Source organism: Phyllobates terribilis, unplaced genomic scaffold (genome assembly GCF_046119375.1).
Source record: "Phyllobates terribilis strain yellow unplaced genomic scaffold, ASM4611937v1 Scaffold_292__1_contigs__length_2399606, whole genome shotgun sequence".
NCBI lineage: Eukaryota > Metazoa > Chordata > Amphibia > Anura > Dendrobatidae > Phyllobates > Phyllobates terribilis.
In genome coordinates this window covers 1,653,247-1,725,335 of record NW_027363052.1, presented here as the reverse complement: position 1 = coordinate 1,725,335, position 72,089 = coordinate 1,653,247, and the positions used below count along the sequence as shown (strand labels likewise).

The 72,089-nt window shown below is 45.3% G+C and overlaps 1 long non-coding RNA gene and 1 pseudogene across 1 annotated transcript; both read right to left on the bottom strand.

The window, feature by feature from the left end:
* Positions 1–22,790: 22,790 nt before the first annotated feature.
* On the bottom strand, positions 22,791–27,486 carry LOC141220426 (uncharacterized; annotated as a pseudogene).
* Positions 27,487–35,666: 8,180 nt separating this feature from the next.
* On the bottom strand, positions 35,667–64,941 carry LOC141220417 (uncharacterized). Its single transcript, XR_012288673.1, has 3 exons — positions 64,879–64,941; positions 35,903–36,052; positions 35,667–35,772 (listed from the first exon to the last, which is right to left on the bottom strand). It is a non-coding gene; the product is annotated as an uncharacterized lncRNA (long non-coding RNA).
* Between the last annotated feature and the right edge of the window lie 7,148 nt (positions 64,942–72,089).

The following is a 72,089-nucleotide window of genomic DNA, read 5'->3' as shown; positions in this document are numbered from 1 at the left end:
ATGTGCACCATGACCGCTGGGTCCTCACCAGCCCCTCCCAGTAATCTGTCAACCTGATCAGCGATGTGCCGGACTCGAGCGCCAGGTAGGCAGCACACTGTTCGACGATCCCTGTCTTTGTGACAGATTGCCCTATCTGTTTCCCTAATAATTGAGTCCCCCACTACCAGCACCTGCCTGGCCTGCCCTGCTCTCCTATTTCCCTCCTTACTGGAGCTGACACTCCTCTGGCTTTCAGGGGACATGTCTTGCTGCAGCAGTGCTACCCCTGTACCGTCACCCCCCTCATATGCCAACTTTGCAAACTTATTGGGGTGTGCCAGATCAGGACTAGCCTCCCTGGTACTCTTACCTCTACCCCCCCCTCACTGTCCTGCAGCTCCCTACTACCACCCTCCCCCACATCTACCCCAGTGAGCAGCTGCTCAGTGAGCAGCAGACTCCTTTCCATATTGTCAATGGACAGTACGACTGAAGAGAAGGTAATGTGTAGACTACACCTGGGAGTCATAGTGAGTAAATACTGGACTTTCCAGGCTGGGGCAAGGGAATTACTGGAAGAGCAGTGGTCAGTGAAGGGCAGAAAAAAAGGAATGGAGTTTTCAGGCCCAGCAACTGTACTGCTTTAAAGTCATTTACAAGTGAAGCACCACCACCAGGATATAAAATGATTCTGCCTCTATGTAAAACAGATGAAGATGTGAGTAATAAGTGTTGTGGCTGCTATCTCTTGTACAGGCGTTACACCAGTTTCATCAGTGTGAGGAGCTGGCCATGGACTAAAGACTATTGGACCAATGGACGTAGAGCAGAGTGCACGTCTCTAAGGGATACAGACTTTTTCCAGCACGGAACATTGGTTATGTCGGTCTTATTGTTGTGTTTTATTGGAGATTTGCTTGCTCATGAGATTGAGGTGCACGGGTCTCTCCTGGAGAGCGTTCAGCATCGGGAATCACTGTTTCCATTCAGTAATAGTAAGCAGAGAAAGACATGCAAGCTGGATCTTATGTGTCCATAAGGCCAGATACAAAATTGGTAATCAGGTAAATCAATCATTCCATTACTCTTGTTAGTCTCTCAGAGGCCTCAATTGAGTCATTGTTTCATATGAGACTGTACGTTGACTCTTATGGTATGTTCATTTGTAAATGCCTGCTGAGTATATATTGCATCAGCCCACTGCAGTTTACTAATTACACAATTTAGGACAAATATGCTGGTTAGTTGAACAGTGAAGTATCACCTCCCCCCAACTTCTCCAATCCTGTGGAGGAATGTCCTGAATGGGAACTGTGGGTGTAAAGTCTCTGACTCCCACTCCAGAGGGTCTCTTCAGTAACAGTGCAAAACACCATGGCTCCATCTGGTGGAATACAGGTCTGCTCCAACACTGAACCCACAAATAAGTTTGGAGAACCCCAGTTGAGACTGTACTATATGTTGCTGGAGTTAGATAGATGTTCTACGGTCATGGTATCCATCGTCTGTATGTGATGAACTATGTATGTGAGGACTGTAGTTGCTGACTGGATACATGTGCGATGGACGTGATATCTGTTGTCTGGACTAGCATGAACTGTAACCAGGGCCGGACTGGAGCGATGGGACATCGGACAACTCTTCGGTGGGCCCAGATCTTTGGCGTGTCCCAGAGCAGGACATAGAGTGGACCCACTGGTTTCAACTGAATGTACATCCGAGGACACACATTCAATTGAAATGTATTGGTGTTCCATGGGGAAACAAAAGGGAGGTCCTGTTACTGTGCAGGGCTGCACTACATCGCCTTTTTTCTTCATCTGGCGTAGTGTATAAGTCAGGGAATAAGTGGAGACCGTGCCACCTGACAAAGGCTGGTTCGAAATGCGCGTCAAGGGCGGACGCACTAATAGTTAGAGCTCCTGCATCATTGGTGTCCAAAGTATTTCATAATGCTTCTTGTTTGGTGCATTAGCATAGTTCTAGTGGGATAATTTGTCACATATACCTTGATAACGCTATTTATTGGTATAACGGCAGGATTTCTTTTTTATGACATAGTATTCCTTTATATCTGTTATGATAGTACATATGATAATGTATATGATATTTGATATATACTATTATTAATGTTCCTATATTGCGTGCCCCTTTTTTCCACAGTTTGTCTTCACACGTGGATGTGTGTCCTATTCCCCCCTGCCCTGTTCATGTATATTTTTATCCATCAATAAATTTTCTACTTTTGAACATTGAAACAAAAGAGGAAAAAAAAGTCAGCTCAACTTACTCAGACATCAGGTGCATGGAACAGCCGGCAGTGCCCCGGGAGATTAGCAGGAAAAAACAAGGAGTGATCCGGCATCCAAAAGTCTTCTTTAACATCAATAATCCTATATTAGAAAACTATTTTAAAAATCATATGCAGAGAAGTCACAGTCCCCACAGGAGGAGGTGATGTACAGACGAGTTTCAGACCTTATGGTCCTTAATCATTGTATGATGTGACTTTTCTGCATATGATTTTTAAAATAGTTTTCCAATATAGGATTATTGATTTTAAAGAAGACTTTTGGATGCTGGATCACTCCTTGTTTTTTCCTACTTTTGTACATTACCCTGGACTATTGTGACGCACCCCCTGGGTCCAGCGTACACGTGCAGTGGGTTACCCAGAACCAGGTCTCTGGGGGGTTGTAGTCTCCGTGGCGGCAACCCTGTCCCGTGGCTCAGGGTGGTCAAACCAGTGGCAGTCTATTTATGGGGTTTTTTTGGTTAATTGTCCGACTACGCCACCCGTGGATTGCGGTTATTAGGAACCGCCGCTGCAAGGCAGACCGCTGGGACTGATGGTGTATGCAGCTGAGGTAGTGTGACTCCCCACGGGAAGAGTGCAGCCCCAGGGCAGTGTAGTTGATGGTGGGGGTGATGGTGCACGGGCGTCCCAGCACTAGTAGTGCTGGTGCGGCGATGAAGCACAGAGACGTGGGGTTGCAGTTCAAGTTCTTTACTCACAGTTCTTTATGTCCCAAGTCATTCCGCGGGCAATGACTGCCCAAGCCGTGCTGCGTCCACCAGGCAGGGGGCTCGGTCAACCCCCAGGCAATTCCAGAGTGTGTCACAGGACTCCCTTCTACTCCTTTCTCTGGCCGTGCACCACCAGTGACACTACGTCTGTCCAGCTCCCGCGGGCCTTCTCTTGGGAGGGCTTCGTGCTCACCTCCCTGACCCTATGTGGTATGCCTTTCTAGTAGGTGTAGTGAGGGGTCGCACCAAGATATGATCGCGACCGCCGGTCCTTGGCTGAGGATTAGTCGCCTCCACCAACTTGGGATCCGGTACCCTGTTCTGCCAACCCGTCACCCGCAATCTTCTGGGCCTTTGGGGTTCCTTCTGCCTTCGTGTCTCTGGGCCTCTCTTGGTGTTCTGTTCCTTCTTACTTTCCTTTCTGTTCCTTTCTGTTTCTGTTCCTCTCCTCTGGCTCTGGCCTCCACTCCAGGCCAGCCTCGTGGAGCTGGGCCCAGACTGAGCCACAGCTCCCTGTCAGCCCTCTCTGGCTGAACTCCTTCTCTTCTCCAACTCTCTTTCAGTGCTGGCTGGGCCTCACAGGCTAGGCCCACCTCCGGAGCAGAGCTCCACAGAGGCCCTGCTCTGTCACTTCCTCTCTCAGACTGAACACTGTTCTAAGATGGTGCCCACCTTATATACCTCCCTCTCTGTGTATGAGCCCAGGTGACTTGCAACCAATGGGCTCCTACCTATGCCCAGAAATCCAACCCCTATCTTCTCCTACATCACTGGGTTTTCCTCCCCCCTCCCCACTCCAGCCAGGGACAGATGCTGTCGTGCCTGCACTTCTGTCTAGTGGGAGCACCGTTGAGCTGTCCCTCGGAAATGGGGTGTGTGTGATGCGTGCAGCTTACTGAGTCTTGGTCCACACTCCATCCTTACCCGGGAGTGGAATACCACACCTCTGGTTGAGGTGCAATACCCCTGTAGCGGCCGAACCCTCGGGGCGCTACAATTGCTCGTCATTTTTTGTCTCCGTATATATGTATTTCATGACGAGTTGTCCACCTGAGTCCTTCAATACCTGCATGTGTATTATGCCATTACAGTGGTGGCCAAAAGTATTGGCACCCCTGCAATTCTGTCAGATAATACTCTGTTTCTTCCTGAAAATGATTGCAATCACAAATTATTTGCTATTTTTATCTTCATTTAATTTGCATGCAAGGAAAAAACACAAAAGAGAATGAAGCAAAAATCAAATCCTTGATCATTTCACACAAAACTCCAAAAATGGGCCAGACAAAAGTATTGGCACCCTCAGCCTAATACTTGGTTGCACAACCTTTAGCCAAAATAACTGCAAACAACCGCTTCCGGTAACCATCAATGAGTTTCTTACAATGCTCTGCTGGAATTGTAGACCATTCTTCTTTGGCAAACTGCTCCAGGTACCTGATATTTGAAGGGTGCCTTCTCCAAACTGCCATTTTGAGTTCTCTCCACAGGTGTTCTATGGGATTCAGGTCTGGACTCATTGCTGGCCACCTAAGAAGTCTCCATTGCTTTCTCTCAAACCATTTTATAGTGCTTTTGGAAGTGTGTTTTGGGTCATTGTCCTGCTGGAAGACCCATGACCTCTGAGGGAGACCCAGCTTTCTCACACTGGGCCCTACATTATGCTGCAAAATTTGTTGGAAGTCTTCAGACTTCATAATGCCATGCACACAGTCAAGCAGTCCAGTGCCAGAGGCAGCAAAGCAACCCCAAAACATCAGGGAACCTCCGCCATGTTTGACTGTAGGGACCATGTTCTTTTCTTTGAATGCCTCTTTTTTTCTCCTGTACACTCTATGTTGATGGTTTTGCCCAAAAAGCTCGACTTTTGTCTCATCTGACCAGAGAACATTCTTCCAAAACGTTTTAGGCTTTCTCAGGTAGTTTTGGCAAACTCCAGCCTGGCTTTTTTATGTCTCGGGGTAAGAAGTGGGGTCTTCCTGGGTATCCTACCATACAGTCCCTTTTCATTCAGACGCCGACGGATAGTACAGGTTGACACTGTTGTACCCTCGGACTGCAGGGCAGCTTGAACTTGTTTGGATGTTAGTCGAGGTTCTTTATCCACCATCCGCACAATCTTGCGTTGAAATCTCTCGTCAATTTTTCTTTTCCGTCCACATCTAGGGAGGTTAGCCACAGTGCCATGGGCTTTAAACTTCTTGATGACACTGCGCACGGAAGACACAGGAACATTCAGGTCTTTGGAGATGGACTTGTAGCCTTGAGATTGCTCATGCTTCCTCACAATTTGGTTTCTCAAGTCCTCAAACAGTTCTTTGGTCTTCTTTCTTTTCTCCATGCTCAATGTGGTCACACAAGGACACAGGACAGAGGTTGAGTCAACTTTAATCCATGTTAACTGGCTGCAAGTGTGATTTAGTTATTGCCAACACCTGTTAGGTGCCACAGGTAAGTTACAGGTGCTGTTAATTACACGAATTAGAGAAGCATCACATGATTTTTGAAACAGTGCCAATACTTTTGTCCACCCCCTTTTTTAGGTTTGGTGTGGAATTATATCCAATTTGGCTTTAGGACAATTCTTTTTGTGTTTTTTCATTGAAGACAAATTAAATGAAGATAATAATACCAAAGAATTTGTGATTGCAATCATTTTCAGGAAGAAACAGAGTATTATCTGACAGAATTTTGGCCACCACTGTATATAACCTTTGATTTTTTTATACTGGGTTTAACATGCTACTATTTCCTATGAGTTATTGCTAAGAACTAACAGGCAGGTAATTGCTAACTACCTGCCTGTTTTAGCCGGTGGCGACTCAGATCGCTCCTGAACTGCTCCTAACAGCAATTCTGGTGTTTCACGTCAACAGGACAGCTCTTCCTTTTCCTATCTGCTCTGTCATGGAGGCATGACTGCCAACTTCATGCTGATTGGCAGCCAGCTCCCTGCTGTTAGGCAGTGGGGAGCCAGCTGTCAGTCAGCATGACACCAGCAGTCATGCCCCATCAACAGAGCAGAGCGGGAGCTGGAGAATCACCAGCAGGAGCGGGCTGTGACCACTGTTAGCAGGCAAAGATCGGCCTGTAAGTTCTTAGGTCCACGGTAAAAAAAAAAAAATAGTCCTGGACAACCCCTTTAAATATTAAGAAGCAGGAATTCTCCGAATGATTCTATAATCAAAAGAACATAAAATTCTCTCCTGCCCAGTCAGTCTGCCCGGTCTGTTACACCATGATTACCAAAACTTCGACTCATTTCCCTGCCCATTTATTATTACCACATAGCCGGCTCTGCTTGACCCGTTTCCAGGTCATTGTGTTGTCTGACTACACTTATGTTTCTCCCTGGTACCACATATCTGCATCTCATACTCTTCAAATTACATTTTGAGACTTTCTCCTCCTGTTGTTGCACATATTTTTTTCCCTTCATCTGCACAGGTATCATTAATCTATCAACTATAATGGCCGTACCAGGTCCTGCAGGTCCTGTATCCCGTACACATGACGTGGGCAGTGCACGGCATGCCGCTAGTTTTTATTCTGAGTGCTCTTATATACGGTGGTAGTTTTACACAATGTTGAGCCTGTGATTTGCAGAGTGAAATGTCTGACTGCTAGAACAGAAGTATACGGCAGATTCTACAGCATGGATACATAAAGGACGTCCTGGGGGAATATACCTCCCTCCAACACTCGTCCAGTCCCTGCCTCACACTAGAGACATTTATAATAACTCCAGGACTATGGAGCTGGTCATTTTCTCATAATCTGTGGCCATTATTAGTGATCTCGCATTGTACGGTAATATCACCCTGGAGGTTGTGATGTATTTAGTGTAATAGCGCCATCTCGAATATACAGTATATATCAGGCGATACTATGCTTTCTATAGTTAGTCATCTTATGTGCCCTCTATATATATATTATACTTTATATTTATTAATAATAAAATTACTCGACACTTTTTCAGCTTTATGATATTTATTAATCTGCTGTAATTATAAAAGAAAGTCCAACCTTACAGTGGACACAGGTGGAAGTGTCCTCCATGATGGTATAGGGTGAGGTGAAGCAAGTATATAGTCAGTGGGGGTTCAGAATGATCAGTATTCACTAGGGTCCCTTGTAATCAGGGAGGAACCTGGATGTGTCCCATCAAAAGTTATTGACCCACTGTCCAGCTGTGTACCATCAACAGGTAATGAACCTCTGGCTGTGGGCCATCAATAGGTCATCACCCTCCAGCATTTAGCCACCCAGAAATCTGAACTTCAAGTTTATCGTCATCTGTAGGATGTGAACCACAGATGGTTACGATGCTGATGACATCAGGAGGTATCCCTCAAATCTGTGATGGATCGGGAATAGGTGAGATGCAAGCGATGGAAACTACAGGCAGATGTTTTCTCAATCTTTTTTGCCTCTTAGACATCTACAGAAAAATCTTCTCCTCTCGATTCTGTGGTGCAGTATTCTGGGCTTTCTAGGCTCCAGCATTCAAGGTTCTGAATCTCTAGGCTCTGGTATTCTTGGTACTGGTGTGCTCAACTCTGGCGTTCTCGGCTCTGAAATTCTAGGTTATTGGTTATTGGTTTCATTCAAAGATCAGAAACCTCTTTTTGCTCTGTAGAACTTCGAGCTCTTCTTCTGCTGTAGTATGGTACAGTATGGACCCAGACAATATCACTGAAACCCTCTTTATAGTTGCGTCTAGGAACTTTATTCGCATCCTATGGTGCAGGAGCCATGGATGGACCAGAACATTTGCCATTTGGCAGAACAGTTATTCTCCTGGAAACTTGCTCCTGAATCTGAGGGATACAAATTGGTTCCTTACAAGTACTTTGTTCTTCCAGAATGTTTTTGTTCTTTGGAGTGGGTTTTATAGTTGTTTCACCAGGTTTAGACTTTGCCTTCTTGCTCAGGACAAGCCTTAAAGCACACATGTGAGCAGGACTGTGCTTAGTAAACTACATACACTGACCAGTGGGTGCCATTACACTGAGTAAAATGATACCTTTGTTGATGAAATCCGTCCAGAGGTTCTTTTGTAATCTTTATTTTCAGTTCTGCCATAATGATATGCTCTTGCTCTGGGGTGGGACTTTAGGGAGGGGCTGTAAGTGGTGCTTTCATTATGTATTCCTATCTCTGGCCTCTGACAGGTCACTGTGCTTCTGCTTCTATTTTAAATATTGCCTTTGTAATTTCTCTGTCAATTTGAAATTTACATCCCCAAAATGGCCGCCGGGGCCCGCGCATGCGCAGTAGCATCTTTCGGTTGCTGGATGCCATATTGCTGCAGGCAAGTTTCTTTTTCCTTTAGCAAAATGGCGACCGCGCGTGTGCAGTAGCATCTTTCGGCAACCGAAAGATGCTACTGCGCATGCGCGGGCCTTTGCGGCCATTTTGGGGATGTAAATTTCAAATTGGCAGAGAAATTACAAAGGCAATATTTAAAATATTAGGCCGGCGACTGAAAGCACAGTGACCTGTCAGAGATAGGCATACATAATGAGAGCACCAGCTACAGCACCTCCCTAAAGTCCCGCCCCAGAGCACGAGTATCTCATTATGGCAAAACTGAAACTAAAGATTATAAAAGAACCTCTGGACGGATTTCATCAACAAAGCTATCATTTTACTCAGTGTAATGGCGCCCACCGGTCAGTGTATGTGGTTTACTAAGCACAATCCTGCTGACAGGTGCGCTTTAAAGCCAAGTTCTCTAGTATTGTCACAAGTGTCATCAGCGCAACAAAAGCTGTGGCACGGAAGATCCAAAGAGGAAGCTTGATGGAATCTTCAGAGGAATTTTTCCAGGGAACCACACGTAGTGGGTCATCCTGTAATAAAAAAAAACATTTAGAAATTCTCTTATACATAATCTAATCAACCAGAGAGCCCTTGTTATTATACAGTCATGGATAAAATATAAAGCAGCTTCATGAATATCCCGTAGAGAAGATCAGGGAGAAGTTTGGGATTTACCTTGAGGGTCCATGGAATATTGTTTATGGTTGGACTTTCATATGATGGACGGTGATGTATCCAGTATGAAAAGCCCTGCAAAAGGCGATAACATTAGCTGAACCTTTGTGACCCCATATGGATGAGACCATACTCAACGTCAGTGTACTGTGAAGTAGGGAGTAAAGCAACGTAAAGCTCAGAAATGGATAGTATAATACTCATCATCTTCAGAGGTCTCGCAGCAACAATTGAAAAAATGTAAAGCACTAAAGTTTTAATTTAAAAAAAAAAATCTTTTAATGGTAAAAAAATATAAAAATTGTAAAAGTTTTGATATTTTCAACTTTTAAACACTAGGGGGAGCAGCTGCAGACATTTCCCATGAATCTAGTGTAGTGTTAGATTGCATTAAGACTGCAGTAAAAGTGGGCGGGATGTGCTCACATGGTGTGATGTCTCCTCCCCTCTTTTTCTGGTCCTTTGCAAAAAGATAAGTGAGAATGTAGTTTAGGGTCACAGTGCGGAGACATTCTGTTGGCTGCTGCAAAGTGATACCAAGAGGTAAACAGTGTCACCAAGGACGGACAGCAGCGCGGGCGTTGTTAGGGTCTTAAAAGATCAGGTCCCAAACACCAAGGCATGTCCACCCTCTCCTCAGTATAGATAGATACAGGAGAATACAGCCGCCCCTGTAAGTGCTGCAAACATTGAATATATGACATTTGAACCGCATTACTGCTATATAGAATTTACTTATACAAATTACAGTATTTAGCACATAAATTGGCAAATTCAGGAGAGCCCACTAGCTGTGACAAGGTGACCTTTCTTTGATGGGATCCTAATCCTAATATTTATCAGTCATGCCTCTCCCGGGCTATAAGCGTAAAAATTTAAAGGGCAGGTAGGATCCAGCGTTAATTAAAAGCCTTAGGCACCTTCACAAATTCATATAAAACCGTTACCGGAAAAACACCATCTATAATATAACACTGCAAGCGTGTCTCTTTCTGAAGCCTCGATAGACTGCGCATGCGCGACGCGCAGTCTGGCTCCAGACAGAATCACCCATCCAGCCGTTACAGGTAAGAGGAGTGTATGGCGCCGGAGATCGCGGTATGCGTAGGCACTGAACGCATACCGCGATCTCTGACGCCATACTTACATACTTACCTGACCGGGAGGAGCATTGCCGCAGCGCCTCTCTTCACCGGAGACCGGGGCAGGAGTGGGGCGCCGGATCGGCGCATGCACATAGCGCTATCTTGCGCCATTTTACTGAAGACACATTTGCAGTGTGTCTTCAGCAAAATGGCGACGGACAGCGCGGTGCTCCGTCACCACACTCCTCCCCCAGCCTCCGGCAGAACAGGACGCAGCAGCGCTGGAGCACAGAGAAGAAAGGTGAGTATAACTGTTTATTTTTTTGTATGTGTGTACAGTGTGAAAGGGATGAGGGGGCCACACATACCAGAATTGTGGGGTGAGGGGACCATGCATACCAGGATTGTGGGGTGAGGGGATCAAGCATACCAGGATGAGGGGTACCACGCATACCAGGATTGGGGGGTGTGGGGACCATGCATACCAGGATTGGGGGGTGAGGGGTACCACTGTAAAGGGAAGTGTCCTAGGTTGTACATGTATATATGTATCTACATACTAGCCATGCTTGCAGATAAGTATACATGTATATATTGGCCCCCATCTCCTTATGTGTTTCAGTCTCCTTGCTGCTGTTGGGGGCAGGATCAACAAAATGTTCAGCCATGTACTAAAACAGGTTTTGCGAGTATGGCTGGACATGAACAAAGACCTTAGCCAGTGGGCGGGGAATAATAAATAATTTCCTGTGCTGGACATAAAACCCCAGAGCACTCATGTGCTGGTCTCTTTTTGCTCTTGGGACACTTGGAGAGGATGGACACAACACATGGCTGAGTATCTCTCTTCCCCTGTAACTCTTTACTTACTAGCCCTACATACTCTGTACTAACCCTATCCTTGTATCTGTATATATATATATAGGGAAAGTTAGTATAGTTGGGTGGGCTGATATTGCATGAGTGATTAGGAAACATGGGTGGAAATTAGGTAATTGGGAATTGTATATTGTTATTATTATTGTGTACTGTGTTATTGGGATAAATAGTAGTATATTAACTGTAGACTTTTGTGTAATAAATACCTTTTATTAGCACACGGTTTTGTCTCAGTTGGTATATAGTAAAAGGCACAGATAACGTTAGTGGATATTAATTATTAATAATCAAGTTTGATGTTAATAGTTAATATCGGACCTCAATAGAGGAGTAGGAGAGTTCCCCCATTAATTACTGATATTTTTGGAGGGAAACCTCCTCCTTTTACATTGGCGAGCCAGGCCTAACTGTTGATTTAGTTTTCGTGTTTCACTCTGTGAAGACCTGTGTCCGTGAGCTGATCAGGCCGGAGGAACGTGGACAGAGATAGCATTGATACACGGTGAAGTGTTGTGCTATTCTATGCGTTCGGTGCCCTGATAGTTCGGATGAGCGACGGAGCTCTTCAGCCTGAGTGATACACAGTACAAAATCCACAACAGAACCCAATCTTTTGTTTTCTTTTGAACTCGCCCTTTTACAATGGTGAGCCAGGCCCAACTGTTGTGATTTTGTTTTTCGTGTTTTGCTCTGTGATTATCTGTCGTTATTGTTTGTGAACTGATCAGGCCAGGGGGACATGGACAGATTACATTGATACAGAGTGAACTGTTGTGTAATTCTGTGTGTTCAGAGCGCTGAAAGTTCAGACGAATGACACAGCTTTTCAGCATGAGCTGTACACGGGACAAAATCTATAACAGAGAACCCAATCTTTTGTTTTCTTCTGATATTTAACGTTTTTCTGTTTGCTTTACAATCTTTGAGCATTTGGGGTGATCTATACCAAGGCATTCTTCCAAAGAGGCATAGTCGTTCTCAAGAGAAAGTCCAGCTGGTTAGGAAAAGGCGTTCCGGAGGTAAAAGGACCTTTTTCAAGCAGCACAGAAGGGACAAGGAGGATGACCGTGATGGCTCCAGGAAGAGTGAGTATGGATTTATCCACCCTGAAATGCTTGGCAAAACACAGTAAATTTAAGCCAGTGCACCCCAGTATACCCAAATCTGCAGAATTGCTGTGGTCTGCTCTATTGGAGCAAGCATGTGCTCATGATAGCATGTGTATAGACAGACGGTCTGTTTTGAATAAAACAAGCAAACGGCTCCACATGCTAGCAAAACTGATTTGTGTATATGAGGACTCACTGTGTAAGGAAAATCCCCCAAAGTTTCACTGCCAGTGTTGTGTAACAAATTTGCAGAGAGTTTGTGCCTTACAGACACAACTGGCAGAGAATGGTAAATGTGATATGGATAGAGATAAGCAGATCTGCATGCTTGAATCGCAACTGCTTGAGATGAAAAATCATTGTGTTGATATTGAGGCACAGCTGACTCGGTCTGGGGCTGAGATCAAAGCTTTTAAGGACCAGGCAGCGGCTAGTGATACCATAATCAATCAGTTGAGTGTTGATCTTGATACTAGATCCCAACTGATTACAAATTTGCAAAATATCATCAATGATTTTTCAAACATGGTGCCGGCCTTCTCTTTGTCTCTGAGACCAAGGCCAGATTCTCTACCAATTGTGCCCTGTACAGGGCAAAAAGGGGGGAGTGATGGATCAAATATTTCATCAAATTTTGATCCAATCAATAAATGTAACGACAAATGTAAAATAATGAGAAAATGCAAACGTAAAATTGTTAAAAGTGCATCCCTAGTGATGGAACAGTTTAAAATATCCAGACAAAAGGAAGTATGTTCTGTTAGGGGCCCTACATCAAGCATGGCATCAATTAGATGTTATGCCTGTGATGGCTCAGGTCATATTGCCAGGTACTGCAAATTTTCAGGTACAAGGAGAGAGAGGAGATATTGCTCTGTTAAATGTTTTAAATGTGGTCACTTTGGGCACATTGCAAGGAATTGTCATTGCACAATTAATTGTGAGAAGTCCAGCATGGAGAACAGACATTTACAGAGACAAAATGGTCTTTTCTCTCAGTCTCATGTGCCCCACCATGTGCAGATGTGTCAAAATGGCCGACTACAAGCAAGGGATGAAAGGGTAAATTTTGCTCCCTGTAAGGCCTTGATTTAAACTCTATCAGCAGAGTTTCTAACAGACCTGTACTGTTCTATATGTATACAGTTGTTTGTCTTCTTAGTTTATTTTACTGTTCTGTAATTTACTAGGTTTGTTCTTTTGCAGTTTAAATATATCGTTAGACCTGTGAGGCTCAGACAGGTGGCAGAAAGGCTTTATAGGAGTCTCAATGTGTATGCAATGTATAGCAGGATTTGTTAGTATGCTGGTTGTTTTCTGTTTTCTATCAGACCCCCTGTCAAGTAAATGAGGTTTATTTGCTGGTACTTTTATTTTTAGCTCCAGTTTTTCCATAGGATTCATAAGGTTAAGAGTAGCACAGATCGCAGGAATGTGTATTTTATTTTTTTTGTTTTCATTTGGTAATAGAGCCACATCCGTGGATGAGCTGTTTTTTTGGCATGGACTAAGATAGGTAGAAAGGTGCGGACAGGTATACATTGTGCACCTAGGCCTTGAAGTTCAGTCGGATAATTTGTTAATGGTTTGCTTTTTTTGTTTTCTGTACATTTTGGATTGAATAAAGGGTGTATTACGTGAGCTAAGACAGGCAGAGAAGCATGGACAGGTAACTGACGTACACGATGGAGTGTCGTGTTATACTGTGTGCTTAGACCTTGAAGTTTGGACGGATAACCTGGTTTTGTTCAAATCTTGATGCAGGATACAACTTAAAACAGTGAACCTTAGTTTGACGTTTAGTCTTCCTAAGTGTATTAACATTTTCCCTTTGATAATAGAGCCATATCCATGAGTGAGCTGGTTTTTCGGCATGGACTAAGATAGGTAGAAAGGTGTGGATAGGTATATATTGTGCACCTAGGCCTTGAAGGTCCAGCTGGTTGTGGTTGCCTACATATCTTAATAGGTAGCATGTGGCAACGGGGAGTACCAAACCCAGGGATGGGCAGTTTCATGATGAGGCATGAGGCTGGCAAACTGGGATGTTACTCCAGAAATCCTGAATTAGTTCAAGCCAACTATACAAGATGAGCCTTAGTCTCTGTGTAGTCTGTTTGAAGCTATGTACATGAGAATAAGTAGCTGTGAGGGCTGTGTGTTACTCTTTGGTATTGTGAAAAACTGGAAGGGGTGTCTGTATGGGAAACAGAAGCAATTGACTAGGAGCATACTAAAGAAAATTGCATTCATTTTGTGGGGTTCAAGAGAGTCAAGGCATTGCCTATGCAATAGGAACTTACTAGGCAGCTCAGGAAAGGGTAACAGGGGGAGGTCACCCTGAAGGAACAGGAGTTTGATGGGACAGGGAATATCAAAATAAGGAAGGTTATCCAGTGCCAGGATGTTGAATAACTGCAGCGGGAGAACTCCCAGGAGCGTATTGTTCCCTTAATCCCATTTTAGGTATCGATGTAGCAGAGCATAGTGCTGAAGAACACCTATCACTCCTGAGAGAAGTCTTGACCTTCACCCAGATACCCCTGAGAGATGCCAGAAGACCCCTCTTGTGTTTGTCACAGAGCTGAAACATCTCCACTTTGATTTTAGCCATGAGGAGACTGTAATAAAGCCCCAAAGCTGCCTCTTCCTGTCATTGCCTCCTGATCGTAATCTTATATATTGGACTGTTTCTGATTTACAGGAGGATCAAAAGACTGTCTGCCCAACTGCACAGAAGTCAGGCTGAGCACCATGAGCTCAGCCAGAGACGGGGGTTAAGGACATAAGACAAACACAGTCCTTTACCCCGAATCCAATATATATTGTGTATATATAATATAATGTAAATTTGAGTTTTACTGTATACTGAAATTCCATATGTGTACATATAGACACTTTAGGTGTAAGTGCAGAACTACCTGTGCATGGACATACTCAGTCCACAGTAAGTGTGTTCATGTAACGGTGTTCATGCATTTGCAGCTGGTAGTTACTCCAATTGCACATGGGTCAATGATCTGCATGTGCTCTATGGATCAGTTAGAATACATGCTATTTTAGCTCAAGTCTCTATATGCATTCAAACCAAAAGCTTATTTTGGAATGGAATTGTAATGTGTGTTCTGTGTGAATGGGGAATAGAGTTAGGTTTCTCTAGGGACAGGTCCCCTCACTTTATAAGGTATTTGCCTCTTCAACCCTTGCTATTGTGAAGTTCGTAAGGGATGTATTGAATGTCTGTTAGAATCAGACGGTGTTTCTTCCCGCAGTCAACTTAGGTATTGTGACATCACTCCCTACTCGAGAAATTCTGACCTGCCTAGTAAAGATCTGCGTATCTATCCATGGAAGAAACTCATCAACGATCTTCAATCAAGACTACAGGAAAATTGCCTGATGAAAGTCATGCCTGAGGGATGTCGTGCCTCTACTGAAAGACCACGATTGACCATACCCCAAAAAGAAGGAGGTGCTCAAAGAAACCACGTGGTGAGGCCCAACTACAGACTGTGACACCCAGCAGTCTCATCACGCCAGGAGTACTCATAACCCCGCAGAAGCAAGCTGCAGGAGAGGACTAGAAAGACTGGCAGGGTGAGGGGTGTACACAGGATAGTGACTCGGGCCAACCTATAGACTGAGGGTAAAGCCATTCCAGAGTCTGACCAGCAAGACGACTTTGGGGTAGGCAGATACCTGAAGACTGGCAACGACAGGACCACAGCAAAAAGACTTTAACAACAAAAAGACTTTGATTAAAGATCCAAGAAAGAAGCAGAGTGTATTCTGTGGAGGGATACGTTGGATTACGGTGAAAGGCAGGGAAGAGCTGATGGCCGTAATGGGTGATGTCTAGGTACCTAAGTGCAGAATTAGACTTTATTCTATCCTGAACTGTTACCAGTTATTTTGGGTTTGAGTAGGCAAATAAATCCCAGTACAACACTTCCCTCAAATTTCATTGTCGTGTTCTCGACAACAGGGGGATTGTAAAAGGAAGTGTCCCAGGTTATACTTACATATAATGCCCTCACGTCGCCCCATGTTTCCCTCATATGAACGTCCCCCTTATAATAATGTCCCCATGCATATGCCCCTGATATAATATGCCCAAGACAAGAAAGTCTGGGCATATCAAAAGAAGTGGACATCTGTCCATCTTATTGTCTGTGGCTATATGCTGACAGGGTTAATTACCATGTCAGTAGATATTCACCACACTGCTAGGACAAAAAGGATGAATGAGATCCTTTGTCCTGGAGCAGACACTGCCTGCAGGGGTCTGAGCAGCAGCACTGATATAATCATATCATTGTGGATGCTCTGCACTTCAAAGTGCCCTGCCGACAGGTCGCGCGCAGATGCCTGCAGGGATGCGTGTGCCCAGAGATTTGCTGGGCTCTCGCACCCTGCATGCACACCTTCAGGAGGCAGGTGGGGGTGTGGCCAAACGGGAGCGGGGTGTGTGGCCTAACGGGAGCGCGCCCCGCCGGATTTAAATACCCAGCAGCAGCAGTGTTCGCTCTCTTCTTCTTTTGCTGACACCTGCCCTCTGTGCTTGCTCCCCTCTGTGTCCCCTCTCCTGCCCCACGTGTCCTGTCTGCTCCCAGCCACGGTCCCTCTGCCCTCTCCTCTGCAGACCTACCAGCAGCATCTGTGTCTGTGTGCAGCAGCCGGCAACTGACCCCTCACAGCATCACACTCTGCTGCTCTGCTTCTACTCCCCTTCATCTCCCTACCTCTCAGCCCCCAGCCTTAACCCTTTGAGTCCCCTTTTCTGCCTCTCCTTATTCAGCAGCACATCTGCATCCAAGGCATCTTCAAGTGGCAAAATATCACTGCTTATAACCTCTTTTCCTCCATAGGGATAGTATAGTGATAGGCGGGTGGGCTGTAATTAATGTATGTATATTTTTAGGTAAGTAGGCGGGAAGTGTAACTAGGTTATTGTGGGGTTAATTGTATATCCGTATTATTATTGTTATATTCAGTGTCAGTGTGGTATTAAATAGTAGAATTAACTGTAGACTTGTGTAATAAATATATTTTATTGATAACACGGTTTTTGTCTCAGTTAGTCGCCATTTAGTATAGTGTATAGTAAAGGAATCGGAGTAGTAACAGGCAAGGTATTAGCCGGATATTGATTATTGATAGTCAAGCCTGACACTAATAATTAATACACGGAATACCGCCCTGTAACACCGGAAGTCTACTATATGGCGGCATATGATTGTGCTATCCACTTCATACCAGGAGCTAAAAGGCCGAAATCTCGTATGTTTAACCCCTTCCAGGGAGGGCGGCCTTGATAGACTATGTTCAGAGTCCAGCTAAGACCATGTTCACATCAGCGGATTATAAATCGCTCCGATGTTCATCCCGAATAATTGGACGAGTGTCATGCGAGTGTGAGATCTTTTTCTCGCCTGCATCCATATACAATGCGTTATTAACATCGTCTTTTACTGACTATAATCCTCTATGTAACTTAAAGCTGGTTTACAAAACTAAGAAAACAATATTATATACAGAGATAGATAGAAAGAAGTTAGAGATATGATAGATAATAGATGTCCTGCAGATATGTAATTTCACAACCCCCTATATGTTATAAATCTGCACCCTTTAGAGCCTTTCATGTGGAACTAAAGGGAGTTGAGCCTTGTTTAACCTAATAAATAATTAAAAAAAAAAACATGGGGTCCCTCTATTTTTTTATAACCAGCAAAGGTAAAGCAGACAGCTGAGAGCTGATATTATCAAGTTGGGAAGGTCCCTGGTTATTGGGCCCTCCCCAGCCTAAAAATACCAGCTCATAGCTGCCCCAGAAGTGGCACATCACATGAGATGCACCAATTATGGCTTTTTGCCTTTGCTCTTCCCTATTGCCCAGATGCATTGACAATTGGTGTAAAGTATCTTGGGGTTAATGTCAGCTGTGGTTTGTCAAAAATCACAGCTGGCATCAAACCCTGGTGTTAGTAATGGAGAGGTGTCTATCAGACAAACCCATTACTGACCCAGTAATCAAAAATAAAAACACCCACGAAAAAAATACTTAATTTGAATAAACACTCCTCAACACTTTTTTTTTTTTATTAGGTGTGTCTTTCCGCCACTTAAAGGAAAATTAAAAATTAGCTGTTGTCTTATGTTATTGCTTCTGATTTAGAGTAGTTGACTTTAAAATCGCTTACTTGGCTAAATTCTTCGAATTCCTTTAGTATAGAAGGAAATGAGATAATTGGGTTTGAAACAGAGCAACAAGTCATCTGCGTATAGAGCTAGTTTATAGTGATGTGAGCCTATAGTAACTCCACTAATATCTGGATTTTTATGTAATGCTACCGTGATATGTTCCGTCACGAATGTGTACAGCAGAGGTGATAAGGGACACTCTTGCTTTGTCTCATTTTTAATAGAAAATGTGTCATATAGAAGGTCGTTTACCCTATCGCTTTAGGGTCAGTGTAGAAGGATAGAATTTTAGATAACAAGAAAGAGCCTAACCCAATTTTTCGTAAGGTGCTCTTCAAGAAAGTCCAGTGCATTCTGTCAAACCCTTTTTCAGCGTCCACAGAAACAAGGCATATTGGGATCCCCTGGTTTTTTGCACGTGAAACTAACAATGTTTTATTTGTATTATCACGCACTTCTCTATCCTTAACAAAGCCAACCTGATCGCTGCTAACAATTGAGGGTAGATAGTGGGAGAGCCATGATGCAATTATATTAGAGAATATTTTGACATCTACATTAATTAATGAAATTGGATGAACATTAGGGCAGGCATTTAGTTCTTTTCCAGGCTTTGATAAAACTTATGTGAGCCTCAAGTGATTGGGGGGTGAAGGGGAGTCTTCTGAGATATCATTGAACACTAATGGTAAGAACAGAGGTGCAAACATGTTATAAAATCTATTATTGAATCCATCTGGCCCAGGGCTCTTCCCGATAGGACAGGCCATTAAATCATTCCCTATCTGTTGTTCAGTGAAAGCTTTGTCTAGTATCTCCTGCTCAGGGGTCTGTAAGGAAGGAACGGCAGTGTCCATAATATATTTGTCAATTTTTGTTTCAAGAAAATGTATATATTTTCCATGAATATTATATAGCGAGCTATAACAGCAATGAAATGCGTCAGCTATGTCAGTGGGGTTATGAATTTATAGCAGTGGGGCTCCTTTTGTTTTGGATACATACAGCTCTGGCAAAAATTAAGAGACCACTGCAAAATTTTCAGTTTCTCCGATTTTTCTCTTTATAGGTATATTATAGAGTAAAATGTACATTGTTGTTTTAGTCTATAAACTACTGACAACATGTCTCCAAAATTCAAAGCTAAAAATTTAGAATTTATTTGCAGCAAATGATAAAGCGTCAAAATACTAAAAAAGAAACACAGTGCTTTCAGACCTCAAATTACTCATGTTTTAAATGTGAAATCAATATTTGGTGGACTAACCATGATTTTTAATCACAGCTTTCATTCCTCTTGCCATGCTTTCCACCAGTCTTTCCATGCTTTCCAATAGAAAACTGTTCAGTGGTCTCTTAATTTCTGCCGGAGCTGTATGTCCTTTGCATCCGTGGATGTAACTTCCTTGTCAATGAGAGACCACATTTATCTGTGAATTCATACGAGTACCTTCACATGTGATCTTGGCATTTTGTATACGTTTGATCTATTAAAGACCTTCGCTCCTTTCTTTTTTTCAATCAGATCATTTTTATTTAACAAAAGAAAAACAAACATTTTGTTTTTGTCATATAAACTCTGTGAAAAAAAAAATAAAAAGAAAGAAAAAACAGTAAAGAATACAAGAACCGGTTTACAATGATATAAAACCCAATATCGCTCTATAGTACAAGGTTTTGGAAAAGTAATTTTACATTTGTACATAAATATCTGAATACTTCCTGACGGCTTATTTTTTCCCCTATTGGGACATCAATAGAAAAAGAATATATCTAAGAAAGGGCAATTGTGTGGGCTGAGACAATTATTATTTGCTGACACCTTAGGTATAAGGATATAAATTCCTGGTTTACTGCAGGAATATGTACAAATGGTCCAGTATAGTATTTCTGAAGCAATACCTGGGGTAATTAACCATTGCTCCCATATGTGTATGGATTTCTTGAGAGCGTTCCTTTAATATAAGATCCACTTTCCAAGCATAGAGTGTTATTTATCCTGGATCTTAGTTCTGTTATCGTTAGGGGAGAATTGTCTATCCAATGTAGTGCCAACAACTTTCTGGCTTGGAATAATATTCCTGAGCTAGCTATTGCCATATGGGAGTCTGGGTCTACGTCCTCTCCCAGGAGTCCTAGGATACAGATTTTAGATTCCAACTGAAGTTGTATCCCAGAGACAGATCGTACAAGAGCGATCACCCCCGTCCAGTAGTCGCCAATATTCCCACATCATATGCATCAGGTGGGCGTCATTTTAACCACATCTAGGGCATGTGTAATCCGTTTGTATTTCAATTTTAAATAAAATACTTGGGTATCTATATACCCTATGAATGAGAAGAATTTGGGACAATCTTTGTGACTCTGACATTGAAAGTTTCGGTGTCAAATCCAGTATTTCCCCCATTGCTCCTCAGATAAGGGACCCACATCCTCCTCCCATTTTGTCTTAACTATCAAAGGATATTTATCCAAATGTAACATAGTAAGATACTGAGATGTATGTTGCCATGTAAGCAAGTGATGGCTAATTAAGGAAAAGTCTCTACGGCTATATGTATTGTGTAAAAGAGAGTAATACGTACAATCCTTTAAGTCTGGATGTAGTATCCTCCAGACATCGACCAGTTGGAAAGACCAGAGCACGTTTAGCAAAGCTTTTGATTGTGATTTAGATTGGTGACTCCAGCCCAGGGACGTGTCTAAAGAAGGATCCAAGACAAAATTTAAGTCACCTCCAATGATGATAAGGTCCTTAGCAAAAGGTAAGTAATGACGGCATGTCTTAATTTGGTCACAATTAGGGATAGCAGTTTGCCAAAGTCAAAATTTTGGAGTAGATGGAGATCTTAACAAACACATACCTCCTCTCCGTGTCAGACAGTGTTTCTACAATAGTATGCAGCAGTGATCTGTGGCGGCCTATACTCAGCACCTTAGACTTCAAAACAGCATTTGTACTGTGATGCCAAGATGAATGATATCTGTTTGTAAACTGAGGTACAGTATATGATCGCCTCTAAAGTGGTTCTACTGAAGAAAGAGAAAATGTACTTGCTGTTTATGCCTGTGATAAAACACTTGAGCTCCTTTCTCTGGAACATTAAGTCCTCTGACATTTAATGAACAAGTTTTGAGTTGTGCCATATTATATGAAAAAAAGGGGGAATGGAAGAGAGAAAGGTTAAGAGAAAAGAGGAAGTATAGACGATAGATAGTAACGTCAACCTCTCAGTGTCTAAGAAGTATAGATTATGAATATATCAAAACAGTAGGAAATTGTGAAACAAGCAGATTCCAATGCAAGTCCCTAACTGGGGGTTGTCTTTACAGGCGTAAGTCAAACTATCAGTTCTACGATTCCTATTAGGTGGAACCATGGAATATAAAGCAAGTAAAGTAATACAGCCTGATATTACAGTAGTATCATGTGAACTCAACTTCTATGCCGGTCTAAGATCTTATATGAACTTAGACATTCTATATAGTGGAAGAGTGGCACCTAATGCTCTATTTAGATATATCTAATTATATGCTTAAAGAAATAAGTAAGCATCTGCAAACTGTCTCTCATCAGTGAAGACCAGATTCATTTCAGGAGCTCATATGATTGGCAGGTTCCTTTCCCATCTGGCTGCATCACCATCAAGTTCCTGATCCATTGAACGTCTTCTGTGACGGGCTGGAACTCTCTGTGACAATGGTGGAGCAGGTGGCCAGTCAGATATATGGAATGTCCAGGGCATCACAAATAGATCTCATGTTGCTTGGATCTTTGAAAATATACAGCTGGAATGGGTACCCCCAGGACTACATCAGGCCATTTTCCCGGATGGCATTAAGTAGTGGTTGCAATACCCTTCTTTTAGCAAGTGTCATTCAGGATAGATATGTGAGCAACTATATGCGTTTTCCATTGAAATCACCAGGACCCAACTCCTCTGCTTTCCTCACAATGGCCTCTTTTACATTGAAAAAAATATGCGACAGATAATGTCCCTTGGACGCTCAGGATCTGGGCCATGATTGCCTATTGTACGGTGCGCCTTTTAAATCTCCAGCTCCTTATCAATAGGATCACCAAGGATATTAGTGAATAATGATCGCAGTGTTGGCATAATCACTTGTGCATTGATGCTTTCAGGTATACCCCTTATCCAGATATTATTGCCATTTTCTTGATCATCAACCATATTAAACAGATGGTTTATTTACTGGCTGTGACGATCCAGTGTTAGTTTCTGAGCATTATGATGGCCTCTAACTTGGACGACATTATCCTCTAATCTCTGTACCTCGTCAGTAAGCTGTGACAGGATAGAAGTGAGGGGACGTATTTCAGTATTGTATGTGGTCTCCAGCCTCTGAATATATTGCTCCATATCTTCTTTAGTAGGGATAGACGCAATCTGATATACAAATAAGTTATGTTGTTCCCCATATCAGAATAACCTGTGGCTGGGGGGTAAATGACCCGGTGAAGCAAGCACTGCTCAGTATGTGGACTTTGGTGAGAGTACAGGGAGATTTGTGGGGCTGTTTTCTTGTGAGGCCTACATTAAGAAAGAAGTTGGTGCAGGACTTACAGCCTGGAGCTGTCTGGCATCATGAGGGTTAAGACTGCTTCTTTTACCACGTTGAAGTGAGGCAGTAATAGCTCCGAAGCAGGAAGATAAGACCTTCCATAAGAAACGCTGCATACCAGACATGCTGACGGAGGTGGAGGACCTCAGATTAACCTCTGATTTCTTCTTTCTTTCCCATATCGAAAGTCATGTTTGAGGCTGTAAATTGCTTATAATTCCCCCAGGAACACGGTCTGAAGAGAATACTCTCAGTGTGTGCATTCTCTTGGTGCTATGTCCAGGCCATGTCCTTCCTGTTGATGTACAATACGTCTGAAGGCAGCAGGATTGTGTGATGTAACAATCTTGTGTGATGTAACATCCTTACGGAAACGCGAGTTGTGACACCAATGGAACGGCACCAGAACAGGAAGTGCGTATGAGTGTTTTTATTTTAACAAGGCCAAACATGAGGAATGAGAAGGAGTTGTCCTAGTAGTGGACAACCCCTTTATGAAGATACAATTTTCGGTTAAAAATGAAAAAGGCTTCTCCCCTGTGTGACTTCTCTGAAGTTTGTTAAGAGTTGATTTCCGTGCAAAACATTTCCCACATTAAGAACATGAAAATGGATTCTCGTCTGTGTGAGTACTTTGGTGACTAAGAAGTGATGATTTCTTCACAAAACATTTACCACATTCTGAACAGGAAAAAGGCTTCTCCCCTGTGTGATTTCTCTGGTGTATAACCAAATCTGATTTCCGGCTAAAACATTTCCCACATTCTGAACAGCAAAAAGGCTTTTACCCTGTGTGAGTTCTCTGGTGCTCAACCAAAACTGATTTCTCGATAAAACATTTCCCACATTCTGAACAGGAAAAAGGTTTCTCCCCTGTGTGAGTTCTCTGGTGCTTAAGAAAACCTGATTTCCAGCCAAAACATTTTCCACATTCTGAACAGAAAAAAGGCTTCTCCCCTGTGTGAGTTCTCTGGTGCTCAACCAAATCTATTTTCCGGCTTAAACATTTTCCACATTCTGAACAGGAAAAAGGCATCTCCCCTGTGTGAATTCTCTGGTGCTTAACCAAATCTGATTTCCGGCTAAAACATTTTCCACATTCTGAACAGGAAAAAGGCTTCTCCCCTGTGTGAGTTCTCTGATGTCTGATACAACATGATTTCGCTGTAAAACATTTCCCACATTCTGAACATGAAAAAGGCTTCTCCCCTGTGTGATATCTCTGATGTTTGATAAAACTTGATTTCAATCTAAAACATTTCCCACATTCTGAACAGGAAAAAGGCTTCTCCCCTGTGTGAGTTCTCTGGTGATTAACCAAATCTGATTTCCGGCTAAAACATTTTCCACATTCTGAACAGGAAAAAGGCTTCTCCCCTGTGTGAGTACTGTTATGCTCAACCAAATTTGATTTCCGGCTAAAACATTTTCCACATTCTGAACAGAAAAAAGGCTTCTCCCCTGTGTGAGTACTGTTATGCTCAACCAAATATGATTTCCGGCTAAAACATTTTCCACATTCTGAACAGGAAAAAGGCTTCTCCCCTGTGTGAGTACTGTTATGCTCAACCAAATATGATTTCCGGCTAAAACATTTTCCACATTCTGAACAGGAAAAAGGCTTCTCCCCTGTGTGAGTTCTTTGGTGCTTAACAAAATTTGATTTATCGTTAAAACACTTCCCACATTCTGAACATGAATAAGGCTTCTCCCCTGTGTGAGTTCTCTGATATTTGATTAAACTTGATTTCTCTGTAAAACAATTTCCACTTTCTGAACAAGAAAATGGCTTCTCTCCTGTGTGACTTCGCTGGTGATTAAAAAGATCTGATTTCTGGTTAAACAATTTCCCACACTTGAAACAAAAAAATCTATTCTCTGCTGTGTGAATGCTTTGATGTTTAAGAAAAGACTTTTCGAGGGAAAAACTATTTCCATATTCTGAACATGAAAATGGCTTCTTTGCTTTAGGAGCAGTTTGTTTTTTAATGCTTATTTTGTGACTTTGATTTTCCTTGGTAATCAGCAATGAATCAGAAGACAGGACGTGTTTCAAAGGATCAGATGCCAGATCTTTGCTGTGAATGGATGATGGTATATCTGGAGTAATGGCATTCACTTCAATTGTATCTTGTTTGATCTCAAGATCATCTGATTTAAAAATTGAAGATGTGAGCTGTCCCTCTGATCTCCTGGTACAGTCATCTGCCAAGAATAAAACCAATTATTATTCATGAATAACATATCCTTAAAATTTATATTGTTGAATATTTCTACTTAAACTCTCCATAAAAATGTACTTTATGTAAAAGTATCATTATTTACCAAGAAAACATCACAGAAAAAAATCAGCCTTACCAACACCAAATCAGATAACAAATGCATTAGCATTTTAGTGTTGGTTGGGTGTACTGGGGTGTCTGTCCATGTGGGGTGCACTTATATAGTGCTGGGCAGCCCTCCTGATCTAATAGTATTGGCATCATCAATAGGCTGTAAGCCAGACACTGTGCATCAAACCTACCTGTGTGACTGGCGTCCTATGCAAGCTTCATCTGTGCGCATCTTTAATACTAGGCAGCCACCCCCTCCATGAATTGGTAGGTTTGTGAGTGGTTGCTCCATCAGTATTTTGCACCTGCGCTGCCCCCACCTTTATCATGGGGGTCTGCGGCATCCTGCTAGTACATTTGTTATATGATTTGGTGTTAGTAAAGCTGTATCTCTTTTTCTGTGATTTTTTTTTACATTTTGCCCTATGTTAGCCGTCATTATTCACCAAGACAATAACAGTTCACAGTCTAATAGAAAACCTCATAGGATGAACCAGTAGAGCGTGGTGTTCAACTGTTTGTTAATTCTGCCTCCCAAATATGGAATAAAAAGCCACCAAACAATGTTATGTAGGGGAAATAATACCAATAAAAACTTCTACTCATCTCACAAAAAACAAGTCCCCACTCAGGTCCATCATCTGTCAATGGAAAAACAGAGGTTTCCACATTATTAGTGGCTCAAAGGCTTTTGAAAAGCAACATGGCTTCCATAAACCAATCCAGCAATATCCGCTCTCCCAAAGTCAGATCTCCCCCTCGCTTCTGAGCCTTGCAGTGCGCCCAAACCACATTTAGCCTCCATGTATTTGGCATTACTATAGTGAGGAGAACCCACTTAATTGATGGTGTGTGTCTCCTGGAGCACAATCTGGGCACTATGTGTTGGGTAATGAAATTATAAATTTGTAATTTTCACTCTCCAACATCCACTGCGTGCTAATTTCCGGAAAGTGCCTGTGGAGTCAAAATAGTCACTACACCTATAGATTATTTTACTGAGGGTTATAATTTCCAAAATGGAGTCACTTTATGGGGATTTCTACTGCTCTGGATTTCTGCAATTTGGTCACATTAGGGCTTCTGCAAATGGTGGGTCCCATCTCCTCTGGGATCTGCTCCTGTGACGTCTGCTTCTCTCACCAGGAGCCGCCTTATTCATCCGGCAGGTGGCGCTGGTGATGGAGGAGACGTCAGAACCAGAAGCTCTGGGCGGCGCAGTCTCTGTCCAGCCACTAAAATTAGGGTGCCTGGGACCAGTAGTACCATCCAGTCTGGCAGTATGGGTGTGTGTGCTGTCCAGCTGGAGTAATCTGCTCCCTGCATTTGGAAAGCACCGCACCCTACTAAAGCTGGAAGCATATTGCCGGAAGCTGCCAGATACAGCCTTGTTCTCCTCTGGTTCAGTCCTCTGTGCTCAGCTCCCGGGCTTGTGTATTTGTTCCCTGTTGTGACCTCGGCCCATTTACTGACTACTTTTGTGTCTTCTGATTTTGTATTTTCTCTGACCTCCATGTTCTGACCCGGCTATCTGACTACTCTTCTTGCCATCTCACACCACAGAACATTAGGTAACACTGTGGCCCAAGCCTAGGGGTCTCTGTCTAAGTCCAAATCCATGTAGAGGGGTTAAAGGGTGATGAGCAAGGCAAACCCTGGGATCTAGAAAATGCAGCAGATAGCGCTAAGCCTGTTTGTGGTAGCCATATGTTGAGCTGCCAGGTGACAGTGAACAGCGTCCCCAATACATTGTGTCTGCAAACTATCCCAGCAAAATCTGCATTCAAATAGCTAAATGGCGCTCCTTCCCTTCTTAACCTGCCATGTGCCCACACAGTAGTGTACAACCGTATATCGGGTATTGTCGGATTCAAGAGAAGTTGGAATATAATTTGTAAGGTCCATTTGTTTCTTATTATCCTTTGTGAAGAATCTCAAAGTTATCACCATATAAAGTGACACGCGTCAGATTTGAAAAATGGGCCCAGATAGGAACACAAAACTGGCTGCAGGACGGGGTTAAATCACAGTATTTTGGGCACTAACTACTATAGTCAAAACTATGAGTATAGACAATAACATCTACTGAAATGATCAATCTCAACAGTCTCCATCAGTAAGTAGTGAGTAATTAGTGGTGAAACCTCTCTGTGGTAATTGGAGTATGGTGCTCGGTGGCTCTTGGCTAGGCATGAGCGAACATTTCAATGTTCGGTTCTGAAAAGTTAGCAGAACAAATTGATATTCGCAGAATTTATTAGTCGAATATTCGTCAAACATTTCCGAATCCCATAGGAGTCAATGGGGGGACCAAAAAAATGCATAGGGAACACCTAGAAACGGGACCAAAAGCTGAAAAAAACACATCAAATTAGGGAAGTGCCATCAATTGACCCAGAGTACAAGTACTGTAATTATTATTACTGTGGCAGCGAAATTTATTCAGTTGCGCTTTACATGTCAAAAGGGGTCACCGACTGGTACAACAGGAGAGAGGACCATGCCTGCGAGGGCGCACAGGCACGGACATGGTTTGTGGATCCACTGTGCCAGGGAACCCGGAGAGCCTGGAGGGGCGTGACTAAGCGAGCACCGGATTGTTCACTAGAGCCTCTGATGGTGAGGTTAGACTTGGCTCCCGGTGAACGCCAGGTGCCACTCCAGGACAGACCAACGGACGCTCAGCAGCTGGACCCAGTAGAACAGACTAGATGGCGGTGCAGGCAGAGTCTGTATCGGGAGTGCAGCAGGCAGAGTCTGTATCGGGAGTGCAGCAGGCAGAGTCTGTATCGGGAGTGCAGCAGGCAGAGTCTGTATCGGGAGTGCAGCAGGCAGAGTCTGTATCGGGAGTGCAGCAGGCAGAGTCTGTATCGGGAGTGCAGCAGGCAGAGTCTGTATCGGGAGTGCAGCAGGCAGAGTCTGTATCGGGAGTGCAGCAGGCAGAGTCTGTATCGGGAGTGCAGCAGGCAGAGTCTGTATCGGGAGTGCAGCAGGCAGAGTCTGTATCAGGAGTGCAGCAGGCAGAGTCTGTATCAGGAGTGCAGCAGGCAGAGTCTGTATCAGGAGTGCAGCAGGCAGAGTCTGTATCGGGAGTGCAGCAGGCAGAGTCTGTAGCAGGAGTGCAGCAGGCAGAGTCTGTATCAGGAGTGCAGCAGGCAGAGTCTGTATCAGGAGAGCAGCAGGCAGAGTCTTTATCAGGAGTGCAGCAGGCAGAGTCTGTATCAGGAGTGCAGCAGGCAGAGTCTGTATCAGGAGTGCAGCAAGGACTGGTACACAACCTTACACAACTTAGACTGCAGAACAGGAAGGTTCCACTACAGCCAACCCAATACATGGAGACCCAATTAGGATTCCCCACTTTTAAAAAAATTAGTGGCAGATGTCAGCAAAGTGGCATCAATTTCACTACAGTAGAAATAGTGTAAATAAGACCCACACCTCTTCCAGTATAGCCAACCCAGAAGATGGGGACCTAACCAGGAGTGTTCACATTGCCTTAAATGAGGGCCTAACAACACCGAAGTGGCACCAATGTCATCAGACTACAAGTAGTTTAACGCAGACCCATACCTGTCCCACTACAGCCAACGCAAGAGATGCAGATTCAATCGGAAGTGTTTACATTTAAAAAAATAGGGCCTAAGATCACCCTTTCCGTGGCCAACAGATTGGAGAATGTGGAGTTCAACCTCTTAGCTTTGTCGTGTGTGGGATGAAACAGTCTTTTACGTGACTACAACAGCGGGATTGAGGGCTGGCTGCAGTACTGAGAAAGGGCAGAGTATGGTGAAACGGACAAACCGATAGACCGTGAGTGAGGTGCATGTGGATATGTTACGGTGGATTAAGAAACGTGTGGTGTGCTCAGAGAAACAAACACAGCAGGCATGTCCGCTTCACTTACAGCTGACTGGCTGTCACTCAGCCTAACTGCAGTGGGTATACAGCTGGTTCTGTCGGACACCTGCGTGACAACTTGGCACGGTAACAGAGGAGGAGGAAGAAGCAGCAGAGGTGTTTGATGGGGCGGCTGATGGTTGCTTTTTGAAAATCTATTTTGAGTTTATTATGTTTGCGTACCCGTTTGGGGAGAACAATATCTGCACCAAATGCTCAATTTCACTACATTCACTCCATAACTATAGAAATGCATGGAGACCAAAACCTCTTCCACTACAGTCAACCCAATGGATGGAGAACCATTCAGGATTCCCCATATTTCCAAAAATTAGCGGCCCACATCTCATCCAGTACAAACAACCCAAGAGATGGAGACTTAACCAGGAGTGTTCACATTGCCCTAAATGAGGGCCTAACACCACCGAAGTGGCATCAATTTCACTAGAGTATAAGTATTGCAAAGGAGGCCAAAACTAGTTCCTCTACAGCCAACCCAATAGATGGAGACCCAATCATGATTCTCCATATTTCAAAAAAATTTGTGGCAGACACTAGCAACGTCTAATCAATTTCACTACAGTAGAAATAGTGTAAATAAAACCCACACCTCTTCCAGTACAGCCAACCCAGGAGATGGAGACCTAACCAGGAGTGTTCACATTGCCCTAAATGAGGGCCTAACATCACCGAAGTGGCATCAATGTCATCACGAGCTTGTGCAAAAAATGTGTGAAAGGACTCCCAGAAATTGCTTCTGCCACTTACTCTGCTGCTGTTGCTAATGTTTTGGCGTTGACGAGCTGACGTGCCGGAGGTTGAAAGACTACAGCTGCGACGCACACTGTGTGCCTCACTGTTATCTTGGGGAAAACCTCTATTAAAGGTTGCTTAAAAGCTTGTTTCGATACTCCAACATAAGCGGGTCCCTTTTCAGGGCGGGAAGCATCTGGCAAAATTGACTCAGATCCACGTTATAACAGAGTGGCAACCCAGTAGTCAGCATTATTTCGAATCCTAGCTATACAGGGATCATGTTGCAGATAGTGCATCAAGAAGGCACTTATATGTCGGGCTCTTCCAGGAGGTCCAAAGCCAGGCTGTATTGTGGGCTGCGTAACACTGATGCTTGTTTCCTACGTCCCCTCCAGCCAACCACGTTCAAACAAGAGGGGATGATTATCCTCATCATCCTCTGACAGCTGCTCGCCCATCACCTCCTCCTCCATTAGTTCTTCGGCTCTTGCACCTTCACTAACAGTTTGCCTGGTATCACCAAACCCCCTCGATCGCTGTAATCCAGCGTCACTTGGCATAAGCCTGTGTGACGACAGTCTGGAAATTTGAGACATTGGTATCCCTTCCGCATCCTCCTCTTGTTCTGGGGCCAGCACCTCCTGCTGCAGGTTATTCAAAGTTTGCTCCATCATGTATATGTCCGGAATAGTGATGTTGATGATGGCATCGTCAGTGCTAACCAGTTTAGTAGCCATTTCAAAACCGTGCAGAATGTGCAGAGGTCCCTAATCTGTTCCCACTCCACAAACGTGATATGCTCCAAGTCCGTACTGTGTTGCCCCAAGCTATACGTCATGACATACTGCGCCAGAGCTCGTTGCTGCTGGCACAGTTGCTGCAACATGTGCAGAGTGGAATTCCACCGCGTCGGCCATCGAAGATCAACCTGTTAACTGGCACGGACAAAGACCTCTGTATCGATGCAAGTCGATGACATGAGGGGTGCGAACGTCGGAAGTGAGCACGCAGCTTCCGTACTTTGTGAAGCAGCTCATCCAGGCCAGGATAGTGGTGGAGAAATCGCTGTACCACCAGGTTGAGGACGTGAGCCATGCAAGACACGTGTGCGATCTTGCCTAGGCCTAGGGCCAATAACAGGTTCGCACCGTTATCGCACACGGCCTTCCCTGGTTCTAGGTTCAGCGGAGACAGCCATTGCTCAAACTGAGCCTGGAGAGCTGCCCACAACTCTTCACCTGTATGATTGAGATGTCCAAAGCATATTAATTTGAAGACTGCCTGATTATGGAGAGCCCTGACTGCGCAGTAAGGAGGTGGTGTGTAATCGCTCCGCACCTTGGAACGCGGTGTCTTGTTAAGGCAGAGGTTGAGTGCGCAGGTGGAGGCCCTAGAGGAGGTGGAGGATGCAAAAGCAGTGGAGGAAGTGGGAAATACAGAGGTTTCTCCTGCAAGCCTTGGGGATTCCAAGATTTGTGGAGCAGCTCCTTCCCCGCCTGCCCCCACAGCCACCAGAGTTACCCAGTGCCTAGTCAGCGAGATGTAAAGCCCTTGGCCTTGCTTACTCATCCAGGTGTCTGAGGTGAAATGCACCCTGGCACACATAGATTTAGACAAGGAACGGGTGATGTTGTCTGGAACATGCTGGTATAGCGCAGACACAGCTTTCTTAGAGAAGTAATGGCGACTGGGCAACTGGTACTGGGGGACTGCGACGGCCATCATTTTTCGGAAACCGTCTGTATCTACCAGGCGGAAAGGCAGCATTTACGTGGCCAACAGATTGGAGATGGTGGTGTTCAACCTCTTAGCTTTGTCATGCGTAGAATGAAACAATCTTTTACGTGACCACAACTGCGGGACCGAGGGCTGGCTAAGGTGCTGAGAGAGCGGAGTATGGTGAACCAGAAAAACTGGTGGAGTGTGAGTGAGGTGCAGATGTTACGGTGGATTTAGAAACATGCGGTGTGTTCATTGAAACGAACACAGCAGGTGTGTCCGCTTCCATTAGAGCTGAAGGGCTGTCACTCAGCCTGACTGGAGCGGGTAAAGAACCAGAGTTTCTGCGATGGGAGACCTGCGTGACAATACTTGGCATGGTAACAGAGAAGGAGGAAGAAGCAGCGGATGCGTTTGCTGGGGCAGATGATGGTTGTTGAGGTGCGCTGTTCCGCATTTCAGCGCAGTAAGATTCGCAGGGTAAAGAATGTTGTTTGAGCATGTGAACGTTCATGCATGGAGTTTTTTATCGCAAAGTTTGCAAAAAACGTGAGTTGGCTCATCCTTTTGCAGTGACCAAAAAGGCCCATACTAGGCAACCCTTGCTGCCACTGCGAGCTGCAGACCCATGACAGCTGCTGGCCACAGCCACGGTTGTGGCTAAGGATGCAGTGCTCCTCGTGCTTGCATCACTCCATGTCTGCGCCGTAGGGCGAAATGTAACCTCCTCGTCATCCTACTCCACCTCCTCAGATGAGCTACTCGGCTGCGTGACTATGGGTTCACACCAAGTAGGATCTTCAACCTCGTCATCATCCAATGTGTTATCCCATTCCTCGCCCTCAGACCTCAGAGTGACCCCTCTCCTCTTGTTGCCCTGACAGCACAGTACAGTCCGCATGAGCCTCAGGTATCCGAGTCTCATCGGGATCACCTCCCTCCCCTGCGGTTAACGTCTGGTGACGAGGGTCAGGAACCTGCTCGGACCCTACTTCATCCTGCCCCGAATTCAAGCTAAAAAAATTTTGGGCATCGGTGCAGATGCTTTCCTCCTCTTTACTCTGTGACTGTTTGGAGTACACTTCTTATGTCCATGGAGTAGAATGGGTGAAGAGTTCTACAGACTCGCCCATCTGTCGTTCGCTACAGTCAGTTGGGCAGTTGTGATGTGGTGCTTTCACTAACATTACCACGTACCCCACGTACACATTGAACACCAAGCCTATTCCCCTTCCACCACGCCCTCTCTTTTTCCCACTCATGTTGGTCAGATACAGTGGTAGGAGCACGCAGTTAACTAAAAAAAAATATGTTTTTTCCTGTGCAATAGCTCAGCACACACCTAAATTTCAGCGACACTAAATGACAAGGTAAGATATGGCCTGCCGTATAAGGTTACTAACAGACAAAAGAAATTTGTTAGTGTGCATGAGGCCGATAAAACCTACAAGATATTCTCCAAACAATTTCAAACTGAGATGTCCCCTACTGTATTACTTTAGGAACAGAAGAATTATTTTTTTGAATGTGGATGAGGCCAATATAACATAGAATATATGCTCCAAAATGTTTCAAACTCAGATCTAGCCAGCTGTATCACTTTACTCAGAGCAAAAAATATTTTTGGGTTACACTGCATAAGCTCTGCGTCCAGCTGGAAAAATGTATTTTTTTACTCAGATACTATTTTAGCGGAGTTGAACTTGAGTTGGTTTCAGACACTAAAAAAAACTTTAGTGCACACAGCTTTCAATATCACAATAGCAACAGAAAAAAACAGATTTTGTACTCTGCAATATGAAGCTCTGCAGACTGTGCAGAGCACAATTTCAACCCCACTAAATGAAAAGGTGCACTGCGCTTGCTTGATCACATTAGCAATTGCAAAAAAAGATTCAAGGTATCCTGAGACATGGAGCTCTATACCAGCGGTGCACAGCACTATTGTATGGCATGGGCCATCTGTTTCTGTCAGAATCTCAGTACTTGCACAGGAACACCAAAAATGTGCTGCACCAGCGGTTGCAGAGGTACACAGGCCAGGAATTATCTACACTATCTGACTACGATACAAGCGCCCATCTATCTAGCTAATATCTCTCATTACACAGGAGAACTCTGAGCTGCGTCTGTCTCCAGCAGTGACATGGATATAATGGCACTGAGGGAACATGGCCGCTTTTTATATTGAGAGGACATGTGATTTCTGCAGCCAATTGCAGAAGCCCTTATGTCTGGACAGTGTAGATGATTCCTGCGCTATGATTGGCTGGCTGCGCTTTCCTCAGTTAAAGTTACCGCCCACAGAAAAAAACAAAAAACATTGGGCCGCTGATCTGACCTGTTCTAAGCTCTCCACACTCACCTGGCACATGTCACCGCCCATCATACACTTGCACTATGCTAACAAAACTGTTCAAAACGCCGTGGTTGCCCTGTATTCGCGGTCCAGTGCAAATTCATCTAACTTTTTCGATTTTAAGAAAATTTGCTCGCCTTTGCGATCTTGAATCCGAATGTGCCATATTCGTGCCGAATTTGAAACTTTCGAACATTCGCCGAACAAATTCGCTCAACACTACTCTTGGCAATCTAAACTATCATAAGGGACAATATTTTCTGTCAGATGAGTTTCAAGAAGAAATATTACAAATTCAAAGAGAACTTTTTATAATAGTGCAGAGATGAGACGTCTTAAATTTAGCTGAGAGATATATCATGGCACAGGTGTAATGTTTTCTGTTCAGTTTATCACAATCTGGTTTGAAGTTAGTTGGTTTTAAAAGAAATTTAAAACTCAGGATAAAGGGAAATTCTGTTGTTATTGTACAGAAATTCACACTTGGCCCTCACTGCACATTTAATGTTGTAGATCATAAATGTGAAGTTTGGCCAGAAAGACTGGACCTGGTCTTGTAGGGACCATATGAGCACATTCAGCAGAACAGAAGGGAGAGAAGGTAGATTCATCCAATAAGATATCAGGGTTCTAGGAAGCCAACAGCATCATTACCCTCCGCTTTCTCTTACAGGCCCATCATAATATTTTTCTTCAAGTGATTTTCTGGCTTTGTGGTTTACAGATCTGGGCAGGTAACGGTCAACGTCTCCTAATCACAGGGAATAGGTGGAAAATCCAGGTTGTAACTTCTATGGAAAAGGGTTTCAATGCCCAAAATCATTTGAACAGTTTTGGGTGGAAGAGAATGTTGTGGTCTAGAGGCAAAATGGTGATCACACGATTGTGATACGGCCGGACTACACCAGCGATAAAGCAGCCACAGCCGGTGACTGAGAATAATCTGTGACTTCTCTGCATTTAGTGGTTACTACTCACCTGGGTAGTCATATGTAGGAATCTCCTCCTTACACCGCTCATCACCCCTTACATATGTCTCTATAGTATTAATATGGGTCAGATCTTCACTCTGAAACAAGTATTGTAAAAGTCACAAACAGATGAGAAGTCACATCTATGATCAGCTCTAATCCTGCCATCTCCACCGTTCTCATTACACAAGTATATAACATATAATACTGGTGGATAAAACAAGACTGAACACAAGACCTTCACAGATGTCTACACATCATAGGGGAGATCTCATGGCACCTTCTCTCCATCTACCTGATGATCCTGAGGAACATTGGGATCTTCTTGTTTACAGTCCTGTGGAAGAAGAGGACGTGGACATCTCTCTGGTGTTGTCCTCTTACTGGATAGATCTGGAGGAAACACATACAGGGACTGAATTCATTCTTTACATACAGATAATTATAGGCCGTGTGTATTTAGTCCTGTCTATTACCTAGTGATGTGAGGGGCTGGGGAACCTCCATCATGACGTCTTTGTACAAATCTTTGTGTCCTTCTAAATACTCCCATTCCTCCATGGAGAAATAGACAGCGACATCTTGACATCTTATAGGAACCTGACACATACAATGATACAGTCATCCTCCCGAATTCCTTCATAGCGTTACAGTATAATGTCCCAGCATTCCCAGCAGTGTCACCTCTCCTGTCAGCAGCTCAATCATTTTGTAGGTGAGTTCTAGGATCTTCTGGTCATTGATGTCCTCATGCATCAGGGGGTGAGGTGGAGGCCCCATGATTGGGCACAGGGGTCTTCTCCATCCCTCAGACACAGGGTCCTGACGGCGCTCTCTAGAGGTCTTCTTCACTACTGTGTAATCCTGGTTATGGGAGAGACACATTAATAAATCTCACTACAGACATTTCCAGAGTCCTCACCTCTCCAGTTCTGTCCATCTGTTATTCCCATATATAAGAATGATGTAATGTGACGTCATCAGAATCTCTCACCTCTCCAGTAAGACGGAAGAGGATCTCTAGGGTGAGGTGTAATATCCTCTCCGCCATCTTGTCTCTGTCCATATCCATATTTGATGGGTCCATAAGGAAAATTATCTTAAATAGAAAATCTTCACTGAGAGGATCTGATATTGTAGGGACCTGAATGAGAAGATGATGAGCCGATGTAACATCATAAAAATCCTGTGTGATAATACAATTACTGGAGATAATAAAAGGAAACATATGAGGAGATTTATTATTTTACAGTATTTCGTTTTCTGCTTTACATCTAGTAATAAAACCTATATATTTTAGGCCACATACAACAAGCAGTTTATTCCTCGGAGTCTGCAGCTGAACACGTTTCTCAAAGACTCATCTTCCATAACGCTAATTCTTCTCTCATTTACCGACACTGGAATAGGCATTAGCAATACTGCAGGAGATATTCATTACACCTGACATGAGAAATAACTACTTCATGAGGAGGACAACATCTTCATCTTCTACTATGGCTCTAGAAACATATTTAGCCAGATTTCTTCACTGACTACATCTCCTCCGGTCGCCTATATGAATGTTTTCCGTCTTCCCCAGACTGTAATCTTCTATCACATTAGATCTCATGTCTGATTCACACACAGAAGTTTGAGGCTTTGATACATGGTAAGGTTTTTAATATTAAACAGAGTAGGACTATCCCGAATGGGTTCATTTTACCATGGTGGGATAGCTTTCATGCTATTTTTGATCAAAAACAGTGTTACTAGGAACCCTATTTTATTTAAATGCACTTTTGTTTTTTATTTATTTACAGCATGGTTTATGATCATTTTTCTTCTTAAAGGTTTTTTTTCTGATTTATGGCCATAGTAAACATGCATTGATATGCTGCATGGATACCAACTTAAACCAAGCTCAAATTCTGTGTTTTTTTCACGGGCACCATAGTGGCCCTGTGGGCTGCTGCTATGGATGATACACCCCTAACTATCCAACTATCATATGGTAAAAATCTCATAGGTCCTGTATTTATTAGTATCTGCACGAAGAATGGAGCTAAGTGAGTATTTATTAAAGGGAATCCACTCCACCGACTACCCCACGGCCAGCAAGCATCAGAATCTTCACTGAATAAAAAGCAATTTCTCAGCAAACAGACCTCTAATATGAGGCATTCAGGTATGTATAGATTCACATTTCTATCACCTGTATGCCAATATTAGAGGTCAGATAAGTCCCAGGGGGTGATAGATTCCCTTTCATCAGTGTGGGGTAATCATAAAACCAGATATGTATCAAGGTACTGTAAGGTGGCTAATGGTCGCGTAGTTGATGGGAGGTATGTGTCACAGAGATGGCTGGTCTCTGTGATGTAACCCGGAGTGTTTCTCTAGGGCACATAAGCACTAAGAGGATTGTTTGGTGCACCTGGGAGCCGGGTTACGGTTAGGCTAGGAGATAATGGGCGGGTCCAGCTACCCCCCACATACCTCACCTCTGGGTGTGGTTAACAGCCTATAAAATGGAGGCTGTTGTTTGGCACATGGTCTGTGTGTTTGGAGGGAGAAGGCCTCCTGTGTACAGTCATGGCCAAAAGTATTGAGAATGAGACAAATAGTAATTTTTCCAAAGTTTACTGCTTCATTTTTTGTAATGGCAATTTGCATATACTCCTGAATGTCAAAGAGTGATCAGCTTAACAGCAATTACTGTACTTGCAAAGTCAATATTTGCCCAGAAAATGAACTTTAACCCCCAAAACACATTTCAACATCATTGCAGTCCTGCCTTAAAAGGTGCAGCTAACATCGTTTTAGTGATTGATCCATTAACACAGGTGTGGGTGTTGATGAGGACAGGGCTGGCGATCAATCAGTCATGATTAAGTAAGAATTACATCACTGGACGATCAATCAGTCATGATTAAGTAAGAATGACATCACTGGACGCTTTAAAAGGAGGCTGGTTCTTGGTATCATTGTTTCTCTTCAGTTAACCATGGTTATCTCTAAAGAAACACGTGCAGCCATCATTGCACTGCACAAAAATGGCCTAACAGGGAAGAGTATCACAGCTACAAAGATTGCACCTCAGTCAACAATCTATCGCATCATCAAGAACTTCAAGGAGAGAGCTTCCATTGTTGTCAAAAAGGCTCCAGGGCGCCAAAGAAAGACCAGCAAGCGCCAGGACCGTATCTTAAAACTGTTTCAGCTGCGGGATCGGACTACCAGCAGTGCCGAGCTTGCTCAGGAATGGCAGCAGGCTGGTGTGAGTGCTTCTGCAGGCACTGTGAGGCGGAGACTCTTTGAGCAAGGGCTGGTTTCAAGGAGGGCAGCAAAGAAGCCACTTCTCTCCAGAAAAAACATCAGGGACCGACTGATATTCTGCAAAAGGTACAGGGAGTGGACTGCTGAGGACTGGGGCAAAGTCATTTTCTCTGATGAATCCCCTTTTTGATTGTTTGGGACATCTGGAAAACAGCTTATTCGGAGAAGAAGAGGTGAGTGCTACCACCAGTCTTGTCTCATGCCAACTGTAAAGCATCCTGAAACCATTCATGTGTGGGGTTGCTTCTCAGCCAAGGGAATCGGCTCACTCACACTCTTGCCTAAAAACACAGCCATGAATAAAGAATGGTACCAGAATGTCCTCCAAGAGCAACTTCTCCCAACCGTCCAAGAGCAGTTTGGCGCCCAACACTGCCTTTTCCAGCATGATGGAGCACCTTGCCATAAAGCAAAGGTGATAACTAAATGGCTCATGGAACAAAACATAGAGATTTTGGGTCCATGGCCTGGAAACTCCCCAGATCTTAATCCCATTGAGAACTTGTGGTCAATCATCAAGAGACGGGTGGACAAACAAAAACCAACAAATTCTGGCAAAATGCAAGCATTGATTATGCAAGAATGGACTGCTATCAGTCAGGATTTGGTCCAAAAGTTGATTGAGAGCATGCCAGGGAGAATTACAGAGGTTTTGAAGAAGAAGGGGCAACACTGCAAATATTGACTTGCTGCATTAACTCATTCTAACTGTCAATATAACCTATTGGTACTCATAATATGATTGCAATTATATTTCGGTATGTGATATAAACATCAGACAAACACTAATAAAAACCAGAGGCCAGCAGATCATGTGAAAATATAATTTTGGTGTCATTCTCAAAACTTTTGGCCATGACTGTATGTTTATCTTCAGACCAAGCCAGGACACTGGACGCTACCCCAGCTTGTGTGGCACACAGGCCTGGCTGAGCAGAGACCTGCTAAGGACATTTACTTTGTTTGCCTGATCTAAAGGCTGTTTTCTTTTCTGTCTGGCTTCTGGGTTTATGAAGCAATAAACCCACATGAACTTTTAAAGGAACATGCTTCCTGTTTTCCTCCCGTCACACCCAAGTGAGTAAAACCTCCACAATTGGTGTTAGACTTGCGGGCAGCATTCCCAGCAGAGACGTGTGACTGCTACAGGGTGGACTGCATGCACTGGGTGAAGTCTGTCGCAAGCCAGCAAGCATCGCCAGACAAAATGGAGGACCTGCTGAAACACCTGGTCCAGTCGCAGCAGCATCAACAGGAGACCAACAGGCTGTAGTTACAGCAGATCCAGCAGCACTAGCAGGAACAACATCAGCAGATGCAGCTTCTGGCAACCGCCATCCAGGGCAGGATGAGCGCTCCAATCCCAGGTCCGACTGATGACTCCCATGTCCGGAAGGCGGTATGATCTGCTTTGCAGAAAATGACCCCGGGGGATGACGTTGAGACCTTCCTGACGGTGTTTCAAAGGGTCGCCGAGAGGGAGAAATTTCCACAAGAGCAGTGGGCAAAGGTACTGTCGCCATACTTGACTTGGAGAGCCCCAGAAGTACGCCTAGTAGGCGTACTATGATTTAGCTTTGCAGGACGCCCTATTTAGCTTTGCATAGTACGCCCAAAAGGCGTACTATGATTTAGCTTTGCAGGATGCCAAAGAGCATGGCAAGCTAAAAACTGAGACTCTCACACGCTTGGGGTTGACAATGACTATCAGGGCACAGCGGGTTTGTATCACCGGAACAAACCACCTCCGTCCCAAATGTTTGACCTGCTACACCTGGTCCAGAAGTGGCTGCAGCCGGAGTCCTCAATGCCTGCACAGATGGTAGAGTGGGTAGTGATGGACCGGTTTGTTCACTCCCTGCTGAGACCCATACAGCTTTGGGTTGCCCAGGGTGATCCCGGAATGCGGATGAACTGGTCGGACTGATCGACAGATACCAGGGGGTTGAAGGTTCCTTGGAAAGGCTGCCCACTACATACTGGGGTTCCCAACAGAGGGGTGGAGGCCCAAAAGGTAGTGGCACTTCCAAGGTCCAAATGGACGAGGGAGGTGGTGCCCAAGGTCCATACAGGTGATGTTGGTTGCTGGAGGTGCCATGGCCCAGGCCATATAGCCGCCCGTTGTCCCCTGACCCTTGAGCCGATGGACGGCAGCAAACGACAACGTTGTTCATATTATGCTTATCCAGCCAGCAGTGTGAACTGTCCACCCAGCGAGAGGCCACAAGCATGTCAAGTGAAGGTGAACAGATGGGAGGTAACGGCACTGCTAGACTCCGGGAGCCAGGTGACCCTTATGAGGGGCACGCTTCCTCTCCAAATTATCCCGGGGAAAAAAGTCAGCGTTCAGTGCATTCATGGTGATGCTAAAGACTACCCTATGGCCAGAGTGGACATTGAAACGGCCCAGGGTACAGAGTCCCATGAGGTCGGCGTCATTCAGGACTTGTTGCACCCTATTATTATAGGCTGGGACTTTTGCTTGTTTTGGGATCTGTGGGGAAAGGGTTTTGGGTTCGCTGGCTCAGATAAGAAAAAAATTAACCCTAATGAGGTATCACCACACCCAGAGTCAGACAGGCTTCCCCCTGAGTCTGCCATTCCGGAGTTAGGGGTGACAAGCGAAAATTTTGGGTCTGCCCAACATAGGGACCTAACTCTGAAAGAAGCCTTTATTAATGTCACTATTATAAATGGGGTTGCACAGGAGTCGGGGGCTGACACAAGGTTTCCCCATTTTATGATGAGTAAGGAGTTGTTGTACCGGGTCAAGAAAGTGAGGGAGGAGAGTGTGGAGCAGTTAATAGTGCCGGGCCCCTTTAGACGGAAGGTGTTGGACATGGCCCATTCACATGTCTTGGGGGGACATCTGGGAGTGGAAAAAACGCAGGAACGGATCGTGCAAAGGTTCTATTGGTGAACATTGGACATAATTTAAAAAAAAATCACAGTAAAAGATAATACCTTACCAACACCAGGTCAGATTGCCAATGCACTGCAGGATGCAGCAAGCCTCCATGATAAAGGCGGGGCCAGCACATGTGCAAAATACTGATGCAGACAGCCACTCACTAACCTATCAAATTCATGGAGGGGGTGGCTGTGTAGTATTATACATGCACACCGATGAAGTCTGCATAGGGCGGACGCCAGTCACACAGATATGTGTGATGCACAGTGCAAAAAAATGTGCAAAAAAGATGAAAAATAGTGTATAAGATAAATACACCACATGATAAATACCCCACCAGGCCTCTTTAGTGTTGGCTGGGTGAATTGGGGCATCTGTCTGGTGGGCTTGCATGTATATAGTGCTTGGCAGCCCATCTGATCTAATAGTATGGGTGTCATCAATAGGCTGCAAGCCAGACAATGTGCATCACACATATCTGTGTGACTGGCTCCCTATGCAGACTCCATCGGTGTGCATGTATAATACTACACAGCCACTCCCTCCATGAAATGGTAGGTTAGTGAGTGGCTGTCTGCATCAGTATTTTGCACATGGGCTGGCCCCGCCTTTATCATGGAGGCTTGCTGCATCCTGCAGTGCATTGGTAATCTGACCTGGTGTTGGTAATGTTATGATCTGCAACATGTATTAAGGAAAGATAGGGGAAAGCTGTCCCTACAGTAAGACTAAGCTGAATCCCTACGATGTAGCGGGCTGCCTGTTCCTAATGAACAGACCCGCCTTAGTCCACGGCTAGTCTGAGCGAAGACCTATAAAATTAAGGGAGGGGTCCCTAAAAGAACTAAGGACTGGGACAAAAATGGGACACCTCCTACAAAGAAGTTGTTGCAGAACACAAAAAGACAAACTGACAAAAAGTACTAGAGGTCCCAGAGGACCAAGCGAACTAGACAGAGAAAGGCACAGAAGCACCTGGCTAGAGAGACAGTCAAACACTGAAGTCCAGCACAGCCACAAGGGCGGAGCTGGAATATAAAGGCAGATGGTCAAGTGACCGCAAAACACAAGATAGAAAAAGCAAACAGGAGGGTTCTAACAGTACTCCCTCTTTTATGAGGATCCTCCGGATCCTCCAGGCACAGGCCTATCCGGAAACCTCCTGTGGAAAGTTTTAACAAACCTAGGGGCAGAGACATCATCCGTCCTTACCCAGGAGTCGTCTTCGGGACCGAAACCCTTCCAGGAGACAAGATACTGTAATCTCCCTCTATGCCATCTAGAATTCAAGATACGAAAAATTTCATATTCGCAGTCCTCCACAACAGGAGGAACTGTGACAGTGGCGTCCCTATCAGATACATCAGCCTTTTTCAACAAGGAAACATGAAACACAGGATTAATCTTCCAGGAAGTAGGGACATCCAACCTAACAGCAGACGGGTTAACAACCTGAAGCACTTAAAATGGATCCACAAACTTAGGGCTCAGTTTTTTTGAGGGAATCCTCAACCGCAGGTTCTTCAAGGACAACCAAACCATATCACCCACAGTAAACAAAACCTCCTTACGTTTCCTGTCAAAATACTTCTTGGACTTCTTGTTAGCCTCTTGAAGGTTGCAACGTACATTAGTCCAAACTCTCTCCAAATCACCGGAAAAATTCTCCTCCTCCGGCACCCCCGACCCCAATTTGGAGAACGAACCAAAAGACGGATGTCTCCCAGTACAACAAAATAAAAGGAGAACACCCAGCAGAGGAGGATGTATGATTGTTAAGAGCAAATTCTGCGAGAGGCAGAAACTCAGACCACACCTCTTGATTGTCAGCCACAAAACAATGCAAAAACTCTTCAACATCCTGGTTCTTTCTTTCAGTCTGTCCATTAGACTCAGGATGATAACCAGACAAAAATGACAAATGGACTCCCAACCTGTCACAAAAAGCACGCTAAAAGCGAGCCACAAACTGAGGTCTTCTATCAGAAACAATATCCGTGGGAACGCCATGGAGCTTGACAATCTCCTTAACAAACGCCTTAGCGAGTGTCTTGGCGCAGGGCAACTTAATGGATGGAACCAAATGACACATCTTACTAAAACGGTCCACGACCACCCAGATGACAGTAAAACCCTTGGACACAGGAAGATCAGTAATAAAATCCATTGTGAGATGCGTCCAAGGCGCACTAGGAACCTCCAGAGGGCAAAGCAACCCCGCAGCAGGAGTATGTGAAGCCTTTTGACCTAGCACACACACAATACACTGACGCACCCACTTGATGACTTCCTTCTGCCATCCAGGCCACCAAAAACTGTGACTGATAAGTCTCTTAGTCTCTGAAATTCCTGGATGACCTGCCAACCGAGACTCATGACACTCCACAAACAAATCTCTCCTAAAGGCTCTAGGCACGAACAACCTCCCATGGGGAGTGTTAGATGAAGCATCATCTTGAGCTTTCAGAATCCCATTCTCCAAAATGGAGTCCAATGCCGCCACCACAACTCCTTTCTGTAAAATGCTCTCCTCCTCCTCTGCACTGACCGTAGGAGAGAAGCTGCGAGATAAAGCATTGGCTTTAATATTCTTAGTACCAGGGATAACAGAAAAATGAAAACGAGAAAAAAAAAGTGCCCACCTAGCTTGACGGGCATTCAAGCGCTTGGCAGCATCCAGATAGATCTAATTCTTATGATCTGTGAAAACCTGAATAGGAAATCTAGCGCCTTCCAAAAAATGACGCCAATGTTCAAACGCAAGTTTAATAGCCAGCAACTCCCAATTTCCAACATGATAATTCAGTTTAGTTTAAGAAATTTTTTTCGAAAAGAAGGCACAAGGATATACTCCACCCTTGTTCTCCTGAGACAAAACTGCTCCGACCCCCACCGATGAAGCATCGACCTCGACCAAAAAAGGCTTGGTCTCATCAGGCAGCATAAGGATAGGGGCAGAACTGAACCTCTCTTTGAGATACTCAAACGCTTCAATGGCCTCAGTAGTCCACTAGGCCGTATTGGCACCTTTCCTTGTGAGATCGGTTAGAGCTTTAACAATTACAGAAAAATTCTTAACGAATTTCCTGTAATAATTGGCAAAACCCAAAAATCTCTGTATAGATTTCAAACCAATAGGCCTAGGCCATTCCTGCACAGCCTGAACCATCTCAAAGCCCTCGCTGGAGACAATGTAGCCCAAAAAACTGATTTTCTGCACAGCGAACTCACATTTCTCCAGCTTAGCAAAGAGTGAATTATCACTCAATAACTGCAAAACTTCACGTACACTCTGCCAATAGGACTCTAGATCTGGTGAGTAAATCAAAATGTCATCCAAATACACAACCACATTCTTACCAATCAAAGGTCTCAGGATGTCATTAATAAGGTTATGAAAAAATGCAGGTGCATTGGTAAGACCAAAAGGCATCACTAGATTCTCAAAATGACCTACCGGAGTGTTAAAAGCAGTTTTCCAGTCATCACCCTCCTTCACTTGTAACAAATTGTATGCCCCCCGGAGATCAATTTTGGAGAACCACTTGGCCCCCACTAACTGGTTAAACAAGTCAGGAATTAACGGCAATGGGTAGGAATTGCGTACGGTAATCTTATTAATTTCACAAAAATACAGACATGGACGTAAACCGCCGTCCTTTTTTTTAACAAAGAAAAATCCAACTGCCACAGGCGACTTAGAAGGTCTAATGTGACCAGCAGCCAAGCTAGTCTGTATGTACTCCTCCAAGGCCTTTCTTTCAGGAATAGTCAGATTAACCCCTTTACGACATAGGGCGTATTAATACGTATCTGTTCCCTGGGCCTTATGGACCAGATACGTATTAATACGCCCTGGCGATTTCGCCCGCACACAAGCGGTGCGGGCGCGATCGCTGCCGGGTGTTAGCTGATTGTCACAGCTGACACCCGGTGCTATGTGCAGGGAGCGGTTCCGCACCACTCCCGGCACATTAACCCCCGCAATGCTGCGATAGAAGTCGATCGCAGCATTGCGGTGGCTAAGGGGAGGTGATCGGTATACTCACCTCCTCTTCCGGCCTCCAGCGCTGTCTACCGCGGCTTCCAGGATGTTGCCATGACGATCCGATGTCATCATGACAACATCCGGGTCACCAGACAGCAGGAAGATTTTTTTGGACATGAGCAGAGCATTTCCAAACTATCTTCTCCCTGTCCAGCGCTGACAGCCTGCATGGCACAGGGATGGTGCTCCATTCCTGTGCCATGCAGGCGATCAGAGTAAAAAAAGTGAAAGTCCCATAGAGTGGGACAAACGAAAAAAGTAAAAAAACTGTCAAAGTGAAAAAAAAAAAAAATTTGTAAAAATATAAAAAAAATAATCCACCAAAAATAAAAATATAATGTACCCATCAATAAATATTATGAAAAAAAAACAAACAAACAATAAAAGTACACATATTTGGTATCGCTGTGTCCGGAATGACCTGACCTATAAAACTGTCCCACTAGTTAACCCCTTCAGTGAACACGGTAAAAAAATAAATAAGAAACTAAGCAAAAAACAATGCTTTATCACCATACCGCCAAACAAAAAATGGAATAACACGCGATAAAAAAGACGAATATAAATAAAATTGGTAACGCTGAAAACGTCATCTCGTCCCACAAAAAATAAGCCGCCATACAGCTCCATCAGCCGAAAAATAAAAAAGTTATAGCTCTCAGAATAAAGCGATGCTAAAAAATAATTTTTTCTATAAAATTGCTTTTATTATGTAAAAGTGCAAAACATAGAAAAACAATATAAATGTGGTACCGTTGTAAACGTACTGACCCGAAGAATAAAGCTGCCTTATCAATTTTACCACACGCAGAACAGAAAAAAAAAAAAAACAATTCCTGAATTGTTGGTTTTTGTTTATTCTGCCTCCCAAACATCGGAATAGAAAGCGATCAAAAAATGTCACGTGCCTGAAAATGGCACCAATATAAATGTCAACTCATCCCGCAAAAAACAAGCCATCACATGACTCTGTCTGCCAAAATCTGGAAAAATGATAGCTCTCAAAATATGGCGATGCAAAAACTAGATTTTACAAAAAATGCGTCTTTTAGTGTGTGACACCTGTCAATCATAAATACCCGATATGATTCTGGTATCGCTGTAATCGCACCGACCCGAAGAATAAAGTCGTCTAATCACTTACACCGCACGAGGAACGGCGTAAAAAATAAACTCTCGGGTTAGGGTTGTGCTACGGTTAGGGTTGGCTAGGGTTAGGGCTGGGGTTAGGGTTGTGATGGGGTTGTGATTTTTTTCAAAAGTAAGAAAAAAAGATGACAATATGGCGACTAGTGTTGAACCCAGAGGTACGACACAGAATTTGATAACATTATGTCATCATATTGAATAAGTTGTTATTAGTCTTGAGAGCAAGTGCTCGCTACTTGAGTTTGCATCGGGTGCTCTGGTATGCATGGAGTATCGTGGGTATTTGAGTGACATGCTCGAGTCTCTGCCCCATATGCTTCGCGGCCAAAAACACTTTGCGGGGATTGCCTGCCATGCACGAGCGATCCCCGCATGGTTTTTTTTGGGTGTCTAATAACCGTGAAACATGCGGGGCAGGGACTCGAGCATGTCACTCGAGCACATGCAGTACATGGTGCATACCTGAATACCCGATGCAAACTCAAGTAGCGAGCACTTGCGCTCAAGACTAATGACAACATATTCAATATGATGACCTAATGTTATCAAATTCTGTGTCGTACCTCTGGGTTCAAAATGTTCACTATACCCCTTGATAAAATCCTTGAGGGGTCTAGTTTCCAAAATGGGGTCACTTGTGGGGGGTTTCCACTGTTTAGGCACACAGGGGCTCTCCAAACGCAACATGGTGTCCGCTAACAATTTGAGCCGATTTTCCATTCAATTTGTTAGCGGACACCATGTCGCGTTTGGAGAGCCCCTGTGTGCCTAAACATTGGAGCTCCCCCACAAGTGACCCCATTTTGGAAACTAGACCCCCCCAAGGCACCTATCTAGATGCATAGTGAGCACTTGAAACCCCCAGGTGCTTCACAAATTGATTCGTAAAAATGAAAGAGTGAAAAAAAATATACTTTTTCATTTTTACGATCAATTTGTGAAGCACCTAGGGGTTCCAAGAGCTCACTATGAATCTAGATAGGTGCATTGGGGGGTCTAGTTTCCAAAATGGGGTCACTTGTTGGGGAGCTCCAATGTTTAGGCACACAGGGGCTCTCCAAACGCAACATGGCGTCCGCTAATTATTCAAGCAAATTTTACAATCAAAAAGTCAAATGGCGCTCCTTCCCTTCCGAACCCTGCCGTGCGCCCAAACAGTGGTTTTTCCCCACATATGGGGTATCTGCGTGCCCAGGGGAAATTGCACAACAATTTTTTCTTGGTACCCCTGTGAAAATAAAAAAAATTGGGTCTAAAGTAACATTTTTGTGAAAAAAGTTAAATTCATTTTTTTCTTCCACATTCCAAAAATTCCTGTGAAGCACCTGAAGGGTTAATAACGTTCTTGAATGTGGTTTTGAGCACCTTGAGGGGTGCAGTTTTTAGAATGGTGTCACTTTTGGGTATTTTCTGTCATAAAGACAGTTGGGGATAAAACGTGGACCAACTCACGGGATATACTCTTTGCGGAGGAGTTTCTCAGTGGAATCGCTTCAGGATAGCGTGTGACATAGTCCAGGATAACCAATATAAATTGATGCCCACAAGCAGATTCAACCAGGGGACTGACCAAGTCCATAGCAATTCTCTCGAACGGCACTTCAATAATGGGCAATGGCACGAGGGGACTTCAAAAGTGAGAGGTGGGGGCGGTTAACTGGCACGTAGTGCAAGACGTGCAAAACCTTAAATATTTCTCGGTGACATCTGCGCCAATAGAACCTATGTAAAAGATAATGCCTTACCAACACCAGGTGCAGCAAGCCTCCATGATAAAGGCGGGGCCAGCACATGTGCAAAATACTGATGCAGACAGCCACTCACTAACCTACCAATTCATGGAGGGGGTGGCTGTGTAGTATTATACATGCACATCGATGGAGTCTGCATAGGGCGCCGGTCACACAGATATGTGTGATGCACAGTTTCTGGCTTGCAGCTTGTTGATGACGCCCATACTGTTAGATCAGGCGGGCTGCCCAGCACTATATACGTGCACCCCCACAAGACAGACGCCCCAATTCACCCAGCCAACACTAAAGAGGCCTGGCTGCATCCTTCAAAAAATGTGAAAAAAAGATGAAAAATAGTGTAGAAGATAAATACACCACATGAGATATTGGTCGATATTTTGGCCAAAATACACAAGCTCGCAACCCAAACGTCAAGGGTCCTCATACTTGCGAGTCCTAACACTAAACATTAAAAATGGTGAACATTGGACATAATTTCAAAATACATCACAGTAAGGCTGTGTGCCCACTATGCGTTTTTTAAGTGTTTCCGCAGCAGCAATTCCGCTGCAGAAACGCTTAAAAAATTCTTGGTAGAAGGTCTGCCATATTCCCCAATGATAATCCCATGTGCTGTGCACATGCTGCGGAAATTTCCGCTGCGGATTATCATTGCAGAAAAATCCGCAGCACTACCAATTATTTTGCCAAAGCGCGGCATTTTCGCCGCCATTGACTTGCATTGGAACGCATGAAATCTGCATCATTGCATCTGCAGATGCGGAATCCATGCGTTTCAATGTGCGGATGGTACCCGGGTTTGGAGAAGAGGAGACTCTTCTCCGGACCCGGGAACCATAGAACCTGTAAAAAAAAAAAAAAAAAAGAATAAAATAAAAAATATACATTATACTTACCTTCTGATGGCCCCCGGTGTCCTTAGCGATGCATCTCGGCTTGCTGGCAACTCGCGAGGGTCTGAAAAGGACCTGCCATGACGTCAGTTAGTCATGTGACTGGTCACGCGACCCCTGACGTCGGTAGGTCCTTTAGTTTGTCGCAAGCTGCCGGCAAGCCAGGACGCATCGGATAAAGACACCGGGGGCCATCAGAAGGTAAGTATATATTTAATTTTTTTATTTTTTACCATTCTTTCGGTCACATTATATAATTCCATGCCGGTTGCATGGATTTATATAGTGTGACCAAGTTGTCAAGCACTTTCCACCTTGGATCTGACGAAGGGATATTGGCAGATCCCCATGGCACAGGTAGCCAAAGAAAAGACTGCTTTTTCTACGCCGGACGGATGCTTCCAGTATGCCCGGATGCTGTTTGGACTGCAGGGGGCCCCTGCAAAATTCCAGAGAGCTATGGATTGCATCAACATACCTGGACAATATTATTATCTTCAGTCCAGACTGGGAGAGTCATCTGCAAAAGGCTGTGTTTGATGCTCTGAGGAAGGTGGGGTTTTCAATAAACTCGGAGAAATGTGGCATGGGGAAATAAGAAGCCAAGTACTTCGGATATATAGTGGGTAGAGTCGAGATAAAACCCCAAATAACTAAAGTAGAAGCAATCCAAAATTGGCTGAGACCGGTGTCGAAAAAAGCAAGTCAGAGCCTTCCTGGGAATCGTGGGATACTACAGGAAATTCATCCTAAACTTCGCTATGATGGCCGCACCCCTGACTGACCTCCTTAAAGGGACAAAATCAGCCAAGGCCAAGTGGACTGCAGAGGCGGAAACGGCCTTTCAAGAGATGAAACTGGCTATGTGTAGACAACCGGTCCTGGTTGCCCCGGACTTCAAGAAAGAGTTTATACTCCAGACAGATGTCTCAGATGTCGATTTAGGAGCAGTCCTTTCCCAGGAGATACACGGGGAGGAGCACCCTGTCCTCTACCCGAGTAGAAAGCTGTCCTCCTGCGAGAAAAATTATTCGGTCATAGAGAAGGAATGCTTGGCTAGGTTGAAAATTTAGATTATTATCCGACTATGCTCCACTCAGATGGATGAGGGAAAAAAGTGAAAAAATGCCAGAGTCACCCTCGGGTTTTTAGCCCTACAGGACTCCTACTTCCCTGTAGAACATAGAGAAGGGAAGCTACATGGTAATGCTGATGCTCTCTCGAGAATCCCCTGTCTGGTAGTAAAAGGTGCCAAGCCCACGGCTTTAGGCAGAGGGAGGAGGTATGTAAGGTGGCTAATGGTCACGTAGTTGAGGTATGTGTCACAGAGATGGCTGGTCTCTGTGATGTAACCCGGAGTGTTTCTCTAGGGCACATAAGCACTAAGAGGATCGTTTGGTGCACCTGGGAGCCGGGTTACGGGTAGCTAGGAGAGAATGGGCGTGTCCAGCTACCCACATACCTCACCTCTGGGTGTGGTTAACAGCCTATAAAATGGAGGCTGTTGTTTGGCACATGGTCTGTGTGTTTGGAGGTAGAAGGCTTACTGTGTATGTTTGTCTTCAGACCAAGCCAGGACACTGGACGCTACCCCACCTTGTGTGCCACACAGGCCTGGCTGAACAGAGACCTGCTAAGGAAATTTACTTTGTTTGCCTGATCTATTTGCTTTTCTGTTTGGCTTCTGGGTTTATGAAGTAATAAACCCACATGAAATTTTAAACGAACATGCCTCCCGTTTTCCTCCCATTGTGCCCCAGTGAGTAAAACCCCTACAATATGTATAAAGGAAAGGGTATGGTACTCACAGAATGTTTCAATAATCCGCCTCAATGCATTTTCCCAACAGGTTCATTAGGAGGCTTGATAGAGAGATGATAATTCATGATGTTCAGCATAGTGTGCCTAATAGCCAGCTGTCCATGTTTAAATATCCCACTTCATCCAAAACCCCTCCCAGACTAGGAGGCCCATTCCCATTCCTAGAGGTGAATTGTCACAGGATATACAGAACAGAGTCTGTCTACAATAATATACTGCGCCTATGCTACTTCTCATGAGGTAGAGGTTCGATAATGTCCATCACCTAGTGTGCATGTCCGGAAGTGACGTGATTTATGCTGAAACACCAGATAAACTGATTGCCCAAAACAATAGTGACAATGCTCAAATGACATGGGGACAGCATGGGGATCGCCCCAGGAAGCATTTCTGACCCCCAGGTCACTGCTGTCAACAACGTGATCAGAGGTATTAAGCCACTTTTACGGGCTCACAATAAAACGTTCAAAAACGAAACAAACTGCTTTCCTGTGAAATATGTTAAGGAACATCCTTTCCAGGGTAAAGACTTGTGTAGAAGGTAAAAACCAAAAACAAAAATACTCCTCCACACCTTGGGCTATGTTTACAAGTAGCATTTTTTATGCATTTTTGCACTTTTGTATTGCTTTCAACCGTGACAAATGCATTCACCAGGAAATGTAATTTTAACATTTTACAACCTTATCTGGCCATGTGCTGTGTGACACATGCATACAGTGCTGAAAAGACATGGGAACAGCATGGGGAAGACCCCTGGAAGCATATGACACCCAGGTCACTGCCTAAAAATGTGCCCATCAGAAGTGATCCTTGCCGCATCAGAAGATGCAGACTTGCAACTATCCCTGTGCAAGTCCTTGTCCCAGGGCAGTGTTCAATTGTACCCTCCTCCATTCCTTGCAATGCAAGCGCAAATATGCAGCCTGCCACCCACCCACCCCCAGGCTGCAATACCATACTGCTTGCTTGCTTGCACTTGAAATTGGGCCTTTTAGGCATGTGGAGGCGGAATCTGGCCACTACGTCATGGCTGCGTTGGCGGCCTGTTATCCATACTCAGTCCCCAGCCGCCCGGTGGCCAGGTGGCCACGCTTGGTCTCCAGCCACCAGGGGGCGGCCGGTGTCCATACTCGGTCTCCAGCCACCCCGCGGCCGGGTGCCCACACACGGTCCCCAGCTGTCTGGGGGCAGCCGGGTGACCATAAACGGTCTCCAGCCACCCCTATTTGTCCCGGTGCGCCTTATACACAAGCGCGTATACCAAAACATTACCTGTGCCCTCCCCAGTGCATTTAATGGGAAGGACAGCCTAACCACAAACACATGTACAAGTGAATGTGGCCAGGGATGGTCCATCTCACTGACGCCTTCACACTGGGTTAATATTGTGGAAGCCGGGACACAGTTGGACACTGGGATGCAACACGTCTTCCAGACATAGAGGATTGCGTGTCCTGGGTCAATCAGGCTTCAACACAAAGTTCAGAAGGTAGACAGCAGCAGTGGTCGGCCTCCTACACAACGAGTAAATTATTCATGATCATGAGGTCATCCATCTCCTTAGCTTTCTGTTCCTTGGAATGCAAGCTCATGTATGTAGTAGCGGCTAGGCCTGAGGTGGTCAGCGTTTTGGCGCATATCCTACCTCCTCCGAGGATTGCTGGATGTTTTCCTGCTACTATCCCAGTTCTATGAAGTTAAAACAAAGCTTCAGGTGATGAATGATGGATGAAGTGGTGGCAAAGGAAAAAGAGCAGGAGGAACAGGGACCATTCACATCAATATTAGGCCAGTCAACCACACGTCTTTTAGGATATGTTTCTGTACCAAAAGGAGTACACAGCTACACAGTTATAGGGCATACAGTGAGTGCAATGCCTACCAAATATTTGGAGGCACTCCGATGCCCCTAGGAAGTGACATGGAGGTCAGAGGGCCTTAACTAAACCGTTTTTTCCATTTACAGCAACTGGGTCTCCTGTACACAGTTGGCCTAAGCAGTGAATGGAAGGCTTTCCAAAAATTATGAGGAACTGCAATGCCCCTTGGAACAGACGTGGATTACAGCGTACTAAAAACCTTCTACCCATTATTGGGGAGTGGGTCTCCCTTAGTGTTCGCCTATGCATTGAAAAGCAAAAGCTGACTAAAATTAGGAGGAAATGCAATGCCCGTTGGAAGAGTCGAGGAGGTTAGAGGTAATTAAAAACAACATTTCAATGCCCCTTGGAAGAGCTGTGGAGTTCAGAGTGGTTTAACAAGACGGTTTTAATGCCCCTTGGAAGAGTCGTGGAAGTCACAGTAGCTTAACAAGACGGTTTTAATGCCCCTTGGAAGAGAGGTGGAGGTCACAGTAGCTTAACAAGACGGTTTTAATGCCCTTTGGATGGAAGAGACGTGGAGGTCACAGTAGCTTAACAAGACTGTTTTAATGCCCCTTGGAAGAGACGTGGAGTCCAGAGTGGTTTAACGAGACGGTTTTAATGCCCCTTGGAAGGGTGGTGGAGATCCCAGTGGAATAAAAAGACAATATCAATGCCCCTTGGAAGAGACGTGGAGGTCACAGTAGCTTAACAAGACGGTTTTAATGCCCCTTGGAAGAGACGTGGAGGTCACAGTAGCTTAACAAGACGGTTTTATTGCCCCTTACAAGAGCCGTGCAGTGCAGCATATTAAAAACATTATTTCCATTATTGGGGAATGGGTCTCCCATAGTCTTTGCCTATGCCTTCCAAGCAAAAGCTGCCAAAAATTAGGACGGAGGATCTTGCAATGCCCCGTACAAGAGCCATGCAGTACAGCATATTAAAAACATTATTCCCATTATTGGGGAGTGGGACTCCCATAGTCTTTGCCTATGCCTTCCAAGCAAAAGCTGCCAAAAATTAGGACGGAGGATCTTGCAGTGCCCCGTACAAGAGCCATGGAGTACAGCATATTAAAAACATTATTCCCATTATTGGGGAGTGGGTCTCCCATAGTCTTTGCCTATGCCTTCCAAGCAAAAGCTGCCAAAGATTAGGACGGAGGAACTTGCAATACCCCGTACAAGAGCCATGCAGTACAGCATCTTAAAAACATTATTCCCATTATTGGGGAGTGGGTCTCCCATAGTCTTTGCCCATGCCTTCCAAGCAAAAGCTGCCAAAAATTAGGACAGAGGAACTTGCAATGCTGGCAACACGGACCACGGTTACCCAGGTGGTATAGTGGTGGTGGAGGCTGGGGATAAGGAGAAGAGCAAAAAACAGCCAAAATGAGGAAGCGTATACCCATGTGCGGGTGTGAAGCGGTGCATGGGAATACACCTCCCGAAACAAAAAAGTGGATTTGACTTTATGTTTCTCTGCTGTCATTTGGTGGTGATGAGAAGTCTGGCCCAATCCAGCCCTTGTTCACTTTGATAAGGGTCAGCTTTTCAGCATTGTCAGTTGACAGGCGAGTGCTCTTATCAGTTATAATTCCCCCAGCGGCACTAAAAACACGCTCCGATAACACGCTAGCAGCAGGGTAGGCCAGGACCTCCAAGGCGTACAGAGCGAGTTCATTCCAAGTGTCCAGCTTGGATACCCAATAATTAAAAGGCACAGAGGAATCACGGAGGACGCTGGTACGGTCGGCAAGGTACTCGCTCACCATCTTTTGAAACTTTCCACTCCTTGTGAGAGTACCCCGTGCCTCAGGGCCTGCAAGTTGGGCTGGTCTCAGAAAACTGTCCCAGAACGTTGACAGTGTTCCCCAGCCTCTGCTGAATTGGAGTTGTGCCTCTCTCGCCTGTACGCCTTGGTTGGGCAACGAACTGTGACCTCTGCCGCTAGCGTGTTCAGATGGGAATTTTTTTTAACAGTTCTGCAGCAAGGGCCTTCTGGTACTGCCCCCTTTTTTTAGACCTCTCCACCTCAGGAATAAGAGAGTGAAAGTTCTCCTTGTAGCAGGGGTCTAAAAGTGTCACCAACCAGTAATGACTGTCACCCAACATACTGACAACGTGAAGGTCACGGTTAAGGCAGCGTAACAAAGTCAGTCATGTGTGCCAGACTGGTAACGGGCAAGACTTCCGTGTCCTCACCAAGATGACGACTGACCATGCTCTCCTCCTCCCCCCTGTCCTCATGCCACCCACGCTGAACCGACAGTATGACAGTTGTACAGGTACTACCATCTACACCGCATGATACCAGCTCCTGTTCTTCCTCCTCCTCTCCCTCATTGTCCCCCAATGCACGTTGGGATGAGATGAGGCTGGGCTGTGTGTAATCGACTGCTATGGCTTCTTGATCCATCTCATCATACTCTGGCTGCATTGCCTCCTCTTTAATTCTCTGCAGAGAGCGTTGCAAAAGACAGACAAGTGGGATGCTGACGCTAATGATGGCGTCATCGCCACTCACCATATTGGTGGACTCCACAAAGTTTGTCAGGATGGTACATATGTCAGACATCCAGGTCCACTCCTGAGGTCTTATGTGTGGAGTCTGACCTGAATATCGACGGCCTTGTTGCAGCTGGTACTCCACAACTGCTCTCTTCTGCCCACAAATCCTTTGCAAAATGTGGAGGGAAAAGTTCCAACGTGTGGGGACATCACACACCAGTCAGTGTGCTGGAAGTTGCAAACGCTGCTGCAACACAGCAAGGGCGGCGGAAGCTGTAGCCGACTTCCAAAAATGAGCTGACAGGCGGCGTACTTTGACGAGCAGATCTGGCAACTCGGGGTACGATTTAAGAAACCGCTGAACCACGATGTTAAGCACATGAGCCAGGCATGGTACGTGTGTGATCTCGCCTTGCCTCAGAGCCGCCACCAGGTTACGGCCATTGTCACACACAACTATGCCTGGATGTAGGTTCAGCGGTCTCAGCCACAGATCTGCCTGCTCTTTCACAGGTGTCCACAACTCACAAGCAGTGTGAGGTTTATCACCTAAGCTTATGAGTTTCAGCACAACCTGTTGCCGCTTGGCTGAGGCAGTACTGCAGTGCTTCCAGCTTGTAACTGATGTGGTGATATCTGAGATGGAGGCTGAAGATGAGGAGGAGGATGATGCGCAGGAGCTGTACACTGTGGGGGCAACTCTGACTGACATAGGGCCCGCAATCCTCGGTGTGGGGAGGATGTGTTCCGTCCCAAGGTCCGACTGGGTCCCGACTTCCACTATGTTTACCCAGTGTGCCGTCAGGGAGATGTACCATCCCTGGCCACAAGCACTTGTCCACGTGTCCGTTGTCAGGTGGACTCTCCCAGTAACTGCGTTGTTGAGGGAACGGCAGATGTTTTGAGACACGTGCTTGTGTAGTGCGGGGATGGCACACCGGGCAAAATAGTGTCGGCTGGGGACCGAGTACCGAGGGACGGCCACCGCCATGAGGTTGCGGAAGGATTCCGTCTCCACCAGCCTAAAAGGCAGCGTTTCCAATGCAAGCAGTCGTGAAATGTGCGAATTTAGGACTGTGGCCTGTGGGGCATTGGCTGCGAACTTGCGCTTTCGTTCAAAGGTCTGGGATATGGACAATTGAACGCTGCGGTGGGACGTGAACGTTGATGCTGTTTCTTGAGAAACTGCCATAACAAGTGAAGACTGAGAGGAGGGGGCAGTATGGACAGGGGATTGCCTTGCACGCTCAACAGGGGGTTCTCTTACACGCACAACAGCGGAATAAGCAGTGGTGACACCCGCTGGCACTGGTCGTGGACCCTGGGGTTCGCCCCACAAAGTCGGGTGCTTTGCTGATATGTGCCTGATCATGCTGGTGGTGGTCAGGCTGGTAGTTTTGTCACCTCTGCTGATGCTGGCCTGGCAGGTGGTACAAATGGCCTTTTTGGGGTTATCAGCAGAGTCTTTAAAAAAATTCCAGACTCTGGAAGACCTACCGGTTGTACTGGCAACGGCCCTCGTGTTGGTGTTACGGGGAACGGTTGCCCGCCTTCTGTGTGCGGCCACCACACTGCTTCTTCCTGCCTGTTTGGGTACTCTGCCTCCCTCGCCCTGTGTGCTGCTGGCCTCGCTCTGCGTGTCCTCCTGCCACGTTGGGTCAGTTACTAGATCATCCACCACCTCCCTCCTCTTCCACTTCCGGACCACGGTCCTCCTCCTCCTCACTTCGTGGCAATTGTGTCTAGTCATCGTCCACCTCTTGTGACAAATTGCCAGCGTCGCCTTCCTGTGGCCGTGGCTGTTCAAATATTTGGCCATCGCTATATGGGATCTCCTCTTCCACCACTTCAAGCGGAGCAGGCGAGGGGCCCAGATATGCAAATGGACCAGTGAACTGCTCTTCAGAGTGTCCAACTGTGGGATCAGTTGCTGTCTGACGACACTCGGCGTGGTGGGAGGAAGTAGCATCAGGGTGAGGAGGAGAATGCGGTCGAGACTCACGGCTACTAAGACTTGACCGTGTGGAAGACAGACCGGAGGTGGTGGTGCCCAGGTGACTGGAAGTATTATCTGCTATCCAATTAATAACCTGTTCACACTGATCAGTTCGCAATAGTGGTGCTGTTGTGTGCTTCCCTAGTAATTCGGTCAAGAACTGGGAGCGAGAAGATGTGGCTGTTGATTGTGGCACATTTTCACCTTGGCCACGGCCCCGTCCTCTGCACGCACCATCACCAGAACGTCCAGTTCCACGTCTCTTGCCACGTGCCATGCCCTTTGTAAATGAAGTAAAATAGCTTACGCTAGCACTATCAATGGCAAAAGGGTAACAAAAAGGAGATTTGAACCGTGGAAGAGGAAAACCACAGTTCAAGTTCTCTGGCCTACACCAGAATCTTTTAAACAGATACATTTGTGTCTGAACAGTCAGCGAGACACTCAAAAGGTTTTTTTTTTTTATGCAAAAAGGTGGATTACACCCAGATTTGAACCGTGGAACAGGAAAAACACAGTTCTAGTTATCTGGCCTACACCAGAATCTTTTAAACAGATATATTTGTGTCTGAACAGTCAGCGAGACACCCAAAATGATTTTTTTTTATGGAAAAAGGTGGATTACACCCAGATTTGAAACATGGAAGAGGAATAACATAATTCGGCTGTATGCCCACGATGCGTTTTTTAAGCGTTTCCGCAGCGGCAAAAACGCTGCAGAAACGCTTAAACGCATGGTAGAAGGCCTGCAATGTTCCCCAATGATAATCCGCATGTGCTGTGCACATGCTGCGCAAATTTTCGCTGTGGATTATCTTTGTGGAAAAAAACGCAGCACTACCAATTATTTTGCGGAAGTGCTGCGTTTTCGCCGCCATTGACTTGCATTAGAACGCATGCATTCCGCTTCACTAGATAAGGACATGCGGAATACACGCTTTCTAATGTGCGGATGGTACCCAAGTCTAGAGGAGAGGACTCTCCTCCAGACCCGGGTACCATAGAACCTGTAAAAAAAAAATAAAATAAACAATAAATATTATATTCACCTTCTGACGGCCCCGGCTGCACTCCTCCTCTCATGCCGGCAGATCGCGATGAACTGAAGGACCTGCGCTGACATCATAGTCATGTGACGGGTCACGCGACGCTGATGTCGGCAGGTCCTTCAGTGTACCGCTGCCAGCAGTCAGGACGGAGCGAAGCAAGACTACGGGGGCCATCAGAGGGTAAGTATATATTTATTTTTTTCTTTTTTACCATTCTTTACGGTCACACTATATAAATCCATGCCGTTTGCATGGATTTATACAGTGTGACCAAGATGACAAGCACTTTCCAAGTGATGCTAAAATCGCTTGGAAAGTGCTTGTCAACCCGCATGCGGAAATGCAAGTGAAGAACGCTTCACTTCCGAATGTTCCTGGCAGGAAAACGCATGTACAATCCGCATGCGTTTTCCGGAAGATGCAGAAACGCTCAGGAAAAAATCCTGAGTATTTCTGCATCGTGGGCACATAGCCTTCTAGTCATCTGGCCTACACCAGACTCTTTTAAACAAATATATTTGTGTCTGAACACTCACAGACACACCCAATTTTTTTTGGGGGGGAGGGTGGGGGGAATACCAAAAGGTTAATAAGACGGGTATTTGTACAGTCTGACTGAGGGAAAAAAAACAACAGGATTTAGATGAAAAAAAAAGGATTTTTCCTGGCCCCTGAGACCTGGGGATAAGTCGAGCAATTTGACCAGCAGCAGCACACAGGACTGTAATGCAGTGTTTGTTGGTATAACCACTGTGTCTCCTATACAGCCTGCCTGCCTGCCTGGTATCTGGGATGGATATTAGTCCTGAGAAGGACTGTTTGTTTGATTTGGCAGGCTTTAGAGACCCTACACTAGTGAGATGCTCGGGCGAGTACCGAGCAGTGTCGAGCATGCTCGCTCAACACTAGTCTGTGTTCATACAAAACAGGCATAGGAAATTTGCCCATTCAGTCCCTTAGGGGCTAGTGAATCCAGTCTGGAAATCCACTCACTTTTTGAGGATACATCTATTGAGATCACCACCTCACACATTGGGTTTAACCACCTCAATGATGCAAAAGGAGATGTCTCTTGTTTCACCTCAATGTGCACTGTTCATGTGTCTCACTAATGGGGTGTCCCGATGTCACGCCAGGTGTGAGTGCAACACAGAGGGGAAAGGGAGCCCAGACACTAGGGAAAAGGGGGAAGAGGTGACCTCCTAATCCGGACTAGCATCACCCTGTCTCCCCCTAACGTCGCTATACAGCCTCCGCAGCTGTCGCCCATCACGTGCCTCGCCCAACTATCCCTGGCGTAAGGCTATAGCTGGGGGTGGAAGGAGATGAACACTAGTCAACCTCCGCTGGCACTCAAAAAACAAAGGGGGAAGACAACACAGGGGAATTACAACTTCGCTTTAGAAGAAACTTCAAACAGGGCACACGGCCTCAAGACTCTAAAGAGGACGTGATGCTGCTTCAGCCAAGTTCCAAGTAGAAAAGAGTATACCCGGCGACGCCAACCTAGACACACCAGGTATATATACACCCAGACTAAAGGGAGGTAGAATCTGGGTCCTAAACACAGCCTCCCATCTAGGCAGCTGTCTGCATTGCCAAACGTGGAGATCTCCTGCAAACCTCTGCAGGGCGACTGTATGTCACCTCAGCAGCACTCCACCCCCATGCCGCAGGTGGTTTTAATTGCATCAGGATCTTACTTTCCCACACATAAGCAGACGGATGTCCCTTAGAGAGGTATTCACATTGTTAGGTCCTGACATCGAGAAACGCCTTATCGCGGCTGTCAGGTACACATGAATTGGCCAATTTATACGCTAAGATTTCTCATTTATTTCTATATTCTACAGCAGCAATGCTATTCATATTTCATACTTCATATTCACACGCGCAAAAAATTTTTCTAAAAAAATTTTCAAATAATTTTCATTACATTTTCTACAGCAGTAATGCTATTAATATTTCATACTTCATATTCACATACTCAGCGTTAGAGTGCTACTTTGTTTTTTCATTGTATGTCACCTCTGACACACCCGTGACAGGACCCCCCCCCCCTATGACTGGCCTCCAGACACTCAGGACTGGGTTTCTCAGGAAAAGAGGTGTGAAAAGAGCGAACCAATCTGGGAGCGTTCACCTCCGACGCTGAAACCCACGTATTGTAGAGAATGACGATGAAGACGAGACTCTACTATTCTCGAACTCTAAATTACCATCAACCATTACTGGGGGTGGTGGTAGAGGTGAGGTCTCAAGAGGTTCTACGTACCTTTTGAGTAAGGACCTGTGGAACACATTGTGAACTTTAAGGGCCCGAGGAAATTCAAGATGAAATGTTGCTGGGTTAATGGCGGCGGTAATTTTGTAGGGACCAATAAACCTAGGTCCCAGCTTCCAAGAAGGAACTTTCAATCTTATATTCTTGGTAGACAACCACACAAACTCATTCACATTGAGGTCCAGACCTGGCAAGTGTTTTCGGTCAGCCATACGTTTATACCTGTCACCCATGGTCTTCAAATTACACAGAACACCCTGCCACACCGAGGAGAGCGACAAAGCAAACAGTTCCTCTTCAGGAAATCCAGAAGCTCCTCCCCCACTGAAAGTACCAAACTGTGAATGATAACCGTATGCACCGAAAAACGGTGATGGCAAATTCTGTCAGCGGTAAGTAGGATACCCAATCCTCCTGATTTTCGGAGACAAAACACCTGAGGCATGTCTCCAAGTTCTGATTGACCCACTCTGTATGCCCAAAAACACACAAAGAAAAAACCCAAAGTGTCAATCTTGCGTCGTTTTTTTTTTTTTCCACAAAACGTGCTGGGCGCATCATACATACTGCATAAGGGGCATAATGGGGACATTACACTGTGTGGGGGCATCATACATCCTGCATAAGGGGCATAATGGGGGCATTACACTTTGTGGGGGCATCATACATCCTGCATAAGGGGCATAATGGGGGCATTACACTGTAGGGGGATCATACATCCTGCATAAGGGGCATAATGGGGGTATTACACTGTGGGGAGCATCATACATCGTGCATAAGGGGCATAATGGGGGCATTACACTGTAGGGGGATCATACATCCTGCATAAGGAGCATAATGGGGGCATTACACTGTGTGGGGGCAGCATACATACTGCATAAGGGGCATAATAGGGGTATTACACATCCTGCATAAGGGGCATAATGGGGGCATCATACATCCTGCATAAGGGGCATAATGGGGGCATTACACTGTGTGGGGGGCATCATACATCCTGCATAAGGGGTATAATGGGGGCATTACACTGTGTGAGGACATCATACATCCTGCATAAGGGGCATAATGGGGGCATTACACTGTGTGGGGGCATCATACATCCTGCATAAGGGGCATAATGGGGGCATTACACTGTGTGGGGGCATCATACATCCTGCATAAGGGGCATAATGGAGGCATTACACTGTGTGGGGGCATCATACATACTGCATAAGGGGCATAATAGGGGTATTACACTGTGGGGGGCATCATACATCCTGCATAAGGGGCATAATGGGGGCATTACACTGTAGGGGGATCATACATCCTGCATAAGGGGCATAATGGGGGTATTACACTGTGGGGAGCATCATACATCGTGCATAAGGGGCATTACACTGTAGGGGGATCATACATCCTGTATAAGGGGCATAATGGGGGCATCATACATCCTGTATAAGGGGCATAATGGGGGCATTACACTGTGTGGGGGCAGCATACATCCTGCATAAGGGGCATAATGGGGGCATTACACTGTGTGGGGGCATCATACATCCTGCATAAGGGGCATAATGGGGACATTACACTGTGTGGGGGCATCATACATCCTGCATAAGGGGCATAATGGGGGCATTACACTGTGTGGGGGCATCATACATCCTGCATAAGGGGCATAATGGGGGCATTACACTGTGGGGGGCATCATACATCCTGCATAAGGAGCATAATGGGGGCATTACACTGTGTGGGGGCATCATACATACTGCATAAGGGGCATTACACTGTGTGCGGGCATCATACATCCTGCATAAGGGACATAATGGGGGCATTACACTGTGTGGGGGCATCATACATCCTGCATAAGGGGCATAATGGGGGCATTACACTGTGTGGGGGCATCATACATCCTGCATAAGGAGCATAATGGGGGCATTACACTGTGTGGGGGCATCATACATACTGTATAAGGGGCATTACACTGTGTGCGGGCATCATACATCCTGCATAAGGGGCATAATGGGGGCATTACACTGTGTGGGGGCATCATACATCCTGCATAAGGGGCATAATGGGGGCATTACACTGTGTGGGGGCATCATACATCCTGCATAAGGGGCATAATGGGGGCATTACACTGTGGGGGGCATCATACATCCTGCATAAGGGGCATAATGGGGGCATTGCACTGTGTGGGGGCATCATACATCCTGCATAAGGGGCATAATGGGGGCATTACACTGTGTGGGGGGCATCATACATCCTGCATAAGGGGCATAATGGGGGCATTACACTGTGTGGGGGCATCATACTGCATAAGGGGCATAATGGGGGCATTACACTGTGGGGGGCATCATACATACTACATAAGGGGCATAATGGGGGCATTACACTGTGTGGGGGCATCATACATCCTGCATAAGGGGCATAATGGGAGTATTACACTGTGGGGTCATCATACATACTACATAAGGGGCATAATGGGGGCATTACACTGTGTGCGGGACATCATACATCCTGCATAAGGGGCATAATGGGGGCATTACACTGTGTGGGGGCATCATACATACTGCATAAGGGGCATAATGGGGGCATTACTCTGTGGGGGGCATCATACATCCTGCATAAGGGGCATAATGGGGGCATTACACTGTGTGGGGGCATCATACATCCTGCATAAGGGGCATAATGGGGGCATTACACCGTGGGGTCAGTAAAGGGGTCCTGTACTATGAGAACAATACGTTTCCTCCCTTCCTATCTCCATAGTTGGGTCGTATGTATCTATTACAGGAAACAGAACAAAAATGCATAAGGGGCATAATGGGGGAATTACACTGTGGGGAGCATCATACATCGTGCATAAGGGGCATAATGGGGGCATTACACTGTAGGGGGATCATACATCCTGCATAAGGAGCATAATGGGGGCATTACACTGTGTGGGGGCAGCATACATACTGCATAAGGGGCATAATAGGGGTATTACACTGTGGGGGGCATCATACATCCTGCATAAGGGGCATAATGGGGGCATCATACATCCTGCATAAGGGGCATAATGGGGGCATTACACTGTGTGGGGGGCATCATACATCCTGCATAAGGGGCATAATGGGGGCATTACACTGTGGGGGCATCATACATCCTGCATAAGGAGCATAATGGGGGCATTACACTGTGTGGGGGCATCATACATACTGCATAAGGGGCATTACACTGTGTGCGGGCATCATACATCCTGCATAAGGGACATAATGGGGGCATTACACTGTGTGGGGGCATCATACATCCTGCATAAGGGGCATAATGGGGGCATTACACTGTGTGGGGGCATCATACATCCTGCATAAGGAGCATAATGGGGGCATTACACTGTGTGGGGGCATCATACATACTGTATAAGGGGCATTACACTGTGTGCGGGCATCATACATCCTGCATAAGGGGCATAATGGGGGCATTACACTGTGTGGGGGCATCATACATCCTGCATAAGGGGCATAATGGGGGCATTACACTGTGTGGGGGCATCATACATCCTGCATAAGGGGCATAATGGGGGCATTACACTGTGGGGGGCATCATACATCCTGCATAAGGGGCATAATGGGGGCATTACACTGTGTGGGGGCATCATACATCCTGCATAAGGGGCATAATGGGGGCATTACACTGTGTGGGGGGCAATTATACATCCTGCATAAGGGGCATAATGGGGGCATTACACTGTGTGGGGGCATCATACTGCATAAGGGGCATAATGGGGGCATTACACTGTGGGGGGCATCATACATACTACATAAGGGGCATAATTGGGGCATTACACTGTGTGGGGGCATCATACATCCTGCATAAGGGGCATAATGGGAGTATTACACTGTGGGGTCATCATACATACTACATAAGGGGCATAATGGGGGCATTACACTGTGTGCGGGACATCATACATCCTGCATAAGGGGCATAATGGGGGCATTACACTGTGTGGGGGCATCATACATACTGCATAAGGGGCATAATGGGGGCATTACTCTGTGGGGGGCATCATACATCCTGCATAAGGGGCATAATGGGGGCATTACACTGTGTGGGGGCATCATACATCCTGCATAAGGGGCATAATGGGGGCATTACACTGTGTGGGGGCATCATACATCCTGCATAAGGGGCATAATGGGGGCATTACACCGTGGGGTCAGTAAAGGGGTCCTGTACTATGAGAACAATACGTTTCCTCCCTTCCTGTCTCCATAGTTGGGTCGTATGTATCTATTACAGGAAACAGAACAAAAATATTATGATTCTTATAAAGGGGCAACACAAGACCCCAAAAGAGTCTCGGTGCTGAAGGGGTTAATGCCCCCTGCGCCCAGTAATGGGGGTCTCCACATACCTCCACCTGCAGAGCCGCCACCACATATATGGCTGCTCTGTGCGCACAGGAGCTGTGATGAGGTCACAGGAGGGGAGGAGTCAGGGGTCACATGATCAGGGGCCTCAGTGGATGCAGGACTCTGCTGTGCTGGTTGTCATGGTGCTGGATGAGCTGAAGTTTATGTGTGGGGTCAGGAGGGGTTTACAGTGTGGATGTAGCAGAGCCGCGCGTGTACGAGGTGTACGGAGCAGAGCCGCGCGTGTACGAGGTGTACGGAGCGGAGCCGCGCGTGTACGAGGTGTACGGAGCGGAGCCGCGCGTGTACGAGGTGTACGGAGCGGAGCCGCGCTTGTACGAGGCGTACGGAGCGGGGCCGCGTGTGTACGAGGCGTACGGAGCGGAGCCGTGCGTGTACGAGGCGTACGGAGCGGAGCCGTGCGTGTACGAGGCGTACGGAGCGGAGCCGTGCGTGTACGAGGTGTACGGAGCGGAGCCGTGTGTGTACGGAGGGGAGCCGCGTTTGTACGGGGTGTACGGAGCGGAGCCGCGTGTGTACGAGGTGTACGGAGCGGAGCCGCGTGTGTACGAGGTGTACGGAGCGGAGCCGCGTGTGTACGAGGTGTACGGAGTGGAGCCGCGTGTGTACGAGGTGTACGGAGCGGAGCCGCGTGTGTACGAGGTGTACGGAGTGGAGCCGCGTGTGTACGAGGTGTACGGAGCGGAGCCGCGCTTGTACGAGTTGTACGGAGCGGAGCCGCGTGTGTACGGGGTGTACGGAGAGGAGCCGTGTGTGTACGAGGCTTAAGGTGCGGAGCCGTGTGTGTATGAGGCTTAAGGAGCGGAGCCGCGCGTGTACGAGGTGTACGGAGCAGAGCCGTGCGTGTACGAAGTGTATGTATCTGTGCGCTGTAAGGTTGCTGCCAGACAGGTCGTGGACAGGAGTTATGTGACCCCAAAGTACCAAGCTTCGGTGATGTAGGACTCGGAGAAGCAGGCTCCAGCACACATAGTGCTGAGAGGGAGTTAATGGGCCCGGATTAAAGGGCCTGGTTTTACGAGCAGCTGAAAGAGCTGGGGGTGGGGGGGGATCAGCTGCTCACTTACCTCCAGTCCAGGACTTGGAAGGCCTGATTTAAGACAGCTGCACCTGTCTCAGTATTCTGTGTGTTGTGCAAGGTGAGCAGACTGTATGTGCTGCTCAGAGTCTGCTGGAGGCAGAGAAAAGCATTACATTTAAACGGCTGAAGCCGTGCTGCATTTGGACTGGTTATTTTGAGTTTTATCCTGTTATACCTTTTTGTGCCAGAAAAAGGCTGTTATGTTTTGTTTTCCTGGTTGGTTTATGGACATTAAATAAACCACCAGTTTGTTTTGGTACCTGCGGACTGCATTCCTGTGTGAACCTTGTAAGAGAACGAGAAGTCCTAATATTCTGAGCAGCCATGTTAAACCTAGCAGCCATCTTGTTGAGAAGTTTGAGAATTCAGTTTTGCAGCTAATGAGATGCATGTCCTAATCACAATGAAGAGTTAAAATGATGTCACTGCCATTAGCAGGTATAGTGGTATACACAAAGGTTAATAGCAGCAGCTGCAGGTCAATGTGAGAGTAAATAAGTGGTGTTATAGGGTAGTAAATAATGTTATTGTAATTGTGGTATAGAAATTAGGACAATATAGTTGTCAATATGTCATTTCTTAAGTAAGGACATAGGGATTTATGGATTTAATGGAGTTTGGTAAAACTACTCATGAATATTGTCATTTTGCATTATCACATTGTTGTTTTAAAATGCACATCCTCCCTGCAGTATGATGTTATCATGTATACGCCTTTTGCCGCAATATGCAGTTCCTTTGTTGAAGCTATGCATAAAAAGGCTCTGATACTGTTCTTCAGGGCCATTCCATCGCCATTCCATCACCATTCTATCACCAGTCGACAGGCCGTCCACCGCCAAGGCCACACCATCGCCAGACTGAAGCCACAACATGGCCAGACCATCGCTAGATATCTCTATGCCGCTTTACTTATCTAGACACCTGCGAGTGTCAAGTGTATTTTCCCTGCCTGCTTTCTGAACTGTTCTGCCGCGTACCTCTGAATAAACTTCATTCTCTGCTTTGAAGAATTGTCTACACTGTTTTCCGAGGCTCTTTCAGCTCCTAGTAAGGACTTTCTTACAATTGGCGAGCCAGCCAGGAGGAGCGGCTCAGTGGAGCTGCCTTCAGATGAACCAGAAGGAGAGGATTGTAGATAAGGAGCTAGAGACTGGAAGGGCAGAAAATGCGTGGCGCCACGTGTAAATCGCTCAAAGTAAGCCAGCCGGATAGAGGACATCTCGTGGAGCGCTTCTAGCCTGCCTGATTTTATAAGAAAACTATAAAAGCGAAGGACTATAAAAATATATGTGCAACCAAGAAGAAACCTCTACGTGAGTTATCTACAAGGACTTGAAGAAGACGTTGTGAGCCCGGTAGCATTGAGGCTTTAAAAGGCGGAGGGAGACGCCTGGCAAGCGTAGCGAGAGAGGCTGGAAACGCGGCCACACTCTTTTGGTCGACTCAAGCCAGCAAAGGGTCTTCCAGACAGAGAGGTGTGAGTATCTAACTTTTGCTTAAATTGCACTTGTTAATACCAGAACAGAGAAAATGTGTCCTTGTAGTCCTCCAGTATGGAGTGGTTAGGAAAGCAGGCAGATAAGCATACTGGCACACCCTAGCTGGAGGGGGTTAAAGTTAAATCCACTTGGCTAAATTGTATGCAGTGGTTAACTAATGAAAGCAAGGAGCAAGATGAGAAAAGGGCATTAGGGAAAGATAGTAGCCAAACAGTGGCTTTGTGTAAGAGAGTTATTGCTTTCTTCAGTCCATTGATAGATTTCCTGCAAGACAGCATGTTAATGTGATCACCCAGGGTGGGGCAGTGTTCAGAGAGAGTAGAAAAGCTGGATGAAACTCTAAAGCTAGCAGAGATAGTAGAAAGATGGGTATGAATACTGGGCTTAACAATTAGTCATTGATGGGAGGGGTAGCAAAGATTGGCAGGAATAAGATTGAGGACAGGAGACATAGAATAGAAGAATGGACATTTAGAGAAACAGAATGTGGTGATAAGACATTTTGAAAGCGTTGAGGAACAGTTTAGAAAAGAGTTTATGTAATTTTTATAGAAAATACCCTTAGAGGGAGCTTTCAAGTCAGGAGTCTTGCAGAATGCTGAATCTATTGATGATGTTGTAGAGATTTTGTTGACCGGTGATCTCCTTATCCTGCTGTGAATGATCCTAGGCAATATCAGCAGTATAGGGGTCTTCAGATGGTTAACCCTGTTTCTCAGGAGCCTTGTGCTCTTGCTTTCTCTCCAGCAGCCCCCAGTTGTCCAGCACGGAGATCAATGTTATTCAGGGAGGAACCACCCCTCCTCATCTCCATGCTCTTTTAATGAAGGAGCTGTGGGATCATGAGGACTGGTTTCTTACTGAAGATCTTTTTGGGGTGGAGGTGGGAGCTGCAGGATCGAAAACTTTCTCAGATGAGGATGATGGATTTTTTGAGCTTCCCACCGCAGGTAACACCGACTGATAATGTGCTTCCCCTGTTCCCCTTGCCTTCCTTGTCCTTTTTCCCTGGGCAAGGATGGAGGACCTTATGTCAAAGGGAGAATAGAGGGACTGCCGAGGGAAGACATCCTCATCGATACAGGAGCCTCAGTTTCAGTAACAGGACACAAATTGCAGTCACCCCCTGGACTGCCTGAGACTACCACTTTGGTAGGATTTGAGGGCTCCTGTATTCAAGCAGTAAAAAGTAGTCCAGCAAACCTGAGATTTCAGAATGCAGGGGGATCGAAGAAAAAGGGTCTTCGATGCACTTTTTGGGTAAATCCACAATTACGGTCCACTATTTTGGGTACCAATGTTTTGGGACCAATGGCAATTGTTGTTGATTTATGTAACAAAGTTCTGTGGTGGAACAAAGAAGCAAATATTTGTTCTGTAACTGTACCTGTGTAGGAGGAGTTGGAGAGTCACAAATTACCCATTGCCAGTCTAGGTTTATGTACTTACTGATGAAAATGATGAAAATGTTGATAATGATGTTCTTAAAAATGAATTGAAACAAAGGTTCCCTGAATCATGGACCTCAAAGAAAACTGATTATGTGTTAATGCAAACTCAAGTTAAAATTGATAATGAAGAGCTACCACCTGTCCAGTATCAGCACCAAATGCCTGAGGATGCAATTTCTTACATAAGGGTTGCGTTCAGTGAATTAGAAAAACAAGGTTTTGTTGTAAAAGGTAATTCCCCATGTAACAGTCCAATTTTACTTGTAAAAAAGGAAGATGGTAGCTTTCGAATGGTTTTAGACTTGAGACTTGTAAATAAGTACACTCCCTTAGCAGCTCACCTAGTTGCATCTGTCCCTGAAGTTATGTCACAGCTGAGGAGTGATAGTAAAGTGTTTTCTTGCTTGGACATTGCAAATGGCTTTTTCTCAGTACCCCTAACACCTGAATCTGTCCTCCGCTTTGCATTCATGTTTGAGAATGTGCAGTACTTGTTCACGCGGTTGCCCATGGGATTCCACAGTTCCCCTGTGTATTTCCATCAGGCATTGGCTCAGGTTTTAGAACCCCTTGGTTACGGAGACAAAGTCTTACAATATGTGGATAATTTGTTAATTCAAACTGTTGATGAATATGAACACAAAGAGACCCTTGAAACCTGACGCGGGACTCAAAATGAGCTTGACAAAGTACAATTGATGAAGTCAGAGGTTACATTTTTGGGTGTGTCAATTTCAGCAGAAGATAAAAAAGAATGCATGATAGGGTTAATGCTATTGAACCTGTTCCCATACCAACTAATATTATTAAGCTTACAAAATTTTGGGGTCTTATTCATTTTTCCAGAGAATTTTACTTAGCTCATCTGGCTAAACCATTGTATGATTTGTTAAAAGAAGTTTATAACGATCACGCCCCTGTCATTGTAGAGGGAGAAGCCTTACAGGCTTTAGAAGGTATGAAGCAAGCCCTTATGGCAGCTACTGCATTAATCAGCCATGACCCTTTCCAGCCCTTTTATATTCAAGCCCACACTGGTGATATATCTATTTCCTTGGTGCTTTTACAAAAATAGCCCAAAGATAGTCCTGAAGTGTCCAGTCAATTGTATGCCCTGGGTTACTCTCCAGGTTGCTCATCCCGTGGAGAAAAGTTTTACTCCATGCATGAAGCACTTACTGGCCGTGCACTGGACAATGAATCAAGTAAGCCACATAGTGGGATTTGCTCTGCTAATTCTACAAACCCCACGTCAGTCTAAAAACTGTGTTGAAAGGAAAAGCCTTTGGGTAAATTCATAGAGAATGGCTCAATGGATCATTGACTTTGAGACCAGAGACTTACAATTTGAAGTGGGTGAAAAATATCATTTAGCCCAGATGATGCAGTACGCAGGAAAATGTCACGATTGTCAAGTTGAACAGACTAATGTTACACTCTCCACCTTCGGAGCAGACTTTCAGGAGGGCGTCCCTTGTGCCTGTATTGACGAAGCTCGATACTGGTATAATGGATGCTATGCCACAGGTTATGCTGTATGGTTTCCCGATAAACAGTTGTTGTTGCAGTACAGACTCCCAGGTCACTCCTCTGCCCAAAGAGCTGAATTAGAAGCAGCTCTACAAGTTATTCTAGCGTTCACCGAACCTATGAATATTTTCAGTGACATTGCCTATGTTGTTTCCTCCCTCACTTTGTATATAAATGTTACGGCCCTGAGGAGGATGGTTAATTCACAGAACAAGCCCTTACAACATGCAGAGATGCTCAGACAAATTGTGCAGCAGGGCAAAGAATTCCCAAATTTATGATCCTTTTGTAAAATCAAAGGTCACCAAAAACTAACTGCTGACCCCCACACCCTTGGCAATGCATATGTAGAACAAGCAGCCAAGGAAGCCACCCTTACAGGGGAGGAAAAATACCTTCATTAAGGTTACTAAAAAGCCTCAAGAGCCCCCCCTTGTTTTTTCTCCCTGTCAGGACCTTATAAAAGCACAGGAGAAGGGTGGAGACTCATCCTTGTTTAATTTCCTTGAGTTTCTGTCCATGGAAAAAGGGGAGTCTCTGTACTACAAAAGGGTTAATGACAAGCTTGTGCCTTACATCCTCACAACAATGATCAAGCCCCTGATTAAATGTAATCGTAATCATTCAGTTTTTGCTCACCCAGGACCAGAGGCTTTACTAGAGCTTGTACAACACAAAATGTGGCATCCCCACTTGAGAGCTTTGTGTCATGATGAATGCCTTATCTATTTACAGAATAATCCCAAAGGAAAAGGCAAGCCCCATCTCTGGAGAATACAAGTAGCGGAGGGTCCCTGGCAGTCTATTCAAATTGATTATATTGGTCCCTTCCCTCCAGCAAAAGGAGGTTTTACATATGCCCTTGTGTTAGTCAACGTCTTTTCTAAATAGGTAGAGGCACTCCCAGCCACAACCAATACTGCCCGGACTACAGCTAGACTTTTGAGGAAAAATGTCTTCTCACATTGGGATTTCCCTAAAATAATTGAAAGTGAAATTGCCCCACAGTTTTAGGAGAGAGCAAGGTAGCAAACCAAGGAACAAAGGTGTTAAAATTGTTCATTTTGATCAGTGTAGACTTCTTGATTATCTTACTAAGATTTCTGGTAAGGATTGATACTCCACCTTTTTTTCTCCCTAGGTCAGTCGAAGATTTTCATATTCGACTCCTGTGACCATGAACCTACCAGATGATCAGGAGAAGGTGTTTCACACTATACAGTGGGGATCTTATAGTGTGACAGGGGGAGAAGACCAGGAAAATCCGAATCCAAAGAATAAGAAGAAAAATGGAAGACACGGATCAAAAGACATAACTATTAGAGGACTTATTATCTTGGGACTAATACTGTAATGACTTTGTATTATTTTTTTGCTTTTTTTAGGGAATTTTGCCGCTCCAGACACTAGTTTATAAAATGATGAATTACCGTAATAATCATGTTTATAATAATTCACCTTGGCATATTACATCAATGTAAAGTTGTACTCTGGAAAGAGTACAAGAGGGGGACTTGTAAGAGAACGAGAAGTCCTAATATTCTGAGCAGCCATGTTAAACCTAGCAGCCATCTTGTTGAGAAGTTTGAGAATTCAGTTTTGCAGCTAATGAGATGCATGTCCTACAC